Genomic DNA, 70332 nt, shown 5'->3' on the forward strand with positions numbered 1-70332 from the left:
AAATATTGACTGTTGAGACAGTCAGCAACAGTGTTAGTGTTACGGCCGGGCACCCGGTGTGTTTGAAGAGCGGACCCAACCCCAGATGCAAAACTGAAGTGTAACGAAAAGCGAGCTGTTTATGCAGGATGATAGCAAAAAACTAAACAAAGGCAAAGACTAAATGATAACCTAAACTGGGAATAACTAGAACAAAACATGGAAACTATGACATGAACATGAACCTGAACAGGAGCTTGCAAAAACCAGAACATTATGTAACTATAACATGAGCACAACATGAGCATATCTAAACCTGAGACTCTAAGTGACATGAGAATCCATGGATATGAAGCGAGATAGACAGATAACCTGACACTGAACCAAGGAAGACAGAGAACTTGAATACCCACAAGGATAATGAGGGAAGTGGAAACAACTGGGGAAACACAGCTGACACAAATGAACCACAGGAGAAATACAACTAAACACACTGAACATGGCAACACAAGACTTTCAAAATAAAACAGGAAACATGGTGAGACGTAGGCATAACAGCACAAATTTGACTATAGGATTTGGAACACACAGACATGAAATACATGACAGACTGGGGAAACAGAAAGGAATACAAGGAGAGGAACATGGCTACAGACGCATGTCATACAGCTGTAATAATTAATTAATAACTAATTAGAGTTTTGGATTATAATTCAAATGATAACTATTTAATAACTAAATAGATATAAATGTAAGATTATATTTGAGTTATGTAATATTTTGTTCAGAAATGTTTTTTAGAGTTTATTAGAACTTATATGTGTGTGTGTGTTGTTAATATGTTATTTATAATTAAGTGAGAGTGTGATATACTTGTCGACTACACTTAGTGGAAATCTGTATTTCATTTTATTTGTGTATGTTTAATATAAAAAATTACAATCAGAAAGAAGGTCTCACTTCTTGTTGTTCGACATCGTCACCATTGTCATTGGCGTGAGTGAACATCTTGCTGTCAGATTTCTTGATAACTTAGTTTTGAATTTCAAGGTGGATGATGTGGTGAGATTTAGATCCAGAGTTAGAGATGACAAATAAAAACGCTGATGAACTTTACACTAAAAATGAATACATTCCTCGCATGTCCCTGTTTGTAAACTTCAAAATTACAAAAGTAAAGTTATTAAGTGCAATTTTTACAAGGAAGAAAACTTGCCGATGGAGACATCAGAGGAAGAATGAAAAAGAAGGATTTGTGACTGAGCCACTCGAACAATAACCTAAATAACGGAAGTTTTGGCCGTTTTTTGATATTACTCTCCTGCTTGGTCCAGTGGCTTCCAAAAAGGTAGCCTAAACCCATCTGCAGCAGTTATATTTAAATACATTTTGGAGACATTTTCAGCATTACATTTTTTCTTGGAATAGTATTGTTTGGTTCTTCTGGTAACTAAACAATCCTAAAAACATGCTCCAGTTTGCCTCCAGGACCTAAACAAAAACCTCTGTCAGTACCAGAAAACCCAGCAGGCAGGTTTACAGGTTAACAGTAAGAACTGAAAGTGAAGAAATGCAGTTGTAGGTTTTGTTATGACAATGAAAGAAAGTCAAAGAAATTAAATAAAAGTAGAAAAAAACATGTTTTAATAACATGGAAAAATGAAACTTTACTTCACTGGGTATTTTTTTTCTTTTTTCTTTTTTTTTTACAGTTACAGTGTTACAAATATTAACATTTCCATGACATCTTGTCAGTAACATTTCTGTTCAAATGAATTCACTTCAACCTTTTACGGGAAATCGCCAACCTTGTCAGTACACGAGATTTATTGTAACTGATAAAACCAGACAGACAGGCCTACAGAGACAGTCAGAATCAGTGTTGAAGAAATGCAGTGATAGGTTTCATTATGAGAGAGAACAAAAATATTAAATTCCTTACAACAAACATGTTAATAGAACTTTTTTTTTTTCAATTTAGTCGTAGTTTCAAATGAATTTACTAGTTGACCTTCATTTTTTATACTGTACTTACTGTGTTACAAAGTTATGGGTAAAGAATGTAACTGGCCTGTTGGCAGTAACATTTCTGCTCATATGAACTCACCCCGCCCTTTACCAGAAATGTCCAACCTTTACAGTAAAAAGAGACTGCTGCAAGAAAGTGAGAAAACAATAACCAGTTGTTTAAGTCTAAGTCAATGTAGACATTCTTCCGCATGAAGTTCCAGGGATATCAAATATACAATAATATACTCTTAACATAGTCCCTATTTTTTTCTTTATTAGCTTCATTCTTAATTTTCTAAATATCTTATACATGCCTCATCCCCATCTACCTTTTTTGTTTGACAGCAAATATGTCCTAACTTGATTCCTTCTAACATTTTGATCATAGCATCCTGCTCACTTTGGCATTCACAGTCTATTGGTGGGTGTATGCATATACCCACAAATCCTTCCTGGGTGTAGCATGTGGCTGTATACTATATATAGCAGCTACCTGGTACCCAGGTTATAGAACATAGTTACCAGTCACAGATCAGCAGAACATTTGAGAGGAGCTCAGCTACATTTGCAAGAACTGAAAGACAAGGTAAGAAAAATCTGTATGAATTTTCATCTGCAACAATGTTAAACTTTTTATGAATGTGACGCTGTAAATGTATATATTGACATAAAGAGTGCTGCAGATAGTACAGTCACTCTGTATTTGCACATGGAATAATTGCAGGGTTTAGGAGATTCTTAAAGATTTTATAAATACAACAATGCATTGAGATATTGCCATGTGATTAGCTGACAAGATGTTCATTTTAACAAGCAGTTGAACAGGTGTACCTGAAAATCTAGTCAGTGAGTGAATGTTTTGTGTATGAAGGTAAATTTAGGGGTTGATATTGTGGCTTCATATATAAGTGCTTCACATTTCATAGGGTCAATGTGCAACCCCAGCATACAAAACTCTTATTAATGTTGCGTCTGCTACTATCTGGACTACTCCTTTAGGATCAAAGAACAGCTCAGACTAAATTACTTTCATTTTCTAACACTTATTACAGCACACGACAGCTAAAGCTGAAGATGGCAAATGGACCAGCCCTGTCCACTGCTAAAGGTGGGGAAGTATATGTAGGGAGTGAATTCAGAGATTCCTGCACAATGTTGGATGTTCTCCATGCAAATCAGTTTGAAGGAGACATTTTGGATCCAGCACTCACAAGGAAGACAGAAGAGAATTTCTACAGAGGGGCCCCACCTCAGTGGTTAAACTTCTACATCAGTGAACAAGCAGAGTTACATGGGACTGTTTTAATCAAAAGACATGGATACACAGAAGTTAGGAAACAAATAGAGAATAAAAAAAAAATTCCAGGGATATCAACTGTAAAACTGACACACCAACCAGGAAGTGGGGGAACTACAATGGCCATGCAGGTGATGTGGGACTTGAAAAAAACCTTCAGGTGTGCTGTTTTAACTGGTTCCACCTCAGACATGGCAAAAGTTGCAATGGAGGTTGTCCAGCTTTTCACAGCAGGCAGTCGAAACTACCAGAACACTGTGCTGTTGTTAGTGGATGATAAGAAAATCCTGGAAGATCTCGAAATCAGCATTATGATGACAGTTGCTGAGAAGAAGATAGTTACTCGTATGCCTGTAGTCATATTCCTCAGCTGTGTGAGAAACAATGCACCTCAACAGAGTGACCACATTGTCCTAAAGAACACACTCTCAGACAATGAGAAGGAAAAACCCAACGAGATGGAAGCATTCAATGAGAAAAAGAAAGAGCTTCAAAGCAGATACAAAGATAAATGTGAACAGTTTCATGGCTTTAACATAATGCAAAGTAATTTCTCTCAGTACTACGTCAGGGAGGCATGTGCTGCTTTAGAAAACAGCAAAAAAACAAATAAACCTCGGAAGACACAGCTTGCTGCCTTCCTTTCCCTGCTGAATGCCTACGTACCAGGGTCATATCTCCTGGAGTCTCAGTGCCTGGAATTCCTTGGACATGAAGACTACGATGACCTTTCACTGGAGGATCAAATGCAGCCTTTCAGTCATCTCATCATCACATTCCAAGAAGATGGAAGAGCTGAGAAAAAGGTCCGCATGGCTCACAGTATGATAGCACAATATTGTACTGAACTGTTGGCAAAGGCAGGTGTGACCAGAAGTGACACAACAAGAAACTTCTTGAACAGTTTTTGCAGAGATAAGGAGGATGATTTTTTGTCCAGTTCCATCAAAGACATGCTAACCAAAAGAGAAATGAAAATCACAGAGGACCCAACTGAAGGGAGAGATGTTAAAGAAGAAAAACCTTTGTTTTCTAAACTTATTCTAGATATTAAAGAGAAGGAGAGAAATAACAGAGATAAAAATGATGGTAAATGTCAGAGTGTGTCAGTTTTAAAAGTGGCCTCAAATACATTTGGTCAAAATCCATTTTTTCCACAAGCTCTTGCTCGTTTTTATTATATAGAATTAAACGACTACAATCGGGCAGAAATGTGGGCACGAAGGGCAATAGAAAGAGATCCTCAAAATTCTTTTGTTGCTGACACACTTGGCCAAGTCCATAAGAACCACCTAATGAACAATGAGGTTTCTGAACCAAGAGACATTTTGAGACTGGCCAAAAAAGGCATTAAAGCTTTTGAAGATGAAGAAAAACTTGCTGAAGATGAGGATGGACCAGACATGAAAAAACATGGCAATATAAAAGTTTCACCTTTTTATAACTTCAGAGGGCAGTTTGGTTACCTGCAGGTCTGCAATACTCTGTATTACAAACTTGTCAGTCAAAATGAAACCTGGGAAGAAGTTCTCACCAAAAAAGTATCGATGGGTTCTGTCCTCGAATTACTTGGAGAAAACAAACTCCAAAGATTCAATGATCTCATAGTAAGCCTGCGAGATGACATTGAGAAAAAATGCATGTTTTTGGAAAAATTTCAGACTTACTCAAAGCCTAAAACGGAGAAAGATGATCCTGAATATATATCTAAAGACATCTCAAACTGCTACCAGAAGTATGTTGACAACACAACTGCAAAACAACTCATCCAGATGTTTCAGGAGGGAAACCAAGATGACCAGTCTGTGGAAGTGCTGTCATTTCTTATCAAACAATACACTCAATCAGAGCTCGAAGTCATATCTACAAAGTGTAGAGAAATGTGTCCAAGTGCAGATTCAGAGACAGCTCTGGTCAACAACATCCTCACACTATTTATAGGGAAAATGCCATCGAGCAAAAAAGACCCACCTGAGCTACACATGTTCTCCATCCTCTGGTACTGGGCTGAAAATCAAGGCCAATGTGATTATGACCTCAGTGAGTTAACTCAGCAAATGTACAAGTCTTATGAAAATACATATAAGAAGTACTTTCGAAACAGATACCTCCTTCCTGTGTTTTTCATTGGGAAAGGTGAAGGTCTGAAGAGAATTGTTCACAGAAGTGTAATTGAAAAACATCTGAAAGCGATTGAAGCAGATTGGAGCAAGGACTGGAAGAAAGAAGAAATCTTCAGAAATCCTGATGTTCAAGAGCTCCTTCTCAGACTTGATGGAGAAGTAAGAAACTACAAAGTGTATACAAGAGTTGGTGGCAAAGAGATTGAGATGGATGCCAATGTGAGAAACAAAATTTGGAAACCACGCTCAGTTACCTTTTACCTTGGATTTACCATCAGAGGTCCTGTGGCCTTTGACATTCAGCGCAAAACTGCAGACACAGGTAAGAAAGCATAACAGTGAAACTACAGTGAACTGTAGCTGCTTGTTATTAGTTTATAGTTCTATAGTGATTGTGTTTGTATTATGGTCTTGAAGAGATCATTTTTCATGTTGAAAAATTCTTTTCGAAACACATTTTATAAAACTACCAGTTTAACCAACATCATGTATTTATTTACAAAACAACCAGCAAGTCCAGGAAATTACTCTTCTTATGAATATTGGTACATATAAAATAAAAGTCCTGTCCCCTCGCCATTACTGTTCTGTTGCTCTTAATAGCAATAGTTTAGGTTTGGAAGGAAACATATACCAAACAGACAACTTTTTATATATCAGCAGAAAGAAACCTTGGACATTAATGTCACAGCAAGTTCTAAATATTAACATCCAAATATGTTTACTAACACATTATATCTACTAAGATTACAACATCAGCTTGTATACACCTTAGTTTCTGTTGTGGAATAAGATTTTTTTAACATCCATTATTGTGTTTTTCAACTTATGTTATGTTTACTGATTGCCTCAGATCACAGTGTCATGGATCTCAGTGGAACAGCCCTGACCAACGATGTGAAAGACACCAAAGATAATGAGGGACATTAAAGTTTGTGCTTAGTTTCCCCATGGGAAGGCGATTCTGAGACTTTTCTTTGTGTTTATGTGTTTACATGTAGGGGCAAAAACGAAAGGAAATGGGCTCTGTGATGTTTAAAACCAATGCAAAAGAAGTATGTGTTATGGTCATTTTTCATGCTGCCGCAGTTTTAGTCATAAATGTATTATTTCTGCTAACACCTTAGATTAAACAACAGAAATTCTGATTCATAGAAAAAGTTGAGTTCCTAAAACTAATTTGCCAAGTGTCTATTTAATACTTTGTTCGTGGATTTGTCACATCTATGTAAGTTTTGGATGTAGTGAAGTTTACAAACTTTGTGAAGAAACGTCTCAAATGATCTTTTTTACATTGTTGTTTAATTGTTTTAATTGGAAGTTTTAAAAACATGATATTACAGAATTGTTTTGTCATTTATAACATGACACGAGTGAAGCATAACCAATGAAACTGTTTGACATATTTCAGTTGCTGCTTCATGTATTGTACTGTTTTGATTTGTTTTCTAAAACAGTAGATTTATGAGATATAAGTTTATTTGTTGTTTTATTTGTGCATTAACATGCAGTTCCGTGTATGTGCTATTACCTTCATGGTTTTATTATGGATTTATGCAATTTTAAAAATAGAAGGGGTTTCTTTGTTCTCATTGTGTTGCATTGTGTTGTGGGGGTTTTTTTCTTCACATTTTTAATCGGACCTTTGTTCATATTAAGATGAGTATTGCTGAATTTATCATTACTCAGTAGGTAATGTTTTGTTTCTGCAGCACTGAATCTATTTGGAACTTTGCATACTCAGTTTGATTATGTAAATCAATATTAAAGTTACATACATAGCCACCTGTGTATAATAATATTGTTTTGCATTAATTTCAAATATTTTTACTGGCTGTTAGTCAAAATCAAACAATTACTTTTAAATGTTTTAAAGGTACACTCGGTTTTGCATTTTATGTTTTTTGGGGGTATTTTAAAGGGTTTATCTATAGCTTTGTCATACCATTAAAACATTACATTGTTGTTGTTATTATTATTATTATTATTAGTAGTAGTAGTAGTAGTAGTAGTAGTAGTAGTAGTAGTATGGTCAACCTTTAGAGAATTGCCAACTATCTCTCAATTTATTTGTCAAAAAACTAAAAAAAGAAAGACATAAATTCTGCATTAAATATCAGAAAAACCTAATTTGCTTGAATACTTTTGTCCATGGTGATCCTTCAGTGAAACTATGCCATCTGACAGCATAATAAACATATAGGTGCACTTTGTCTGTTGCTTTGAATAAACAGAGTAGCTTGAAAAGGAATCAAACTCTTGGCCTGATTATTTTTTTTATTTTTTTTATTTTTTATTTTTTTGTCAGCCACCATCTGATGCCTATAATTACATGACAATTGTGTATGGGATTGTGTATTTATGAATTTCCACTTTTGGTGCAGCTCTCTGATTGTAAACATAAACATAGAGCTTGTCTGGCATATACTTAAATTATCCAAAATATATTATAAACTTCCAAGTACACACATGTTTGATAAGACTATGCTTGATGTTTAAGAAAAAAACATTTACAATATAAGAAGAGATTTAAAGAATTAAATAACACTATCTGGAAAGTAAAGGAGGGCTTTATTATCCAATGGTGACAAAAAAAACCTTAAGTGAATGTGAACAGTTGCAACAGTCATAACTGACCTGAACGGTGTGTGGAAAAACCTCAAGTCACAATCTACTTCTGCTCTTTTTTATTTGAAAAATGAAAATTAAAAAAAGTTTACAAGGACAGATCGTGCAGAAGAACTGAGCATGATTCACTGAGCTACAGAATTCAGTAAGGCTATCTTACAATTAGACTCCAGTGACCCATCATAGCAAAATGAGATCCCAGTAGTGAGAGGAAAGCAAAGCACCCCCTGGAGTCTAGATGCTGGTGGCAGTCAAGATGAAGATGAGGAGGAGCCTGGTTGCATGAATGACAGTCTGAAAGACAGAATGACAGAAGACCACTGAGATTTTAAACACAGAGAGCAGAAGGCAGGCAAGAAAATGATTGGACCGGAATAATGATGTTAGCAGCTCGATGAGTGATTACAGATGTTCCTTACTGAAGTTACACATGAGCCTCATTATTACTGAGGACCAGAAATATGTGGAGCTCAACTCCCAGCATGCTGGGTGAGGACTGTGTGATAAGGGTAACATTTTGCCACTGCACTCACAGATGTGAACATTATACCTGGATCAGTTACACAGGTCAAAGTTGCTAAAACATCAGAAATACCTGAAAGGTTTCTTATTAAATAAATCTGTTGTTGGTTCATTGTAAATTTGGTCACATCCTACCCTCTAGAGCCTACACCAAAAACACTACTTTAATATCATAAATTAAACATTCTTTAATCCAACAGAGCCGCTGGTCCATTGAGTGGATGTCATGCTTTGACTCTCCTTCTATGCAACGTAGGATTAAGCTGTATGGTTGATATGTATTTATGTGTAAATGTGTTAGTAATGTTTCTTTAAAAGTTGGCTCTGACTGTTTTCATGATGCTTTAAACAAATTTTTAACCTCTGCTGGTACTGAAAAGTACTGCAACATAAGCATGCATGTTAATTTGATACCTATAGACGAGGCAAAGAATAACATCCACACAATAGACCAGCTGGTCTATTATACAATTTGCTGTGATATCAGGTTGCATTTTCTTTATGAGGCACTATATTCACAACCCCCCTTGAATTCCTAAGGTTTTTTGAAGTTTCACTTTTTTTTTCCACAAACTCTCGCTCGTTTTATTATATCAAAATTTGGGCAAAAAAAGCAAAGTGAGGGCCCATTGAAGTTCATTTGTTGCAGATACACTAGGCCAAGTCCATAAGAGCCACTTGGAGAACACAACCAATTCTTCCAGACCACGAGAAATTTTGAGACTGGCCCAGAGGGGATTGAAGCTTTTGAAGATGAAGAAAAACCTGCAAAAAAATGAACATGTCAAAGGCAAACAAGAAAGTGCTGCTTGGTTACCTGTGTTATGACCATCTTATCAGACAATGAACAACAATGAACTTTGGAAGAAAGTTCTCACCAAAGACGTGTGACTGGACTCTGTCCTGAAATCCCCCAGAGATGAGAAACTTTTCATGTTTATGGAGCTAGTAAACAGCCTCAGAGATATGGTTATGAAAAGGTTTGAATTTTTTTGACAGTTTCAGATTTTGTTTTGAAAAAAATGATTCATCCTACATTTCACAAAAAAAAAAAACCCAAAACATCAGAATGTCTGCAAAAGGTATGTTGTGCCAAGCCAAATGATCACATCCAGAAAACCTTCCACAAACTTAAACAAAACCTGTCTGTCACTTCTCATGTCTCAAAAGATGGACTAAACCAGACACCAAGGACATTGAACTATGTCAACATAAAGACTCTGTTATACATGTCTTACCCAGCTACATTCTGGCCAATATCATGCTGATTAATATGAAAGAAACGTTTGTGTTTCTCCCTGAAAGCAGATGAGTTTTTATTGAGATATTTTAATGAGTTTACGTATGATTTTATATCTCATCAAATAATAAGAATAAGAATAATCAGATACATTTTTTGTTTTTACACACACAAAAAAATAGAAGCTTTAACGTCAAAAACATCACTATTTCATATCCTGGCGACTCTCGTTGGCTGGAAGCAGCAAGTACGCCACCTGTCGAAACAGGCGTGAAACACAGCACAACGTCGGAGTTTGCCGTGGTCACGTGACCTGGGTGTTTTCAACCGCACTTTGGAACTGGGTTTCGAAACATCTGTGCCTCGGTGGCTCAATACCAATGACTGTAGATGCTCAATACGGTATCGAAACGTCAATATTGAGCTTCCAGTCGGCAGCACATAACGGTTTTGAAACCCTTTATTCAGGCTTGGATATGCGCATGTGTAGGAGGGTTTTACATGGTCGATCGAAGCACGCGCTTGTGAGTCTTCACTACACACAAATCATTGTACACGTTTGTAAATCATCATATCGTTATATCGTACTCGTTCGTAACACTTATCTTTATCTCTATATGAACTTGAGTAACAGGTTAACTCAACCACAAGCGCGAACTAGTGACGGAAAGAATAATCTTCCGTCATGAACGCGTTCATAGTGAAACGTCAGTATTTCCTGTTATGATTAACGTTTCCTTATCAAATGAACTTATGAATGCAATACCGCTTTGAAGAAGTGCACGTAATGTTTTAATAGAGGACAAAATTAACATATACCACCTATTTTATTATTTGTGCTGGATAAATTTGCAAATTTCCACTCTTTGGCTTCTAATTGTGCAATATTTGACTTGTTTATCGACTGAACGAGTCAAGTGTAGCCCCTGCCTTAAAAAAAAAAAACTTTAAGCAGGAAGAAAATGCGCCTGGGATTGTTTTAGAACTGCTCTGACATTCAAAGTGTAGAGGTGTACATGTCTGTAGGCAATTCTCTCTTCCTGCTTTGGGTGTGTCTACTACCTCCTGGGTTACAGTACACATCCACGGTCCCAGTGCTTGAACACATGGCATGATAGCAGGTCGTTAGAGCTGTCCGCGACATTTTAGAGAAGGTAAGATAAATTCCGTTAAGATCTGAAAGTTTTTGTTGAAGTTCATGTTTGGTCCTTTACATGGAGAAGGCTATATATGTGTGTACTCCACCAGCAATGAAATGGCTATTTAAATATATCACATTCCATAAAGTGAATGTAAGACCTTAATTTACAAATAGTTTAAGCTAAGACATAAGACTAACAAATGTTTTTTTGTTTTTACATTCATTACCATGAAGCAAAGTGAAAGTGTGAAGATGGCAAACAGACCAGCCCTGACCACTGCTGAAGGTGGAGAAGCAGATGCAAGAAGTAAAATCAGTGATTCCTTCTCATTTTTGGATGTCCTCCATGCCAATCAGTTTGAAGGAGAGTTTGTTGAACCTCAACACGCTGAGCAAGTGGAGGAAAACTTTTACAGAGGGGCCCCACCGAACTGGTTAAACTTCTATATCAGTCAACAAGCAGTGTCAGATGGCACTGCAACTCCTTTTATCAAACGAGATGGATATGAAACCCTTAAAGAACAAATTCACCTGAGAAGAAAAGGCCCTGGGACATCAGCAATTAAACTGTTTCATCAACAAGGATGTGGGGGAACCACACTGGCTATGCAGGTGCTGTGGGACTTGAGGAAAACCTTCAGATGTGCTGTTTTGACAGGCTCAACATTAGATATCACAAAAGTTGCGCAAGATGTGGTCAGCCTTTTTACAGCAGGTAGCCATGGCCACCAGAAAACGGTACTGTTGTTACTAAATGATGAGTTCATATTGGACATCCTCCAGGACAGGATTATGGAAGAGATTGCTGAACAGGATATAGAAATTGATTTGCCTGTAGTAATTTTACTGAACTGTGTGAGAAGCAGTGACGGGATTATCCACCAAAAGGCGCGTTCTTATGAACTGAGACAAAAGTTCAAGAGGAAAATGAGAAAATCTATTATTCTCAAAAAATCTCTTTCAGCCAGAGAGCAAGCAGACTTTGATATGAAAAAAGAAGAGCTTGGCAGAAGATTTGGTGATCGGTGCAAGCAGTTTCATGGTTTTAACATTCTGCAGTCTAATTTCTCTGAAGCCTACATCAGGAACGCATGTGCTACATTAGAACATATCAAAAGAACAAATAAGCCACTGAAGATGCAGCTTGCTGCCTTCCTGTGTCTGCTGAACGCCTACGTACCAGGTTCATATATCCTGGAGTCTCAGTGCCTGGACTTCCTCAGAAGAGACAAGTTTGGTCACCTTTCACTGGAGGATCAAATGCAGCCTTTCAGTCATCTGATCGTCACCTTCCAACATGGTGAAAGATCTGAAAAAAAGGTTCGCATGGCTCACAATATGATAGCTCAGTGTTGTACTGAACTGTTGGCTAATGCGGGTGTGGCCAGAAGTGAGACAACAAGACACTTCCTGAACAGTTTTTGCAGAAGTTATGTTCCTCCATATTTACTTGGGTTTATCAAAGACATGCTAAATAAAAGAGAAATTACGGTAATAGAGGACCCAACTGATGGCATTAAAGAATGGAAAGAAAAGTTTTCCAGACTGATTCAAGATATTACAAAGAGAGAAGATGAGGGCAACAGTCTGTCAGTTTTGATCATGGCCTCAAATAAGTTTTATGAAGTTTCACTTTTTCCACAAACTCTTGCTCGTTTTTATTATATTAAACTAGAAGACTACTACAATGCAGAAATCTGGGCAAAAGAAGCAAAGCGGAGGGCTCCTTGGAGTTCATTTGTTGCAGATACACTAGGCCAAGTCCATAAGATCCACCTAAAGAAGACGCCCGTTTATACCAGACCAAGCGAAATTTTGCAACTGGCCCAAAAAGGCATTGAAGCTTTTGAAGATGAGGAACGACTTGCTGAGAATGAACATGCAAAGGGTAAACAAGGAGATGGGAATGTAAAAGTCTTGCGTGCTTTAAACACCAGAGGGCTGTTTGGTTATCTGGAAGTTTGCAGCTTGTTGTATGACCATCTTATCAGACATGATGAAGTTTGGAAGCAAGTTCTCACAAGAACCGTGTCACTGGACTCTGTCCTGAGATCCATCGGAGATAGGAACATTGTCAGGTTTAAGGAGCTAATAAACAGCCTCAGAGATTTGGTTGAGAAAAGATTTGAATTTTTTGACACGTTTTTAACGTATTCATATTCTGTTGTTAAAAGAGACGATTCAGCCTATATTTCACTAAAAACGACAGAATGCTACAAAAAGTATGTTGGAGACGCAGAACCAAGTGATCAACTCCAGAAAACCTTCCACAAACTTAAACAAAAACTGGCTGTCACTTCTCCGGGAGTACTTTCATGTCTTGAAAGATGCACTAGATCAGACACCAAGGACATTGCTGTATGGTGGAGAGAAATCTGCCAACACGAACATTCTACTACACATGCCTTACTCAACTACGTTCTGGCCAATATCATGCTGATAAATATGAAAGAACCTCCCTCCAGCTCCGACTACCAAAGCAGCTTTACAGAGAAAATGCCATTGGCTCCTGAGATGCAAGCCGAGTTTCACATGTTAGCTCTGCTGTTGTGTTGGCCTACAGATGATGAAGACGAATTGGCCTCTGACCTCCCTCATTTAATCCAAAATATTCTGCATTCCTATGAACAAGAATATAAGTCACTCTTTCAATCAAGGTACCTTCGACCCATATTTTTTCTTGGACCGGGTCAGGGTCTGAACAGACTTGTTCACAGACGCAACCTTGAAATCTTGTGGACTCAAGATGCACTGAAAGCCTCAAACACAAACTGGAGGAACGACGATATTTTCACTGATCCGACAGTCCAAGGCAAACTTCTCAGAATTGAAGGTATAGTGCAAGGTTACAGGCTGTATGCAACATTTGGTGACACAGAGATCGAGTTAGATGCCAACCGAAAAGACAGCCTCTGGAAAGCTGGCCATGTGTTCTTTTATCTTGGATTTACAATCGGAGGTCCTGTTGCTTACAACGTTCACAGAGCTGAGGGTAAGAGAATTAAGTTACTAAAGTCCTCATCTTTACAAATGTCATATGTGTAAATAATACACATTTTGTACTGCCATTATCAAAGTGAGTTAGTGCTGCGTACAAAGTTTTCCAGTACTAACTGATTTTATTGTTACACTTAAAGATTCTAACAATAGAAAATAGATATCTTATATGTACTTAATGTAATTTTGTTATGTAGAAATCTCACACAAGATAGCACTTGTGGTAAAGGGGAAAAAACAATGTGTCTGAAAGCTCTTTAAAATTTAACTTTGCTTTACAAGAACCATCAGAGAGACTTCTGGAGACTTTTGACAATGAAACAGTAAGTTTCTACTTCTCTGGGATTTTGTTTGTTTCTCACATAAAAATTCTAAAGTCATAATGTAAATGTATAATTATATTGTAAAAATATAATGAAAAAAATATCTTGTACAACAGGACTCCAGTCAGTGGACGAAGCTGAAACCTGAAGTTGAGATAATGGAGGAGGTTCATACTTATAGGTAAAGGTTATCGATGAGTATAAGACAGACCATAAAGTAATTAATTACAAGTGCCATTTTATGTTATTTGCAGTTTTGCTGTTTCTGTTCGTGCATGTGAACAGAGCATAACAGAGCATTTTGTCTTGTCTATTCAAATTCAGCCTGCAGTCTGAAAGTGGCAAATATGAATGCAGCGAGTCTGCCTTGCAGTGGGTTTGTAAGGAAACCGTCAGCTTCAGATACCAGTTTAGCTCATGGGAGCGATTCATGAGGAAACCTGTATGCATGGACTACATACCAGCAGGACCCCTAATGGACATCAAAGTCACAGATGGGAAGCTAGAGGAAGTCCGTCTGCCGCACTGGATCTGTACAGGTGAGCAGTCGTAAAACGCATGTGATTGTTTTATTACAGTAATAAAGATATTTATGCACACATGACTGTTTGTGCTTTGCAGGTGAAAATGCAGCGATGTCAGACATATTTCGAGTTCTGCATGTGGACAGCAGTGGAGATTATTTGGAGCAAGTGTCTGAAATGACATCATCCCATGTGAAGTTAAACAACCTGGAGTTCTCTCTAAGAGGAGCCATGATCCTAAAGAAACTGGGCCTATATCTAAAAGTTTTTGCTGATGTCTTGATATACATGCAAATCACATCTGGCCTCACTCTGCACGTTTACCTGCTCCCACATGATCCTCTAATACAACAGGTAATACAATGCCACATACTGGAGCAACAATATAAAGTAGAAGTGAGGAAAAATATCATCAAGGTGATATATAATAACACAGAGAAATAAACTGCTCTCATTGATAAATACAAAAACACAGTGACACTACAAGGCAGCAAATTAATAGAGTTTGGTCTCTAAATGTTTTGACAACCCAACTGACAACATTACTGACTTTCAGGCAGAAAAAACGGCATTAAAAGTTAAGAACTTACAGCCATCTTTATGCTAATGTAATTTAATAATTCTTTGAAAAGCTGTTTTTTGAACAGCTTTGAGCTTTTTTTAACTTTGTAGTTGTTACTTCTGTTTGCTTGGCATTTTCCCTTTTCAGTTACATGGATTGCAGTAGTGCAAATCAATGTTCTCATCTTGATATAAACACAAACACATATGTTCATTAAAGGCATGAATAGATGTGAACACGATTCCCAAAGATTTCCAACCATTACTTGTATGTGAAGAATGGTCCATTTTTCCGTGTTTCAGGAAGTGGAGAAGAAGGAGAAATCTGACGGATTCAGAAAAATCCAAAAGACAAGTCCTATTGACCCTGTACAGCTGGAGAGTTATTTCTACCTCTCTACAGACTGGGACACAGCAGAAATCTGCCCTGAGGTTTGGACTAAGCTGCACTTCTGTTCATTGCACCATAACATAGAAACAGCAAAAATCCTCAAGTTTCCATAAAATGTTTTGTCTACAGAAACAGCAGTTCATGTTGGAGTGGAGCGACACTAATTTCTTTGAGGTGGTCATTGGAAATGTGAAAAGTGACTTCGGAAACTTGAAACTGAAACTTGAAGTTGAGCGCAGGGGAGGAAAGGAAAAGGACACCGTGTGGACGTGCACTATGGGAACAGGTTAGTGTTTTATACGTTTTTGCACTAACGTAGCTCATCTAAACTATAAACAGCCACCATCTGACCAATGTGAATCCTTTTATTCCAGATGACTATTAAACTCAAGCATTCACCAAGAACAGGGTAGGAGGTTCGTTTTAATCCATTATTATTAGATTATTATTGTTATCAAAGTAGATCCCTTTAAAAAATAGTCATAAAAAAGAAGGTACACCATTTTTTTATTCTAAGGTTTTTCTTATCCAGCCATAATTTGAAGGAAAAAAAAACATCTGGTTCTAATCGGATTCTGAAAGAATCTCAATACAAACCTGAGATGAGGAATGTGTTTATATTTATTCATTTAACAAAACTAGGCCAAAGGGCAGAAGTAGTGTGTGAAAAACTAAACACAACAAAAGATTTAGTGGCTTGTAAAACCACATTTAGCAACAATAAGAAGCAATCAATGTTACTTTATCAGTCTCTCACATCATTGTAGAGGTATTTTGGTCCACACTTCTTTACAGCACCGCTTCAGTTCATTGAACTTTGCTGTCATTCATTTACACACAGCTGTCTGAAAAAGCATGTCAGTCCGGTTGAGGTCTGGACTTTGACTGCTCCATTCTCCTGTGCTTGGGATCATTGTCCTGCTGCATGATTTAATTTCAGCCAAGCTTTATCTGTCAGCAGATGCCCTTGCATTTTTCTCTTGAAAACTTTGGTATACCTAGAAGTTCAACTCAATGACTGCGGAGTGTTTAGTTCCTGTGGCTAAAAAACATGAGAAGAGAACATGTGAAGAGACTTTCTCCAACATATAACATGCTAATTGAGGCCTTTAGGGTCTTTTGGGGTTTTTGTAACTTCCCTGAGCATTGCACGGTCTGACATTTACTGGGATGGTGACTCTTGTGAACACTGGAAGCCGTCCTTGAATGTTTTCTTTTTGTGAATAATAATTCTTACCAGACTGTTGGGCATCAACACTTGTTTCTTTAACATTATTACTACTTTCTTCCCTGGAAATCTGTCAGCTGTGGTGATTCCTTGTAAAAGAAAAGAGAGCAGCTTCGTAGCTTTGTTTAGTTTGCAGCACCAGGCTGCTATTTACCCTCTGTATTAATGGAAGCATTAAAGTCTATTTAGTTTTTCAGCGTTTTGCCATAATTTTCATTAAAAAATGACTGAGTTGATCTTTTACAACCTGATAAGGACAAAGTGATATTTATTATATTCTGATAAGTGAAACCTTAGAACTGAAAAAAGGATTTACTTCTTTTCTCACAACTATAATCCTAATATAGATCATCACTGTGTATTATTCAACAGTGATGATCTGAATACTAGACTTTTTTTTTTTAATTTTCACCAACTTCCTCCACTCAGGATTTCGTGGTTCGCCATTGGACAGCTCTGATTGGCAGAGCGAGTGAGGCAGCAGCTGTTGTAGACGAGCTTCAGGAAAAGGATGTGATCTCTGAGGACAAACATGGTGCTGAGAGAAGTTCAAATGCAACATGAGACCAAATGAGAGAGATTGTTTAGTCTGTGACACAACAGAGCAGAGATGTCTATAAAATCCTGAGAGGGATGAAGTCTGAGGTTTCTCATGTATGAGCTTGAAGGATCTCAGTGAAAGAACATGACTGTAAAGACTGCTTAGAAAATGGAGCCGTACATTTGATTAACATGCGGCCTTTCCGTACCTTCTGTGCACGAATATGATGTGAAAGAATGTGAATACTGATATTAAATGATTAAACCTAATTTTATCTAGTTAGTGGCATAAAAATTAAATCTATTGTTTAAGGTATATAAACCTATGAACATTGCAGAATCTTGTTTTCACAACCAAATAATTGTTTTTTTCCTCTTTTTCAAGATTTAAAAAATGCCTTTTAAATAATATTTTACCTTTTTTTGTCTTTGTAATTTTATGCGTTTTATGTTTTCTACAACATGGGTTAATCTTTATTCAGAAGGTGAGAAAATATTTAAATAAACACACTTAACATTTTATTATAACTTGTTTGTTTTAATTAAAAGTGAAAAAGGATACCTTGCCTACGTTTGGTGTTCGAGCTTTTCAATGAATTAGAATAATTTGTAGATTAAATAATAAAAAAAAAGTGAGTATGGTTTTATTTCCCCCAATAAGACAAATAGAAATGTGTACACTTTTGTTTTTCTTAAAGCAGAAAATCAGTTTTTACGGGATGTTATTGAGGAATGAGCAATGCGCTATAAATTAGTTGTCGTACAAGTACTGTAGTGTTGATACTTGGTGAAAGTTATTGGTTTATCTGAGCGATGAGCCCCTCCAGCTCTGGACGCGCCTTGAGCCGTGCTTGGAAATTAGCTTCGGTGTGCTGAGAGGTTCAGAGGCAGAGAAATGGATTAATAGTAAAAATTATGATATGACCAAAAACTACGCATGCACATTGCTTTTAAGAGTAAGATGGAGTTTGGTTGGTTATAGTGAGCACTTCTAATGTTCTCCAACAGTTATGGACTAAAAGATGAACATGCAACAGCTAACTCACACGGGACACAGCACGGCGTTCAGAGTGCTCAGCTGGACAAAACGTAATAACATTGTTAACAGTTAGGTCTTTAAAACCTCTCAGTACACCTGCAGCACCTGCAGTTTGAGCTGAAAGCACAAAGAAAACGCCAAAAAACACAACAAGCCAGGTCTTTCTTACTTGAGGACAGCATCGACGTACGTCTTGGTGCCTTGCTCCTGCATCAGCATGACCTCTGTGCTCTTTGTTGGTAAAGCATAGCTGTACGTGGGAACCATTAAAGAGCATTAAAACTAAATTTTCAGTCTACTACAAAGAAAAACAAAAAACAACAAACTTGCTGTAATATATTTGTCAGATGAGAATTTGGCAGATTATCTGTATCCATGAATCTTTTCACATGTTTAGAAGCACTTACATTTTCAGAGCGCTTTCTTCTTCATCTCTATTTGTAAACAGAAAAATACCAGGGCTGTTCTCTTAACTTATGATGATGAATTTCTGAGGAGTGAAATATCATAAAAAAAAAAAGCTCATTCAAGAGAACAAGAGTGGGAAGTTTTCATCTTACACACTGAGGCAATGCAGAGGAACTCTGCTGCCACCTAGTGACCAATGTCTGAAATATATCAAGGTTTAAAACTTGATCGTCTACCATCATTATTGTGGCTTTGACAGTTTAACGTTTTTGATAACTACGTCAGCGCCTTCATGTGAAACACATCTAAATTAATTTTTATTCCTCCCTTTAGAGGGAGAAAAACAACTTTTACAAACCTGCAGTTTATCTTGACTAAATATTTCTATCTGCTATAAACACACAGAACCTGCCCCATTCTGATCATCAGCTATCATTCTTGCATATTTTGTCAGCCAAACAAAAAAGGCATGTGCTAATGTGTACAGCAACAACTAGTCACAATTTGTGTGAGAGTGTGTGTGACTGGCATTCTGGGTATCCCGTTATGTAGTTTTGTTGGTATTGCTACGATAAGGTCTTTTGGTTGTAATGTGGTATCGAGGACATGATGCTGCTGCTAGTAAAGTGAACTTTATAATTCTTTTGTTAGGCCACCCACCTTGCTGCCACTGCTCTTAATTAATTTGTCTAAAAATGAAAGAGAAACCCTTCTGAAGTAAATATCAGACCAACATAATTTCATAAATATTTTGTCCATAGTGATAATTAAGTGAAAATGTGATATGACAGCATAACAAGCAATTGGAATTTGCCTACTTAGCCTGATGATTTGTATAAACAGAGCAGACTAAATAGGAATCAAAGTCTCAGCCTGAATTATTTTTTTAGTGCCCATCTGCTGTCGACACTTACCGTAACGCTTGCAGGGATGTGTCTGAATAGAAATTTGGTGTCTATAAGGAGACAAATGCCACATTAGTAATTTCCACTTTTAGTGGTCATGGACAGTTCATGCAGAAGAAGTGAGCGTGATTCATCGAGCTATAGAATTCATTTAGGCTATCTGGCAATTAGACATCAGTGACCCATCATAGCAGAATGAGATCCCAGCAGTGGGAGGAGTGAGGATTACCCCCTGGAGTCTAGATGCTGGTGGTAGTGAAGATGAAGATGAGGAGGAGGTGGGTGGCATCAATGGAAGTCTGAAAGACAAAATGACAGAAAAGCACTAAGATTTCAAACACAGAGAACAGAAGACAGGCAGGAAAATGATTGGACCAGAGTAATGATGTCAGCACTGAGTTTGCAGGCCGATGAGTGATTACAGATGTCTCTTATTCAAGTTACACTTGAGCTTCATTATTACTGAAGACCAGAAATATGTGGAGCTCAACTCCCAGAGGACTGTGTGAAAAAAGACAGTTTTGCCACTGCACTCACAGCTGTGAACATTACACCTGCATCAGTTACACCGATCAAAATAAAAATAACAAAATAAACCTGTTGTTTTCAAAAGAAGAAATAAACATCCTTAAAGAAGGTGCTGTTATTGGTTCACTGTAAATGTGGTCACATCCTGCCCTCTAGAGCCTACATTAAAAACACTACATTAATATCATATATGAAACATTCTCTAACCTGACAGAGCAGCTGGTCCATTGAGTGGATGTCACGCTTTGCCTCTCCTAGGCGTGAAATTGACACGTGTACCAGCAGAGGTCTGTAATTTATTTAAAGCTAACAAGATACTCCTGAGAAAGGATGGTATGAAGTACACTCCAGGCTCCTTCTATGCCACGTAAGATTAGGCTAAATGACTGATATGTATTTACGTGTAAATGTGTTCGTAATGTTTCTCTAAGTTTAAGTTTCCCCTGACTGTTTTCGTGATGCTTTAAATACATTTTTAACCTCTGCTGGTACTGCAAAGTATGTAACTTAAGCATGCATAGGCGAGGCAAAGCATGACATCCACACAATAGACCAGCTGGCGTATTACACACTTTGCAGTGACATTGGGTTGCATACTCCTTATGAGGCACTATATTCACAAAGTGCAAAAAAAGTATTACAAGTATATTACAGACAGTCTGGACCCATTGTGCAAACACAAACCAATGAAAGGAGAATAAACAGGCTTTAAGTGACTGTAACGTCACCACACAAATGTGATCAATACTATATTGTAAGCCCCATATGTGAGAAACTAAATAAATACATTTTTATGACATTAACTTCTTCATTAGTTTAATTATGTAGTGGAAATATCGGTCAATCCTAAATAAAATATGAATGTAACTCCAGTACCTCTGTGCTGTGCTGGTTATTTCCAACTGGTGCAGTCATTCCTCCTGTGTTGTTTTTACAATAAATGATCTAAATTTAAGAATTAATAAACATTTCTAGAAGAAAATCTAAAACGTTATCAATTAAAGGATCTCATAATGAGGTAGATGATTTATGCTACATTCATATCTTCATATCTAGTAATGTGCACATGAGGCTATGCAGTTTCATTTGCTTTCTATGTGTTAATATACAAACGTAATACCTTAGACATAATTTAAGTGTCTAAGGTTAAGATTAATTGTTATTAGATGCTTTGTGGAGTGATACAGGGCCATGAAATGATATGAGTTACAGCAGATGAATGTGGCGGGTCTTGCAGAAGAATGCGATGTTGAGATGCCGCTGACGACAACGAGAATGTTGCAAATGTAGGAATGCTGAATGTGCCTCGAGTCATGAGATGACGTGCAGCAATGTTGTTTGTTTTGTATCTTTGAACTGTCAAAGGGAGGCTGAGTTGGATGAAATTAGACTTTCCTCAATGTTGTGTTTTACTTCTGTACTTCGTGTGATTGCATTTTTCTAGAGGTGCACAGCAAAAATATAAAATACAAAAGTACTTTTCATTGAGACCAATATTCTCATGCACACAAAAAGTCCCAACTGGATTTAGTGACAAACTGCTGGTGTGGAGGACCCATGTGTCATGATGTGTTTGACGATAAGGAATTTCTGGTGATGTTTGAAATGATCAAAGTTCATTTCTAGGCATGTATGTTTTGCTGTAGCAGGCAATAGAGGCATCTTTGAATCATTTTTAATATTAATCATATCAGTCTTAGCGTATGGCAGCTATGGCGCCATAGAATGGCGTCCTATGGCTTTGATTTTGCTTTCATAATGATAATATGTATTATTATAATGATAATAATACATATGAAAGCATGTGGCAGGTGTGGTTGTTTCATAGTTGATCCACCTCGTTATGTTTGTCAAGAATTGTTGCTCTTAAATAGATCAGATTACGAGTTACGCCTGTTATTGTGCACATGGTTAAATTTAGTTTGAGCCTGAAGTGAAGAGATGTGATTGAGCGCACTTGCCCTGAGGAATTAACCATTTTAGTTGCAACATCAACAACATGTATTAGCACAACAAACATTGGTAACATTTGACAGTCAGACAGTAAGAACAGAAAACATTGCAGTGGTAGGTTTCATTATCAGAAAAAGGAAACTTAAAATGCCTTTGAAAGAAATGAAATGAAAGAAGAAAGAAATGAAGGAAGCAAAGTATGAATATGAAAGAAACGGTTGACAGTGTTACAAAGTTTACAGTTGCATGGCCTCTTGTCAGTAACATTTCTGTTGATCTCACCCCCACGCTTTTCCTGGAAAAGCTGTTCAATCTTTCTTGCACAATAATACTGCTGCATCAAAGTAACAAAATAATAACCTCAAACATTGAAGACATTTTTTTTTACATTTTCCCTGATCTTTCATTGATAGCTTCCTCTAGATTTTCCATCTGAATATCTTTAATAGGCTTCATTCCAATCTGCCTTTTTCTCAGAAACAAATAAATATAAAGTCCTAATGATTCCTTCAAACATTTTGAACATATCTTACTACTACCTCATCTGGTCAATGTGTGCTGAGTATCTACACACCTACCTGGGTGTGACAAGTGGCTGTATACTATATATAACTCCAGCACAAGAGTCACTAGTCACTAATACATGTAAGATATGAGAGGACATCAAACACATTTGCATCAAGTAGAACACAAGGTAAGAGAAATCTTTATGGAGTTTTTGAGAAGTTACACTTGTAAATCTCTGTCCTGACACAAAAAGTGCTACATATACAACAGCAGTGATTACATCTTAAATCAACACAGACTTTCTGCTCAACAGTCTCAGAGTTTGGTATGAAAATTGATCAGATTTGTTTTTCTCAGAAAAATATATATTGAAAAGTATTTTATGTATGAATTTAAAATGTCACACCAATCATTATATACATGTTTAAAAAAGTTGAAGATGCTTGAGCAGATTTTTTTCTAAAGATTTGATGATATGAGATTGAATGACCCTACAGTCAATCTGTGGTTAGACCTGGGAAAAACTGCTTGGACATAATGATTCCAGGTTTTAGAAGATTCCAAGGGCTTGTAAAAGTACAATACATAAAATATATTTAGTGGATGAAGATAACTTTAGGGGTCAGAATTACAAGTTTGATGTAGAAGTATTTATCTCCAAGTCTGCTTTATTCTCTAACTTACTGCATGCCAAATTTTAATTAACCCTTTAAACCAGGGGTCCCCAATCCCAGTCCACGAGGGCCGGTGTCCCTGCAGGTTTTAGATGTGTCCTTGATATAACACAGCTGATTTAAACGGCTTAATGACCTCCTCAACATATCTTGAAGTTCTCCAGAGGCCTGTTAATGAACTAATCATGTGATTCAGGTGTGTTGACTCAGGGTGAGATCTAAAACCTGCAGGGACACCGGCCCTCGTGGACTCGGATTGGGGACCCCTGCTTTAAAACATAACCCATCACCAGTGACGGTTAGCATTTTTAGCAAGGGTAGGCAACTCCAGGCCTCGAGGGCCGGTGTCCTGCAGGTTTTAGATCTCACCCTGGGTCAGCACACCTGAATCACATGATTAGTTCATTACCAGGCCTCTGGAGAACTTCAAGATATGTTGAGGAGGTCATTAAGCCATTTAAATCAGCTGTGTTATATCAAGGACACATCTAAAACCTGCAGGGACACCAGCCCTCGAGGCCTGGAGTTGCCTACCCCTGGTTTAAAGGCTAAATTAGGTCAGCGTTTAAAGGGTTAAAACCAGTAATTGGAGATTATGTATCAGAATTTCAGGAGTAGGACCATGCCTCCAAACACGCTCCTCTATATAGGTTCCCCCAGTACTGCAAGCTGATCCCTTGTTCTACATTCTTTAACTTCTTCACTTCTACTTAGTACATGGGGATTTGCCCGGCCCGGGAGCCGTCGCCAGTCCCCTTCAAGTCCTCCCCCAAACCGCAGCTCAATTCATGTCAAAGCATTCACTTTTACCTACTAAAACGCTGTCAAACCTAAAATGAGGACGTGGGCCCAGCTAGTGAATAATAACAATCAAGAATAAAACTAACGCAGTAGGTATAATTTGATGAATGTAAAATCCTAACCCTTAGTAATGTACATTTAAAATGTGTGTGTGCTACTGCCATTTAGCCTCAGAGAACAGTTCAGACTAAAAATCTTTTCACACGTTTATTATGCTGCAGGACACTTAAAGCTAAAGATGGCAAATGGACCAGCACGGTCCACTAAGGAAGGGGAATTGCATATGGGAAGTCTCCCATTGTTGGATATTCTCCATGCAGATCAGTTTGAAGGAAAATATTCAGATGAAGATCTCCTGAAATGCACAGAAAAGGCTGAGGAAAACTTTTACAGAGGGGCCCCACCTGAGTGGTTAAATTTCTACATCAGTGAACAGGCAGAGTCCCTAAAGACTGGAACTACTTTTATCAAAAGAGATGGATATGAGAAACTCAGGGAACAAATTAAGAAAAATAGAAAATTTCCAGGGATATCAACTGTAAAACTGACACACCAACCAGGAAGTGGGGGAACTACAATGGCCATGCAGGTGTTGTGGGACTTGAGAAAAACCTTCAGGTGTGCTGTTTTAACTGGCTCCACCTCAGATATTACAAAAGTTGCAATGGAGGTTGTCCAACTTTTCACAGCAGGCAGTCAAAACCACCAGAGAACTGTGTTGTTGTTGCTGAACAATGAGTCGATTCTGGAAGATCTCGAAATCAGCATTATGAGGATAGTTGCTGAGCAGAAGATAGTTACTCGTATGCCTGTAGTCATTTTCCTCAGCTGTGTGAGAAACAATGCACCTCAACAGAGTGACCACGTTGTCCTAAAGAACACACTCTCAGACAATGAGAAGAAAAATTTTGATAAGAAAAAGGAAGAGCTTCAAAAGAGGTACAAAGATAAATGTGAACAATTTCATGGCTTTAACATAATGCAAAGTAATTTCTCTCAGGACTACGTCAGGGAGGCATGTGCTGCTTTAGAAAAAAGGAAAAAAACAAATCAGTCACTGAAGCTTGCTGCCTTCCTGTGTCTGCTGAACGCCTACGTACCAGGTTCATATCTCCTGGAGTCTCAGTGCCTGGACTTCCTCAGACAAGACAAGTATGATGACCTTTCACTGGAGGATCAAATGCAGCCTTTCAGTCATCTCATCATCACATTCCAAGAAGATGGAAGAGCTGAGAAAAAGGTCCGCATGGCTCACAGTATGATAGCACAATATTGTACTGAACTGTTGGCAAAGGCAGGTGTGACCAGAAGTGACACAACAAGAAACTTTGTGAACACTTTTTGTAGATATGAGATTCCTCCGTGGTTGCTTGGTTTTGTCAAAGACATGTTAACCAAAAGAGAAATGAAAAAAGTCAACAGCACAGAAATGAAACAGGAAAAGTTTTCTAGACTAATTCTAGACATTCAAACGATGGAGGGGAAATGTCAGTGTGCAACAGTTTTAGAGGAGGCCTCATGTAAAATCTTTCAAAATCCATTTTTTCCACAAGCTCTTGCTCGTTTTTATTATATAGAACTAAAAGACTACAATCGGGCAGAAATGTGGGCACAAAGAGCACTAAAAAGAGATCCTCAAAATTCATTTGTTGCTGACACACTTGGCCAAGTCCATAAAAACCACCTAATGAAGCAAAAGGTTTCTGCTGAACCAGGAGAAATTTTGCAAATGGCTCAAAAAGCGATTAAAGCTTTTGAAGATGAAGAAAGATTTGCTGAGGATGAAGATGGACCAGACATGAAAGAACATGGCAAGAGGAATGTTTCAAGACTTTTTAATTCAAGAGGGCTTTTTGGTTACCTGCAGGTCTGCAATACTCTATATGACAAACTTGTTAGTCAAAATGAAACCTGGGAAAAGGTTCTCACAAAAAAAGTATCGGCAACCTCTTTCCTGAAATCACTTAGAGGCTACAAACTCCTCGGATTCATTGAACTACTAGAAAGCCTCAGAGATAAAGTTGAGAGAAAATGCATTTTTTTGGAACAATATCTGACTTACTCAAAGCCTAACACGGTGAAGGATGATCCTGAATATATATCTGAAGACATCTCAGAGTGCTACCAGAAGTATGTTGGAGACACAACTGCAAAGCAACTCATCCAGATGTTTCAGGAGGGAAACCAAGATGAACAGTCTGTGGAAGTACTGTCATTTCTTGTCAAACAATACACTCAATCAGAGCTCAAAGACATATCTACAAAGTGTAGAGAAATGTGTCCAAGTGCAGATTCAGAAATGTCTCTCGTCAACAACATCCTCACACCATTTAGACGGAAAATGCCCCCAAGTGACACAGACCCACCTGAGCTGCACATGTTCACCCTTCTCTTGTACTGGCCTGAAAATGCAGGCCAGTGTGTTTATGACATCAGTCAAATAATTCAGCAAATGCAGAACACTTACCAAAATGCATATAAGAAGTATTTTCGTGCCAGGTATCTTCTTCCTGTGTTTTTCATTGGAAAAGGTGAAGGTGTGAAAAGAATTGTTCACAGAACAATTATTGAAAAACATCTGAAAGCAAAACCAGATTGGAGCAATAACTGGAAGAAAGAAGAAATCTTCAGAAGTCCTGATGTCCAAAAGCTCCTTCTTAGACTTGATGGAGTAGTAAGAGACTACAAAGTGTATACAAGAGTTGGTGGTAAAGAGACTAAAATCAATGCCAATCTGCAAAACAGCCTTTGGAAAAAACGTCAAGTTACCTTCTACCTTGGATTTACTATCAGAGGTCCTGTGGCCTTTGGCATTCAGAAGAAAACTGCAGACACAGGTAAGATAGCATAACAGTAACATTGCAGTGAAGTAAAATGCTCTGCAAACATTCACTACTAGTTAGTAGTTGTTTCATGCTTTGCCTCTCCAAAATGTGAAATCTACACACATGTAGAAGTTGCATTACCAGCAGGGGGAGATAACATATTAAGCCAAGAAGTCACGCTTGAACAAAAAAACATAGAGTACATTTCAGCTAGGTGGCATCTATGTATATAGATGTAAATGTGTTAATAATGTCCATTTGAACATTTTCACTTGATTATTGTCATGTTAGCTTGAAATAAAATGTCTCACTCTGCGGTTACTACAGCGTGCAACTTACTGCAACTTCTGCATGTGGGTCTTTTTCATGGTTTGGAAAGGGAAAGCGTGAAATGGACACGGTGCACCGGCAGGTCTATTACAAGTTTTGGCATGATTTTAGGTTGCGCCTTCACGGTGCAATAATAACATAAAGTACATACACATAAATGCAATATTACAAAATGAAACAGTGCAAATGTGAATTTATTTGGCTACATTACAGTAATAGTTACTTATTGGACTTTTTATATATACACCATAGCATAATATTGTATTGTGTTTTTTAACCTGTATTATCCATTTTTCTGTTGTTTTACTTTATTTTGTGTTTGCTGATTACCTCAGTTATTGCAGATCAGAATGGGAAAACTCTGACCAACAGTGTGAAAGAGACCAAATCTTCCCCTTAAGCTTTAAACATCATACAAGATAATGAGGGACATCCAAGTTTGTGAATCCTGCTCAACATCCCCCCCAATAGGAAAGTGATTCTGAAGCTTCCTTTATAGTATTTTTATATGTAGGGGCAAAAACTAAAATTGGAAAATTGTGCTATAGCTTTGATGTGATCCATGTGATCCAGCACTTTTAGTCATGTATGTATTGTCTATGCTAACACCTCAGATTAAACAACAGCCTTTCAGACTTTCTGATTCTTAGAGATGATTTACTTCCTAAAATTTGGCTTCTTTGCATAGTGTCTATTTGATATTTTGTTTATACATTTCTAAAGACTTTGCTTATCAACATCTGAAGAAAAATGTCTCCTCAAAGTATCGTTTTAAATTGTTGTTTTGCTTCCTGTCTTGTTACTCCTGTTTTTTTTCCTTCCTGTGTTCCCAGCTGTCTTCACCTCCCTGATCACCCTCGCTGTGTATATACTGGCCAAATCGGCCCTTGTCTGGTGCTGGAACGTAGGTTCTTTCTCCATGCTAGTACTTTCCAGGTTATGTTTCCTGCAGGCAAAGTCTTAGTCTATGTTTGCCTTTTGTTTTGTATTTTGTGCAACCTCTATAAATGGCTTGCTTTTGTTAAGTCCCGTATACAAGCATCTGCATGGGGGCCTCTCAATTAAAGGTTGCCTTTTTGTGTTTGTTTTATGTGTTAGATTCTAAAGTATAAAAGAGGATGTACATGCTGTTAAATAAAAGTTTGATAATGTTATGGATTTATCCAAGTTTAAATGTGAAAAGGATTCATATTCAGTTTTTTGTTTGTTTGTTTGTTTGTTTGTTTGTTTGTTTGTTTGTTTGTTTGTTTGTTTTTGTTTTTACCCCTGTCTAACCAGTGTTTGGTTTTGTTTTATTTATTGTTCTTGTCTAGTTTAGGAGGGCTGTTTATTTTATTATCCAAGTTTACTCAATAAAGTTTTTAATTGCACATTTACACACATTTGGTACTGATTAGACATATTTGAAAAATTATATTTCATCCATCATCTTCCACTTTATCCGGGGCAAGGTCGCAGGGGCAGCAGCCTAAGCAGAGAAGCCCAGACCTCCCTCTCCCCAGCCACCTCCTCTAGCTCATCCAGGGGAACACCAAGGCGTTCCCAGGCCAGCTGAGAGATATAATCTCTCCAGCGTGTCCTGGGTCTGCCCCGGGGCCTCCTCCCAGTGGGACATGCCCAGAACACCTCAGCCAGGAGGCGCCCAGGAAGCATCCTTGTCGGATGCCTGAACCAAGCCTACCACAGACATGAACGAGAGAGAGAAATATAAAGTCATGCCATCTCGGACGTCACCCTAATCAACAAAGTCCGAGACAGGTGTCTAGGTACCAGGGCACCCTGATGAGAAGTGGGGAAACCTGGATCCCCCGTAGCCAGTTACCAAGACTACGTGAAGTACCGGATGGGGGTGGCTAACCAACCGGATATAGTGGTGGTGGCCTCTGGTAGAGTCTCACATAGATCGCCAGTAGGGGTGAGAGGACCAGGACCAGGTTATGTACACATGATTTTATAAAACATAGGTTAGCATTCATTAAAGATAAAGCGTGTGTGTGTGTGTGTGTGTGTGTGTGTGTGTGTGTGTGTGTGTGTGTGTGAAAAAGAGTGAATGTGACAGAAAAAGAGAGAGTGAAAAACATATTTGGAGGAAAATACTGGATAATAGAGAACTGTCTGCAATCAAGCCACATAAATATTCTTTTTTGATGCGCTTCCAAACACTCTTCATTGATTATTTACATTTGCTTACATCCTAATGTATTTTTAATGCCCTCCTTTTATTTGTTTAAATGTTTCCAAATACTCAAGCACTGTTTAATTGCAAACTGAGACCTGAACAGAAGCCACATGAGTGAAATAGAGAAAGAAAGAATTGTTATCGTTCATCATTAAACCGTTCATAGTAAACCCTTAGTATTTCCTGTTGTGACAAGCATTTCCTAATCAAATGAAGTCACCCCGCCCTTTAAACAAATGTAGGTAATGTTTGAAAATAGGACAATATTAACATATATCACATATTTTATTATTTTGTTGGCCAAATTTGCAAATTTCCAATCTTTAGCTTCTGATTGTGCAATATTTTATGCCAGCTTGACATGTTTATTGACTGAACACGTCAAGCGTAGCCTCTGCTTTTTTAAAAAACAGAAAGAAAATGTGCTGTTAAATTGACTCATTCCTTTTTTTAAACTACTCTAAAACTGGAACTGCTCTAACATTCAAACTGTAGACGTGTACATGTCTGTACCTGATTATCCCAACCTGCTTTGGGTGTGACGACTACCTTCCGGGTTACACGACACATTCACGGTCCCAGTGCTTGAACACACACATAATAGCAGGTCTTTAGAGCTGTCCGTGTAATTTGGAAGAAGGTAAGAAAAATCTCTTAAGATCTGCAAATGACAAATGGAAGTTTTAATTGAAGTTAGTGTCTGGTTCTTTACATGGAGAAGGCTATATTTATTTTATGTGATTGACCAGCAATGAAATGGCTATTTAAATGTATCACATTCCACAAAGTGAATGTTGGACCTAAATTACAAATAGTTTAAGCTAAGACATAAGACGGACTCATGTTTGTTTTGTTTAAAATTCATTAGGGTGAAGCAAAGTGAAAGTGTGAAGATGGCAAACAAACCAGCCCTGTCCACTGCTGAAGGTGGAGAAGCAGATGCAAGGAGTAAAATCAGTGATTCCTTCTCATTTTTGGATGTCCTCCATGCCAATCAGTTTGAAGGAGAGTTTGTTGAACCTCAACACACTGAGCAAGTGGAGGAAAACTTTTACAGAGGGGCCCCACCGAACTGGTTAAACTTCTATATCAGTCAACAAGCAGTGTCAGATGGCACTGCAACTCCTTTTATCAAACGAGATGGATATGAAACCCTTAAAGAACAAATTCACCTGAGAAGAAAAGGCCCTGGGACATCAGCAATTAAACTGTTTCATCAACAAGGATGTGGGGGAACCACGCTGGCTATGCAGGTGCTGTGGGACTTGAGGAAAACCTTCAGATGTGCTGTTTTGACAGGCTCAACATTAGATATCACAAAAGTTGCGCAAGATGTGGTCAGCCTTTTTACAGCAGGTAGCCATGGCCACCAGAAAACGGTACTGTTGTTACTAAATGATGAGTTCATATTGGACATCCTCCAGGACAGGATTATGGAAGAGATTGCTGAACAGGATATAGAAATTGATTTGCCTGTAGTAATTTTACTGAACTGTGTGAGAAGCAGTGACAGGATTATCCACCAAAAGGTGCGTTCTTATGAACTAAGACAAAAGTTCAAGAGGAAAATGAGAAAATCTATTATTCTCAAAAAATCTCTCTCAGACAGAGAGCAAGCAGACTTTGATGTGAAAAGAGAAGAGCTTGGCAGAAGATTTGGTGATCGGTGCAAGCAGTTTCATGGTTTTAACATTCTGCAGTCTAATTTCTCTGAAGCCTACATCAGGAACGCATGTGCTACATTAGAACATATCAAAAGAACAAATAAGCCACTGAAGATGCAGCTTGCTGCCTTCCTGTGTCTGCTGAACGCCTACGTACCAGGTTCATATATCCTGGAGTCTCAGTGCCTGGACTTCCTCAGACACGAAGATGAAGATGACTTTTCACTGGAGGATCAAATGCAGCCTTTCAGTCATCTGATCGTCACCTTCCAACAAGATGGAAGAGCTGAAAAAAAGGTTCGCATGGCTCACAATATGATAGCTCAATGTTGTACAGAACTGTTGGGTGATGTAGGTGTGACCAGAAGTGACACAACAAGAAATCTCTTGAACAGTTTTTGCAGAAGTTATGTTCCTCCATATTTACTTGGGTTTATCAAAGACATGCTAAATAAAAGAGAAATTAAAATAATAGAGGACCCAATTGGTGTCATTAATGAGAAGAAAGAAAAGTTTTCCGGACTGATTCAAGATATTACAAAGACAGAAGATGATGACAAAAAGGAATGCAAAAGTCAGAGTCTGTCAGTTTTGAAGGTGGCTTCAAAAAAATTTGATGACAACCCACTTTTTCCACAGACTCTTGCTCGTTTTTATTATATTCAACTAGAAGACTACCACAATGCAGAAATCTGGGCAAAAGAAGCAAAGCGGAGGGCTCCTTGGAGTTCATTTGTTGCAGATACACTAGGCCAAGTCCATAAGATCCACCTGAAGAACTTAAAAGTTTCTGCCAAGCCAAGAGAAATTTTACAACTTGCCCAAAAAGGCATTGAAGCTTTTGAAGATGAGGAACGACTTGCTGAGAATGAACATGCAAAGGGTAAACAAGGAGATGGGAATGTAAAAGTCTTGCGTGCTTTAAACACCAGAGGGCTGTTTGGTTATCTGGAAGTTTGCAGCCTGTTGTATGACCATCTTATCAGACATGATGAACTTTGGAAGCAAGTTCTCACAAAGACTGTGTCTCTGGGCTCTGTCCTGAAATCCCTCAGAGATGAGAAACTTTTCAGGTTTAAGGAGCTAATAAACAGCATCAGAGATTTGGTTGAGAAAAGATCTGAATTTTTTGACACTTTTTTAACTCATTCATATTCTGTTGTAAAGAAAGAAGATTCAGCCTACATTTCCAGAAAGACAATAGAATGCTACAAAAAGTATGTTGGAGACGCAGAACCAAGTGATCAACTCCAAAAAACCTTCCACAAACTTAAACAAAAACTGGCTGTCACTTCTCCGGGAGTACTTTCATGTCTTGAAAGATGCACTAGATCAGACACCAAGGACATTGCTGTATGGTGGAGAGAAATCTGCCAACACGAACATTCTACTACACATGCCTTACTCAACTACGTTCTGGCCAATATCATGCTGATAAATATGAAAGAACCTCCCTCCAGCTCCGACTACCAAAGCAGCTTTACAGAGAAAATGCCATTGGCTCCTGAGATGCAACCCGAGTTTCACATGTTAGCTCTGCTGTTGTGTTGGCCTACAGATGATGAAGACGAATTGGCCTTTGACCTCCCTCATTTAATCCAAAATATTCTGCATTCCTATGAACAAGAATATAAGTCACTCTTTCAGTCAAGGTACCTTCGACCCATATTTTTTCTTGGACCGGGTCAGGGTCTGAACAGACTTGTTCACAGACGCAACCTTGAAATCTTGTGGACACAAGATGCACTGAAAGCCTCAAACACAAACTGGAGGAACGACGATATTTTCACTGATCCAACAGTCCAAGGCAAACTTCTCAGGGTTAAAGGGGTGGTGAGAAATTACAGGCTGTATGCAACATTTGGCGGCACAGAGATCAAGTTGGATGTTAACCAAAAAGACAGCCTCTGGAACTCAGGCCATGTGTTCTTTTATCTTGGATTTACAATCGGAGGTCCTGTTGCTTACAACGTTCACAGAGCTGAGGGTAAGAAAATGAAACTATTAAAATCCTTTCCCTCGACAAATTAAATCCTTTCCTCTTTGAGTATTAAATTTTTTCATGTTATAATGACAATAGTTGTTTTAATACAGCTAGGTTGATAATTTGACATGACCAAATGGTGTTTCCTCCATTTTTCGGCTTTAAAGATGCTAAGATTAAAAAGCATGTTTTTTATGTACTTATATCATATAGAAATCTCGCACAAGTTAAAGTAACGTTAAAATTGTGCTAAAATTATTGAATTTTGTGAGATAGCTCTTTAAATGTTAACTTTGCTTTAAGAAGAACCTTCTGAGAAACTTCTGAAAGCTTTTGGCAATGAAATGGTAAGTCTCTGTTTCTGTGGATTTATTTCTACTCATTTATTGCATCTTACAATAATTGTAAAAATTTTACAATTTCAATGACCATGACAATGTAAAAATATCTTGTACAACAGGACTCCAGTCCGTGGACAAAGCTGAAACCTGAAGTCCAGATAATGGAAAAGGCTCATACTTACAGGTGAAGGTTATCACTAATTACAAGACACACAATGAAGTGGTTTGGGTTTAAAGTACCACTTTGTACTATTTGCATTGTGCCATTTCTGTTTGTACATGTGAACAGAGCATAACAGAGCATTTTGTCTTGTCTATTCAAATTCAGCCTGCAGTCTGAAAGTGGCAAATATGAATGCAGCGAGTCTGCCTTGCGGTGGGTTTGTAAGGAAACCGTCAGCTTCAAATACCAGTTTAGCTCATGGGAGCGATTCATGAGGAAACCTGTATGCATGGACTACATACCAGCAGGACCCCTAATGGACATCAAAGTCACAGATGGGAAGCTAGAGGAAGTCCGTCTGCCGCACTGGATGTGTACAGGTGAGCAGTCGTAAAACGCATATGATTGTTTTATTACAGTAATAAAGATATTTATGCACACATGACTGTTTGTGCTTTGCAGGTGAAAATGCAGCGATGTCAGACATATTTCGAGTTCTGCATGTGGACAGCAGTGGAGATTATTTGGAGCAAGTGTCTGAAATGACATCATCCCATGTGAAGTTAAACAAGCCGGATTTCTCTCTAAGAGGAGCCATGATCCTAAAGAAACTGGGCCTATATCTAAAAGTTTTTGCTGATGTCTTGATATACATGCAAATCACATCTGGCCTCACTCTGCACGTTTACCTGCTCCCACATGATCCTCTAATACAACAGGTAATACAATGCCACATACTGGAGCAACAATATAAAGTAGAAGTGAGGAAAAATATCATCAAGGTGATATATAATAACACAGAGAAATAAACTGCTCTCATTGATAAATACAAAAACATAGTGACACTACAAGGCAGCAAATTAATAGAGTTTGGTCTCTAAATGTTTTGACAACCCAACTGACAACATTACTGACTTTCAGGCAGAAAAAACTGCATTAAAAGTTAAGAACTTACAGCCATCTTTATGCTAATGTAATTTAATAATTCTTTCAAAAGCTGTTTTTTGATCAGCTTTGAACTTTTTTTTACTTTGTAGTTGTTACTTCTGTTTGCTTGGCATTTTCCCTTTTCAGTTACATGGATTGCAGTAGTGCAAATCAATGTTCTCATCTTGATATAAACACAAACACATATGTTCATTAAAGGCATGAATAGATGTGAACACGATTCCCAAAGATTTCCAACCATTACTTGTATGTGAAGAATGGTCCATTTTTCCATGTTTCAGGAAGTGGAGAAGAAGGAGAAATCTGACGGATTCAGAAAAATCCAAAAGACAAGTCCTATTGACCCTGTACAGCTGGAGAGTTATTTCTACCTCTCAACAGACTGGGACACAGCAGACATCTGCCCTGAGGTTTGGACTAAGCTGCACTTCTGTTCATTGCACCATAACATAGAAACAGCAAAAATCCTCAAGTTTCCATAAAATGTTTTGTCTACAGAAACAGCAGTTCATGTTGGAGTGGAGCGACACTAATTTCTTTGAGGTGGTCATTGGAAATGTGCAAAGCGACTTCGGAAACTTAAAACTGAAACTTGAAGTTGAGCGCAGGGGAGGAAAGGAAAAGGACACCGTGTGGACGTGCACTATGGGAACAGGTTAGTGTTTTATACGTTTTTGCACTAATGTAGCTCATCTAAAGTATTTAGACCAGGCCAGTATTTGACCAGCTTGAGCCCTTTTATTCCAGATGACTATTAAGCACAAGTATTCACCAAGAACAGGGTAAGAGGTTCGCTTTAATCCATGATTATTTTATAAAGTAAATTCCTTTTACAAATCTTATGTGTTGCTTATCAAGACATATTTTAAAAAGAAAACTGGGTTCTGAAACAACCTAAAAACAAACCTGAGAGAAACAAAAAGCAGTCTTTCTTTTTCACCCATTTGCTGTAAAGTTCTCGCTGTGATCTGGATCACTGTCTCTTTGTTTGATTTCCAGTTTGATCCCGTCGCTACAAAACAAAACAAAGCCCAAACCATCACCCTTCCACCGCCGTGCTCGACAGTTGGTTTGAGGTGTTTGTGCTGATATGCTGTTTGGTTTTCTCCAAATGTAATGCTCGGTATTTTGTTCAAACATGCCTACTTAGGTCTCACCTGTCCAAAATATATTGCTTTTTTTTTTTTTAACATGCAGCATTACTGCTGTTCTTTTTAGATAGAAGAGATTTTCCCTCTTTCCAAAAAAAGCCTGTTCAAAACTTGTTCAGTCTTTTTCTAATTGTACTCTCATTAACTGAGACTGCAGAGTCTCAGATGTAGTTCTTGGGTTTCTTGCAGTTTGTCTGAGCAGGGCATGCTCTGATACTGGGATGAATTTACTGGAATAGTGACTCCTGTGTTGACTGGAAGCTGTCTTGAATGTTTTCTGTTTGCGAATGATCTTTCTTCCTAGACTGAAGAACATCAGCAATGTCTTTTTAAAAATTATTATTGCTTTCCTATTTGGAATTGTGTTAACACACACCTGAATGCTCCAGACTAGGAAACTACTGAACGACTGCTTTCGTAGAGATGCTGATTATCAATAATCAAGTGCATTTCTGTATCAGCACCTGGCTGTTACTTGCACGGGTAGCAGTGTGCTTAGTTCTTTAGCATTTTGGTTTAATTTTCCACTAAATAATGACGTCATGTTGCTGTTCATCTAAAGTTTCAGTAATTTTACAGTCTTGTAAAGACCAGGAGATTTTCATTAGGTGCTGATATGTAAAACCTTATAACTGAAAACAGCCTCTTTTTTCATGACTATATATTTATGAAAAACTATATTGTAGAGCATTACAACTTACCGTTTTATTATGTTTTACATTTGCTTTTTATTTTTCTGGGCAGCATTTCGTGGATCGCCATTCAACGGCTCTGATGTACAGTGAGCGAGGCAGCAGCCGTTCTAGACAAACTCCAGGAAAAAGACCTGATCTCCAATGAGAAATTTGATGTACGAATGAATGTAAAAATATGAACCACATTTTAAAAGTTTTTTTTATTTTATTTAACTCAACCAAATATATATTTTTCTCTTGTTTAAAAAAAAACTTCCTTTATTTTTTCAAATTGTTTATCTTGTTTTTATCTGTGTAATTTAATTTCTTTTATGTTTTTCTACAACATGGGATACAGATGTTAATGTTTACTCAGAATACAGGCAAATAAAATATTCTGAACTTTTATATTTAAATTAAAAAAAATACCAGATTGAACTTTTAGTCACAGAAATTAAAAATGCTACATTGTGTCCAAAAGTTTTTTTTTAAAAAAAGTACAGTGAAATGATGTGTATTAAAGTGAACAAAGTTTACAATGAAGCAGAAGAACCAGAAAAATAAATATGAAAATATTTTAAGATGGAAAAATGAGTGTGGTTTTATTTCCCAAAGGTCACAAAATGAGACTAATGTGCACAGTTTTTTTCTCCATTTCAGAGAATCCATTTATACAGGATGCTACTGAGGAATGATGGGTAATAAATTAGATCAAACTGATACTTGAACATAATGAGGTGGAAAGTTATTGATTCATCTGAGCGATGAGCCCCTCCAGCTCTGGACGCGCCTTGAACCGTGCTTGGAAATCAGCTTCGGTGTGCTGAGAGGTTCAGAGGGAGAGAAGTGGATTAGTACTAAAAAATTATGATATGACCAAAAACTACACATGCACATTGCTTTTAAGAGTAAGCTGGAGTCTGGTTGGTTATAGTGAGCACTTCTAATGTTCTCCAACAGTTATGAACTAAAAGATGAACATGCAACAGCTAACTCACCTCCGTCACAGAGAGCTGAACTCCCTCTGGTTGATTCTTTAAGAGGACGTCCATGAAGACGGGACACAGCGCGGCGTTCAGAGTGCTCAGCTGGACAAAAAATAATAACACAGTTAGGTCTTTAAAACCTGTCAGTACACCTGCAGCACCTGCAGTTTGAGCTAAAAGCACAAACAAAACCCCAAAAAACACAACAAGCCAGGTCTTACCTGAATGACTCGGTGGTGAGTCTTGAGGACAGCATCGACGTACGTCTTGGTGCCTTGCTCCTGCATCAGCATGACCTCTGTGCTCTTTCTTGGTAAAGCATAGCTGTACGTGGGAAGCATTAAAGAGCATTAAAGCTTAAGTCTACTACACAGAAAAAAAACAACTCACTGTAATATATTAGTCAGATGAGAATTTGGCAGATGCAGAGGAACTCTGCTGCCATCTAGTGACCAAAGTCTGATATATCAAGGTTTAAAACTTGATCATCTACCATCCTTACTGTTGCTTTGACAGTTTATTCAGTCCCTTCATGTGAAACACATATCTAAATAATTCTTATTCCATCCTTTACAGGGAAAAACAACTTATACAAACCTGCAGTTCATCCTAACTATGTTTCTATCTGCTGAGTGAATTGTTAATTATCCACACATAAGAGAAAAGGCGGGGACCTTTGATACCCGGTCTACCAATAAAATAAACCAAATCATATTTAATGTTGTTCATATATGGAAAAGAATAAAAACAATTTAAGTTCAAACATCTAATCTTAATGAACAGGGGGCAGTTATAGCAGAAAATGGAAATTTTCCTGGCAGCACGGTGGTTAGCACTGTTGCCGCACAGCAAGAAGGTCGGGGTCTTTCTGTGTGGAGTTTGCGTGTTCTCCCCGTTTTTGCGTGGGTTCCCTCCGGGTACTCCGGCTTCCTCCCACCGTCCAAAGACATGCAGCTTGTGGGGATAGGTTAATTGGATAATCCAAATTGCCACTAGGTGTGAATGTGCGAGTGAATAAGCGGAAGCGAATGGATGGATGGATGGAAATTTTCCTATTGAACTTGACATGGTTTGCATCTCAGCTCCTTAAGTGACTCAGTTAAATGTTACCTGCTGACCTGCAGTGATCAGAAACCTCAGACCTGCCATCCAAACGTCCTCACCTGTCTGCTACTTTGATGCCAAGCCGGTTGCAGAAGTTATGGATGTACTGGGAGTAATGTTCCACGACAGTCATGTCATATCCTGACACGTTCACATTCAGAGTGCCGTACGCTGTATCTGTCGCAGACATGATCCGTTTCATCTGGTGCTTGTCCTTCTTTTTCCTCGGCTAAAAGCAACAAAACAGAAAAGGGCCAGACAGTGTCTTTAGTTAACTCTATCCTGCAAACAATTTAAAATTCACTCTGGGAACCACAAGTAAGCAGCAGTCTGACACTGAAGAGTTCTGTGAGGACACTGGTGGTATGAGGTCTTTAAGATGAAATGGGCATGATTATTCAAAACTGTGTGTGTGAGGAGAATGTTTTTATTTTCAATTCTGGATTTAGCAGGCAGCCAATCAATATATTCTCCACTTGGAGTCTTACCGCTTGCTTAGGTAACAGATATTTCCACCTCCCAATGCCGTGGGTTGGCATGCCCTTGTACTGTCGTTCATTTACAGAGTGTGTGCCTAAGAAGAGAACAAACAACACTTTAAATATTCTGCAGCACCACGAGCAGTTTGCATTCAGATTGCATACACAGGACACAAATACTTACACCAAACAGGATGCCGGATGGACGGTGCAGCCCTTTAAAGATTACAGAACACAGATTAATCATAAATAGTATCAGAAGGAGAGAAATCATCTCACCGCGATGTGTTTAGAAACATAAAAAAAATTCTACGGTCTAACAGTTGAGACTTGTTGTAAATGTCTGTGCTTCAATCTGTTTTAAAAACTGATAAATTTAACCTAAATGCTTAATTAAATTAAAAATATAATGTCTACAACTGGGACAACCGAAAAAGGCAAAGACTTACCGGCAAGGTGTGAGCGCTTTATTCAGCAGGAGCGCCTGCTGTGCGACAGACGCCTGCACCTGGAGACGCACAGAACAACATCACCTGTCAAATCCACTATTTATCACACTCATTTAAATTTAACAGTGTATTCCGGCAATTATGAAGCACAGCAGTATTTGGATATCCTCCTTCAGTATAACCATAAAGCCCCATTGTGGTCTTCCTCTTTTCCTCCTTGCCTGGCAGCTCCATCTACAACATCCTCTGTTTTTCCAGTTACCTCTACAGGAGCCAGAAAAGACAACAACGACACAAACACGGGGCTCATTCTGGCCGCAGACTGACAGGAAGCTAACTTAGCTCCAGCACAGCTGTGACCTCTGTGAAGTCAGCAAACCTTTAGCAGAGAAAAAACAAATAAGCGGGACGTCACCTTCCGGAAGACAGGATTCATCACTGCGCCTCTCTCTGTCGATATTTAATGTCAGATATGCTCAGACGAAACTCCTCACAGAACTACATCTGCTTAGGATGAATAACATGCAATAACACACGCACTGGTGCAGACGCCGGAAGTCCGTGCTGTTTTTTGTCCGTCGGTTAAACACGGGAGTACAACCGTTCCGGGTGTCGTGCCAAAACGTGATTACAGATGTTTCTGTGTGTTCTGTTTTTTATGCCTAATATAGTTCCTTATATTGGTAAATAACCTGTAGACAACATGATTTACAGAGCGGCTATATGTAGAATAAAGAATTGGTCTGTTTTAAAAGTATAAACTAAGACCACTGCACTACTTTCAAGCACTTCAACTCGTACTCTGTCTTGATGTTGTTTTTTTATATTCTATATATTCTTCTTGATATTTATTCAGCTGTCTTAATTGCTTGTTTGTCCAAAACGTTTATTTTCTTTGAAGATATAATGATACAATAAATGTTTTATTTTAGTGGATATTTTGTTGACTCCATAAGGGATTTTCACATTCTTCCCAGAAGAGGTATTTGCCACCCTGCCTGGACATCTTGCCCCTCTACACCCCCATGATGTAAAGTTTTCTAGATCTGGCACTGCTGCTCTGTCTTCTGCATTAAAATGCACTCCCTTGGGGGCAGTTAAAATGTATTTGTAGAACTGTGATTCATGCTAATACAACCCATGCTTCCCTCTTGGCTCCACCTCTCGTGAAGAAGAGACTTTTGATGTCAGTGACACTTTCACCCAGATAAATATGGATATGCAAAAGTCACTTTGTGACAGGAATTTTCTTTCTGGCTCAGAATGAGCTTGACATGTTATAGGCCAATAATACACAACAGTTTAAATACTAGAGCAGGTGGTTGCTTCTCCTCTACAGTGTAGTGAAATATATTGGGGCCCCATGACTTGCGTGGTTGAACGGGCTACTCCTGTACTGAAAGCTGTCTCTAAACTATCCCACTTACCAAAGGCCTAAACTAAGATTTTATTATTATTAGTCTGCAGTGATGGACCGATGAGGTCAGGCTGGGGTGTCTGTGGACTATGTTTGCATATGATGTTGCGACCTGTAGTGAGAGCAGGTGGAAGAGAGAGGTAGCAATGGAGACTGAATTTAAATACCTATAGCCAACCAAAGCAACAGACAGTTAACAAAGAGGTGAACAAGACAGTGCAGGCAGGGAAGAGTGGGTGGAGAAGAGTATCTGAGTGATTTGTGAAAGAATAGCAGCTAGACTGAAAGGGAAGGTTTACAAGATGTTAGATGTGCTGTGATGTGTGGATTGGAGATGGCGACTGAGCTGGAGATGCTAAAATTTTCACTGGGAGTGACCAGAAAGGACAAGAATAGTAATGTGGATTTTGGAGGGACAGCTAAAGATGTTTAAGGTGGTGCTGCCAGGCAAAAAGGAAGAGCACAGATGAGGTTCATGGATGTAATGGAGGAGTACATACAGAAGGTTGGTGTGACAGAAAAGGAAGATGCTAGGGATATGTGATATTTGTTTTATTTTCTTTCTTGCCCATTTCCCCGTGTTTAAAGTCTTCAGCCTGTTAGCTTTAAATGTCCTAATCAAACTGCAGTAATGCGTTTCCTGTACACAAAGCAAAATTATAAACTCTTACGTCACATTTCTCCAGCAACATAAAGAACACCGTGACAACCGTGCACATTCACCAGGCTTTTTATTATTATTTTTAATTTTTACAATTCCTGAAGTTTGGCCCCTCAAATAATTTTATCAAAATGGAAATCAGCTGTCGACATTCAAAGGTTTCAGGTGTACCACAGCCTTAACAGTAGTAAAGTGCGAAAGTACACATCACCTAAAACTGGTATTTTAAGAAGAATGTATGAACTGTGCATAGGAACAATTATTTTTGTTTTTACATGTTTGTAAATGCATTAACTGCTTTTAAAGCACAAAAAGCAAAAAGTCATTCTGCAGTAAACTTCTGTTAGCACATTTCTTTAAACATCATGCTAAGCAGACAAACATCTCCTAAAGTATGCATGCACACACACTCTCACTCACAACCTTTTCTCTTTGGCTTACAATGCTGAAACAATCACAAGCTCATACACGGGTTCTGTTCCAGTAGATTTCTCAGAGCCTTCAGCAGAAGTTCTGATCGAAGGGCTTTCTTTGGAGCTATTGTTGTATCAAACGTTTTGCAGAAAGTTCTTCAATCAAGCTAGAGCGAATCTAGCTAACAAGGTGAAAGAGTAAATTCTCACTCTTTCTAAAAAATCTTTTTGGCAAAGTGCTCGAAAATCTGGCGTCACAGACGTGCAAAGGTTTCCCAAACTGAGCCGTTATACATTCACATTCATGTACAGCGAATGATTCTAAAGGAAAGCACCTGAATTAGGTTTGCCAGTGTGCGACACATGTTTAGGGTGAAAGTCACTTCAACACATTCTCAGCCCTTGATTTGTTTCAAGTCCAGCTGAACTGGAGGCTTTCACTGCCCGGCATGTGTCTGGATGCTGTGTGAGGGTTAGAGGCAAATTGTGGGGCTTCTTGAGTCTTAATCTTCACATTCTGCGAACACGAAGACTAGCGATTTGTCATGTGACTGTGCACTCGTCCACAGTCGAGGATCGACTTCAAAGTGCTTCATTAGGTGGAAAATAATGCTATTAAACTCCTCTTTCTTCATCATCCTCCTCCTCCTCATCCCCATCCTCTTCTTCTTCTTCTTCCTCCTCTTCAACATCCTCCTCCTCCTCCTCTTCCTCCGGGCTGTAATCATCATCATGCGGTCCCACCCCATCTTCCTCCTCATCGTCTTCCTCCTCCTCCCCCTCGCTTCTCATTTCCTCTTCGCTGCTGTCATCTAGGTCGTCTTCATCTTCATCGTCCTCCTCCTCGTCGTCCTCCGGAGCCTCTTCCTCATTCTCGTCCTGCTCCTCCTCAGGATCAGAAACGTAGCCTGATGGAGAAAACGAAACAGAAGTTTGAGCAGAGCTGAAACAGCACAAATTGTTACTCTGCCAGATGTTTTCAGGTTAGAGGCTCGTGAAGCAGTTTCAGACACAGTGACGAATGTCAGCAAATGACTGAATATTTCTTACACAGGGAATTGATAGCATCGCTAATGTGAGGCCGGAGCTCATCTTCCAGAAATTTTCTCATTTCCTCTTCCATCGTCATTCCCACACCCTCCGTCTCCATGTCGACATACTCTGGGTAAAACATGTTTTTCCTTAGCTGCCTGCGGTAACTAAAGTGCAAAGACAAAAGAAGTGACAGTTTGCTTCCTTCATCCATGTATACTCGTCTTAAAACGCTAATTGTTTGCAACTATGCTGAGACATAACTAAGCACTTCAGTCAGTCTATAATAATCAGCTTAAGTAAAACTACTATATGTGCTGGTAAAAGCTCCTTAAATATCATGCTTCTAATGGTTTTTTGTGATATACACAGAGCGGCCACTTTGTTAGGTACACCTGTTGAATTGCTGAATGCAAATATCTAATTAGCCAATTGCATGGCAGCAACATACATGTCACAAAGGTTGAATCATCTCAAACTGGTTTCTTGAACATGACAGTGAGTTCACTGTACTCCAACAATCTCCACAGTCAGCAGATCTCAATCTAATAGAGCAACGTTGGGACGTGGTGGAACCGGAGATTCACATCATGGATGTAAAGCCGGCAAATCTGCAGCCACTGTGTGATACCGTCATGTCAACATGGACCAAAATCTCTCAAACATTTCAAGCAACCTGTTGAAGTCGCTCTGTAGTTAAGAACCTGGCACCAATGAGATGTATTCAAAAAAAAGTGGCTGCTGAGTGTTTGTTTTTTCCTCCCCACAAAAAATAAGCTAACAGATAGATAATTTCAGCTGTGAGAAATATTAGGATGTTTAAACTTTATTTTGTCTGTATGATGTGAGAATAAAGCAAAGATGAACTGAGAAATTAATTTAAAAAAAAAAAAAAAAAAAAAAAAAAAAAGGGACTTACTATTTTCCTTTTGTCCTGTATGCCTGAAAAAGACAAAACAGACAACACAAATAAATCTTAAAACAAATCTATGTGTTTCTCCACACATAGATTGTACTTTGGTGGGCAGCCCTGGAATATAAACCATCACATTTACATCTTCCTAGCAGGATAGTCTGAGAGTTTGATGACAGCATTTTGTTGGTATTTTTACAGCTTTTAACTTCAGCAGAATAAACTTTCTTTGGATCAGTTCAATAATGTCACAAGAAAATGTTCCGTGCATTAAGAGTAAAATCACGGCCGCAGTTTGACAGTGGCGCGTTAGAGTCTCACCTCGATGAAGCGGAAAGGGTCGCTCTCGAGCATGAGACCTTCGATGCCGCAGCGGACTTCCTGTAAGCGCGCCTGGTCCTTGGTGATCTTGATGATGTTCATCTGAATGGTCGGTCCGTTGATGTCACAGTGAGCGCGTGCACAGTCTCGCAATCTGCCGATGAAGCTCTGCGCTTTGGTCTTCATCTCGTCTCCCAGTCGGGTCAAGCACAGCTCGGTGTCGTCCATAAACTTCTAACGAGGGAAGCGACGGAAAGAAGAAAAAGTCAATCAGCTGGACGATGGTGCAAAAGTGCAAGAATTTAATTTACTCAACATGAATAAGTGATGTGTAAACGGTCTAGTGCTTTACACATTCACCTAACCTAACCAGATGAGACCGTCCCCTTTGGGGTTGCGTCGGGAAGGTATGGAAGCTCATTTCTGCCACAGATTTTTTTTTTTTCCAGGATCTGTAAATCCAAATTTTGTGTTACAATGTTAAAATTTCAAATTAATAACTCAAAAGTTTTATTTAGGCATCTTGAAATTTAGAGTTACTCACAAGCTTGAGTCAGAGCATTGCCTGACTTTGTTTTTTTGAAGCAGAAATAAGTGCCCATAGCAAAGGCATCCTGGGTACTAAAAATAAACCAATCAATCAGCAAGCCTATGTGATTAAGGGAGCAGAAGAAAAGAAAAAAAAAAAAAACTCCTTATTATACTCCTTACCATGTTATGCTTATTTTTATTTTTTTATTTTTTATTTTTAAACCCATTCAAGTTCTCAACTTTGGACATATTACTTCTTTTTTAGGATTCGAATTTTGTGTTAGTAAATTGTTAAACAGTGGTGGTGCTGGGCTGTGCTCTTTGCCTGTGACTGCTGATGGGAAAGGTGGAGCTGGTTGATTCAGAGCACAGTATCAGGTGAGGCAAGAGGTGCCTCTGTAGCAGAAGGGGAAGTCATACAAGGAGGACGTAGACAAAGCTGAACAAGCTGTTCTATGCAGAGGAGAACTGACAGTGGCTGAGCCTCTTGCCACAGTACTATACAGTTGTGGTCATACACTCATCATGGGCATGAATGTTGAAAAAGTCTCCAGGTTGCTCTCCATGGTGCTGAAAATGTTTTTTCCCCCCCAATCACTGCATGGAATATACAAAACACTAAAACAAATGAAACCGCAGAAACTTCAAAGTGGTTTTCATGTGAGCTGTAACGGTTTCTTCTGTTTAGAGGTCTCTGGCTCCATTTAACTCAAAGGTAACGTGCAGCAGAGCTTCTTAGAACATGATGACCCAGCACCTCTACAGGCATCAATCTGCACCTTCAGAGGCCTGGGTGGACTTTATCTAGTTTTGGGATGACTGAGGCCTTATATTCATAAAACTTTGGTATGGTTTAGACTAGAGATGGCACGATACCACTTTTTTTATGTCCGATACCGATATCACAAATTTGGATATCTGCCGATACCGATGTGAAGCCGATATAGTGTATTTTTTTAATCAATAGAACCGTTTTTTTGGGGGGTTTTTTATATCTTGCTGCATTTTGTATGAGTTCATACTCAAGTTTAAAACAAAACACTAAAGCTATTCTGTTATACCTGTATGCAAAAAAAAAAAAAAAAAAATACACTGCACCCAAATTATTTCATAGTTCAGCAAAACTGATCAATCTAACAAACTTAAACCTACTCCATCCTCCCTATTCTGGTATTTTACAGAGTACTTAGCGGAAACATTAAGCAACCTAACTAATAGAGTTCTAAAACTCCCAGCAAAACAAACAAACAAACAAAAAAAATAGGAAACCACCCCCCACCCTCCACCTCATGATGCTTAATCGATGTAATCAACTTTAATTTGATGCAGTGTGAAAAAAAAAAAAAAAAAAAAAAAAACCAAAGGAAAAAGTACTATAGCTTACTAGGGTATATTAGACTTAACAGTTACTATATACAGTAATGAACTTCTATATTTTACACCAGATTAAAACTTTGCTTGTAAGATTCGGATAATTATTTATTAAAAGCTCGACATTTTAAATGAGAATAAGAAAGAAAAGTATGTCTTTGTGCCCCCTTTTCCCTGTTCATGCCCTATCGGCCCCCCTGGCTAAACTTTGCTAGATCCGCCCCTGTACAGTTACCAGCCGTCAGCTGTGTAGAAAAAGTAATATTAAATAAATTCTAACAACAGCTTATCAAGTTTAAACTTCTGCTGTTGTTCAGCTGCTGGTTTCCTCTTTCTGGCGCGAAGTGGGCGATAAACAAACAAGAGACGGGAGTCACGACAGAAAAGCCGATCAGCTGATCATTGATCAGTTTCATGATTGAAGTAGCAGCAGGAGAGGGAGGGGGAGAGAAGAGGCAGTCGCTCCATATATCGGTTGTTAAGCTTAACGTGGGAATGCTTTACAAACGTTCAGAGATGAACTTACACACTTGCTTTACTTCTCTCTGGGATAACTTTCTCGGAGATGAAATGCCGGTTTGGTAGCGAGGCTCCAAATACACACAGCCGCTCTATCACGTGACCCACACTGCTCCGACATGCTACGGTTATGAGCCGAGTTACGCCGTGTCGCAAGTTTTGTGAGGTGCTTTTTTGATATTTAATGGATCGGATTACATTTTTTTAAATTTCTCTCCAATATCTGATCCAGTAATTTAGGTCAGTATCGGACTGATGCCGAAACTGCTTTCCTCAGGAATGAGCTTTACAGAAGTCTCGTAAAGGCTTCATCTAGAACTAGTAGTACTGGCACATGCACATGCTGAGTCAGTATTTATGTTTAGGCACAGGCTTCCCAGAACTGGGATTGAAAAGACAAAAGTGCAAAATAATAGTAGTTTAAAAAAAAAAAACAAGACAAATGGTAACATACTAAAAACAAATGTATCAGTTATGTTTAGATAGTTAAATGTGAGGCCTCTTACTTTACTGTGCCGCTCCTTCTCCTTCTGCTCCTGGAATTTTTTCTCAGCCATGCTGTACTTCCTTTCTATCCTGTACAGCTGCTTGTCCAGCACCCCCTGGCAAACAAGAGCAGCCGAGCAAGTTTAAAGCGAATGAAGGCACAAAACGGTTTCACGTTTAACATAAAGGGACTCCAAGATTGAGCGTAAAATAGGAAGTGCGTCCTGTCAATATGTTGTTGCTGTTGGTGGTGTGTGAGACTGGAAGCTGCAAAGCTACAGCCAAGCAGTGTTGAAACAGCTGAGGGCATAAGGTATACGCTGGACAGCGCTAAAATGTGGACGGGTCTGCTGTGGCTCATTCATACAGCTTAAATAATTAAATAAATTCTCAACTGCCGCTCATAGGATATTTTGTCTTTTTCGGACCATTCCTACAAATCCTACAGACAATTTTGTGGGAAAATCTCAGTTTCTGAAATACTCAGACAAGACCATGCGATGCCAACAACCATTCAAAATCACTTAAGTACCCTCTTCCTCATTCTGACGCTCAATTTGAATTTCAGCATTTCTACTTACCTAAATGAGTTAATGCCTGATTATGTTTGCATTAACAAGCATTTGAACAGATGTACCTAATAGAGTGGCCAGTGCGTGTATATTCAGTGTTTAGCCATAAAAAAAACCCTCTTTATCATCATAACATTACAGACTGGAGAAACTCTAATTTTGGTAAAGAGTGTACCTTTATATCCTTCATTGTATTTTTCAGAGTCTTGATCGTGTGTCCTGAGTGTCCTCCCTCTATGGTACAGGCGTTGCACACACATATCTTGTCATCAATGCAGTAGTATCTGGAGTAAAAATAACAGGGCTCAGATAAAAATGAACACTAAAGGCTGATCAACAGAGCAAATCAGTAAAGCCTGGGGGGGCGACATTCTCACTAGTAAATAAATAAATGTTTTACAGGCACTCAGCTACTCTTCATGAAAAAGTCAAAAGGTCATCTCCTCCTCCTCCCTACCTGTAGATCTCATCATGATCACGGCACTTCCTCTTCCAGAAGTCATTCATCGGCTCGGTGAGAGGATGCATGCGGAATGCCGGCAGTTCCAGATGTGGCTTTAAATGCTCTTGGCACATCGACACCTCGCATTTCAAGCAGGTCTTTACTGCAAACATCGAAGCGGCAGCAGCAGGAGCTGCTGCGCCCTCGCTATCACCCCCTTGTTGAGAAACAGAAGCAGCAGAAGAGCAGTCCACAGCAGCACTGACAGCCGGTGCCTCGGCAGAGCCTGAAGGGCAGTAGTCACATGGCACAGCGATCCCATTCCTGCAAGGTTGTGGCACGAGAGAAGACGACGGCAGATCCCTTGATTTTAAAGCTGTGGGAGGCATGGCGCGAACCCTGCGCCTGTGACGGTAGTCATCGGCAATATTGGCAAGTTTAAAGTTTTTCTGAAAGTTGGTGCTACACTGGTGGCTGTTACGGCATTCTGGACAGCGGAAGTGACTCCGCTCTGCCTGCCGCTTTAGGCGATCGAGGCAAGTCTTGCAGAAGTTGTGCCCGCAAGGAAGCAAGTGAGGGTCCCGGTACAAGTCCAAGCACACCGGACAGGTGAGCTCATCCTGAAGGACACTGGACTGCGGTGACTCAGCCGAGGCCATGTCACTGGATGTGAGGGCAGGGGAAATGAGCCGGAGACAGATGGACGTGGCCCAAAATAGGAAAGAGTGGCAATGATGAGGGGGGACAGACGTGGAAATAGAGGGTGAGGTGGTCAAGATAGAAGAGAGTAAAAGGAAAAGAAACAGGAGGAAAAAAGGACTCCACACGTTTCCTAAAGTGTGGTTTAATTTTCTGCAGGCTGCTGAAAACAGAAGAAACAAATTTAAGTTTATTGCTAATGAATGTCTTTAAATTGTATTCTGTCAAATTAATAGCTTAAAAACACAAAAATAAACATACAAGGCCTAGAGAAAAACAGTTTACTTGTTATGCTTTTCATAACAAATAAAGCAGGCAAATGCAGTTTTTTGCAGCTGGTTTGCATAATTTAAATGTGCTGCCAGTCATTTACAGTCAGAAAAAAAGAAATCACGAGTATTAATTATTCTTTGAGACTCAAATGTCAAAATGTGCTGCCTTTTCCTTTTCTCGTGATGGCAAACTTGAGCAGATCTGGTTTTCACTGATAAAAAACAACAACAACAAAAACACCGCCAAAACAAACAGAAAGTTGAGCACTTCCACGGAGAGCAGGTGTTATAAACAATTGCAATGTTCTAAAATATTTATATTATTGTTTTAAGTACGCTTGAGAGTGTCACGTGATCATTTTCGCTTCCTCCTAATTGTACATGCTGCATAATAAAGCCTGGAATTGAAAGTAAAACTTCCTGCTTGTCGAGACCACAGGGCAAAGTCACTTGTCCCGTCTTGCTCTGTTTATTGAACACGTTTAACAAAATCAGTCTGTTTAAAGTCTTTAGCCTGAAGATAAGCTGCAAGTGCCAGCACGCTCCGTGCTGTTTACATGACACACAAAAAAAAGTGCAGTTCCCAGTAGTCAGCACTGGTTTCCAGTGTCGCACCTGTCACACGCACAGGCCTGGAAAGCTGCCATGAAAGCGTCCAGCCCTTGATTAAAACAGAGGGCCTTTAATGTGTCACGGATTTAAAAACCTGCGATCGCCTCTGTCCGTTAAAGTGTTAAACCGACAATTAGCTAACTTGGCTACACTAATCTCCCGCTCCCCGTCGAGATGCCGGGGAATAGGTTAAAAAACAAAACAAAAAACGGCACAAACAGACATCAAAGTCCCCTTACCTCGACAGAGTATCCAAGGTAGCTTTGTGAAGAGATGAAACGGTGATTTTTGCGGTTTGACAGCCTGTCAGTCGTGGCCGTGGTGCACCTGCCGTGGCTAACGTGTTAACATTACCGCCCGTTAGCGCTGCCGCTTTTTCCCCCTTGTTCCCTCTGTGTCCGCACACAGTCCAGGTTAGTCCGCGGGGAAATATTCCAGACAGCCGGCATTTAGATTCCCATCTGGAGTTTTCTGGATGTGACACAAAAGGACGAGTTGACACAAACCTGTGCGGAAGACAAACGGACAGCTGGTGGACTGAGACCGAGCAGGTTGATGCGGGGAAAATGCCGCCTTCACTGTGCCTGGGAAATCTGTATTTTATACATACTGCGCGATTTGTTTGTGATTGCGCCGCTCGGGATCGCTGTTACATAGTGTGGGCTGTTGCAGAATAGTTGTTGAACCCTGTTATGAGTCATTCTATAATTAGAGGACAATTTAGGATTCATGATCTTCTCTCATGTCTTTAAGAAAGACGATTAGCAAAATCATTTCAAAGATGTGGGACTGTCGTGGCTGAGGCCGTGAAGACAGAAGGACTCAGAAGCGGAACTTACACAGAGGCAAAAGTGAACGTGAAAACAAGCCTTTATTCTCTAAACATGGAATGCAACAACAATTAAACAATGAAAGCTGCACGCAGTGTTGAGAGGGCGTGTCAAGCTACTCCCAAGGGGGGGGGGGGGGGGGGGGAATCTAGAGAAATTTTCTTAGAGTGGCATGAGGGTGGCAAAATCCAGGACACTATGCAATATATTCAGTTTTAGCATTTATATTCAATGTTGACTGTAACTACGCTCAAACTGTTAATGCTATCTTATTTTAATAAACAACACTATCATATGCAAAACTGGGGTGGCACTTGGGGTGGCAAAGGATCATTTTAGGGTGGCACTTGCCACTCCATGCCACCTTTCTAGATCTGCCCCTGCTCCCAACACCTACACCCAGCAAGTCCGATCTGGTGTCACACTGATAGATTTAATTTAATCCACCTCTATGCTATACCCCAAAAGTGTAAAACATGACATTTTCTGTTCCCACTAGTTGGCGCTGTTGCTGATGTTAAAAATAGCAGTTAAATATGTTCAGCAAGGGAGCCTTATCACATGTGAGAAGTTTGGTCCAGCTTGAACAATGTAAAATGGTAAATGGCCTGTATTTATATAGCGCTTTACTAGTCCCTAAGGACCCCAAAGCGCTTTACACAACCAGTCATCCACACATTCACACACTGGTGATGGCAAGCTACATTGTAGCCACAGCCACCCTGGGGCGCACTGACAGAGACGAGGCTGCCGGACACTGGTGCCACCGTACCCTCTAACCACCACCAGTAGGCAACGGGTGAAGTGTCTTGCCTACTGCAAAACGACCTGTTTTGCCTGTCCAAGCCAGGGCTCGAACCGGCAACCTTTTGATTACAAGGTGAACGCCCAAGTCTTGAGCCACGATCAACATAGAAATGATGTATGTAAGAATGAGAGCAAATAAGATTTTCATGGTGAATGATTGAAATTTGCTGTGGCGCCATGTCCACACCCTATGACAAAAACTCAGCGGTGTAGTTGACACTGACCAAATATGAAGGTGATCTGATCAAATCCCTAGGAGGAGTTCGCACAAGTTTAGGGCCTGGAAATGGCAATATTAGCACCAAAATGTCACTTTCAATTCAAAATGGTGGACTTCCTGTTGGGTTTGCGTCAATCGGTCTACTGAATTTTGTTTGTCTCGCCATGTTACACATGTTTACCAAATTTAATCCATGTGACTCAAACTATGTGTTTGTAGGACTTCATTTAACAATGCATAGGTGGTGTTCTAGAGCAATTTTGCACCGTCCATATGTGAACCCATTAAAATATGTAATTTTTCACCAGACCTGATACGTGTACAAAATTTAATGAGTTCAACATGTTAAAGGCCATTAATTTCACTGAAAAATAATAAACGGAACGATTCCAATAGGGCCTTCGCACTTCTGTGCTTGGGCCCTAATTAATTTTGAACTAAGGGTTTACTAGATCTGTTGAATAATATCAATTTGACCTGTTAAATATTCTGTTTTGTTCAAATGAATATAGTAACGTTATTACCATAAATAAATCACAGAAATCAGTTGATTCTGATCATTGTGAGGACCTTTCAGCGGATGAACTTTATTAATTTTAGTGATTTGCCGTGCAGTCCATTCTTCTCCGTTTAAGAGACGCTGGTATTGGATCTTAATGATTTAAGATTTTATGATGATGATAATAAAACCAACAGCTTAATTATACTGCATGATATCACTGTAATTGGAAACCATTAAGACAAATTTCTGGTAAACTGACTATATACAGGAAAGCAGTACTTTTCATTTCATTTTCATTTCTGCTGAAATGAATGAAGCTATGATTGAAGGTATTTTACTAATGCACAAAGATTAATACAATTGTCTCACTAACATGCTTGATCCCCAGGAAGAGATGAAATCACGCTCAGCACAATGGAACATATTACATAATACCAAAGACACAGGAATGTGCAGTATGCAGCAGGCGTGGCTGAGACTCTCTTGTCATCACACACCTGCTGCAGCTCTAACAGGTCTCCTAAAAGGTGAGTAAGCTAAAATATCTCTTGCGTGTTTTTGAAAGACAGAAAAACAGTTAAATTTTCTCTTTATTTAAAATTTGTAAGTTAAGAACCTAACAATTCAAGCTGTAATAAATCATAAATCAATTTGGTGATTCGATAATTTAATGTCCAGATGTGACAAAGCGATCAAAAGGGGTTATAATAAAAATAAAATGACAATGCTATCTAGGGGAATTGCATTCCCAGGAAATACAAAATCTTAAAAACCAGAAAAGATTGTAGAGATTCAAGGATGCTCCAATATTCGTATGAAATTTCACCTTGTGGGACTAATAAAGGTATATCAAAATCAAATGTCTTTGTGTTGGTCAAAATAAAACAAAGAATAAAACAATAAAGCTAACTGTGGCACAACCTATTCTTTAACAGTGTCTTGGATTACATAAAACTGTACATTGGACCGGAGTTAAGCTGGCATGCACTGTGTCATTTTTTTGTGTGATTCAGCTCCTGCTCAAACTGTACAATTGAATTGCAGAGGTTAGAAGTTTGTAGGTCATGATGCAGGTACTCACACCATACAATCCAATGCTCTGATGCGACCTGAATGCTCACACTGTGCATCCATAACATGAAGTAGTAATATTAAGTGTTAAAAGAGCGACCCACCACTGAAGGTCCGACGGCTACTGGTGTGTCTTCAGTTTGCTGTTTTAAAAACAAAATCCGTCTCTCAAGTTAAAAACATGTTAAAAGTCAATAAAAATCTCTACAAGGACACCAAGCACCAAGCTCGCGGCACACAGTCTTGAGAAAGTGTACATTTTAATAAAACAAGAAACCACAAACGTGCATGCACACATACACTTAAAACAAAATACACAGACTGCTGAACTTGCACCATGCGAGTAAACAGTGGCCAGTACTGGTTATGGTTGTTAAAATATTGATCGTGGGCCCTCAGAAGAAGAGGAATATCCTGCACAGCTCCCTATGGAAACTGGAGCAAGCCAGCTGGATAGGTACAGGTATTGCAACCAACCAGCACTCGCTGCCTACGTTAAGGGCAGTGTGCCCTAAATGTTGGTAGCGAAAAAGCACCCCAGCAGGTAAGCTGTGCACCTGACTTGACCATATCAAGCATATCCACTGTCACTGACATCAGACTGAGCCATGTGAAAAAAAGCACAATGAAGAATGAGGTTTTGATTCAAAGGGTTTACCTGTACATTAGCTGAGCTGTTAAAATGTTATAGCAAATTATAACATCTGTGCTGCAACTATGGTTAGTGTTTTTGTTTTGATTTGTTTTTTGTTGTGTTTTGTTGTGTTTTGGGAGAGATGCAGCATCTTGTTTTGTTAGTCTTCATGTCAGAAAGCATAAACCAAGAAGGCAGTATGGGGTGAACACTATGCATGATAGTGTAATTATGTTATGTTTATCTGTCTAATCCACATCTCTTCAGGTATCTGTTTCTGCTTCAGAAACTAGTCCAGTGGGATTTAAAGAAAGACACAAAACATTCCTCTTCATTCTGAAGTCTAAGCTTAAAGCCATGGAACAAAATGAAAATGTAGCAGGAGTTTTGGAGACTGGCATCATAGATAATCCTACTGTGTCCAGAACCAGGGAGCTGTTCTCTTTCTTGGCACTGATTAATGCTTGCGTTCCTGAGTTTCACCTCCCGATGCAACAGTGTCAACAAATCCTTAGACCACCTGATCCAATCCATGGAGGACCCCCATTTGAAGAACGAATGAAGCCTTTTATCTCCTTCATTAATAAGGTGTTTCAATGGACTAGGAGATAGCACGGGAAGCTGTGGAGAAACTCAATGACTTTGGGTTTAACTGAAGTAAAACTGTGAAGAAATTAATGGATTCAGTTTGTGTTGCTCAAACTGAACCATGTGTAATACAATTAATTAAAGATTTGTTAACAAAGAGAGAAATGGGAAAAACAAACAAAAAAAGTATTCAGGATTGATAACAGACATTTTGGAAAAAGAAAAGCTTCACCGTGCTGTCTCTGTATTGAAATCTGCAACATACAAATTCCAAGAAATTCTTGTTTTCCCCCAAACAATTTCTCGTCTATATTACACAAAAACCAAGAATTTAAAACTAGCTGAAAAATGGGTGCGGACAGTGGTTGCAAGAGCTCCAAACAACTCTTACGTGGCCGACACTCTTGGACAAGTTTATAAGAAACGCTTAATTCAAGCCAGTAAGGATAAAGATGACATTTTAAAAAGGGCAAAGGCAAATGGTATCTAACCTACTCCAAACCTGGCATGAGCAGCTTTGAGCCGCCTGTCTTCTGGGGGGTTGTTGCACTCTGTTATGAGTACTACACAAAAAAACAGAGCAGCAGACTCCACCAGCTTTCCAGGCCTGCTTGATTTGCTCAACCACGGTCTTTTCATGTCAAAGGGGAAACGTGCTAGATTTGAGGAGCCTGAAATAACTGTGTCATCTGATGATAGCTAACAGAGGTGGCAGCCAATGATCTTTTGGGCTCTGCAATTACCCTCTGTGTATCCTTCCTGTTCTCAGTTGAGGCTCCTGTGTCCCAAACACCTGGACAGTAGGAGAGCACTCCCTCCACTGAGGACTGGTAACAGGCCACCTGCAGCTTCTGGTTTTATATAAGTCTTATTCATACGAAGTGCATCAGTTCTTTTTCTTTTGGTTTGATACAAAACTTTTTTTTTCACAGATTAAAATATTTATTATTATTTTATTTAATTACAATTCCATTTGTGAGTAACATGAACTTATTACACACTGGGAATTATTAAGGTTCAGATATGATATTTGGAATTTTGTCAGAGTTTTCTAATTTTCTCTTGTCATTCTTTTTCTGCTCTTTTCAAACTAGATACCATAAGTAGCAACACTGGTACAACTACAGCCCCACTGACATTTCCTATGCAAGGTATAACATATTATATAACATGTTAATTATTAGCCCCATGTGCATATTGCACATACAACACAATTAATGTAATAATTAATAATGCAGTAATTAATAACTTATTGAGTTTGGTTATTTGCTGTGAGAAGCAACAGCGTTCAATTTGTAAAGCTATGAAAAATCTGGCAAAATGCTTAATGACAAAGAATAGTCGATGTGTTTAATTTGTAATTAAAGATATTATGTAGAATATGAATAAACTTAAATAAGTCTTATTGTTGTTAAGTCCATCAGTGCATTTCCTTTTGGTTTGATTAAAAAAATGGAAATCAACAAAAGGAAGGTACAGATCCTGAATAACGTACTTACACTGAACACCATGTCACCAGTGACCCATATATGGTTATGTTTTATTTCATCCATATGTTAAAGAGAGAAATGTTCTGAAACTAGAAGAATTTCATGGCCAGTTTTATCCATCCATCCATTCGCTTATCCTTTTCAGGGTTGTGGGGGGCGCTGGAGCCTATCCCAGCTGTCATAGGGCGAGAGGCGGGGTACACCCTGGACAGGTCGCCAGTCTGTCACAGACTATAGGATAATTAACCTATCCCCACAAGCTGCATGTCTTTGGACCAGTTTTATGTTTTGATTAGTTCAGTGTCTAATCTTCATTTTGAGCAACAGATCTGTTAAGACTGCACAAATATCCTATCTGATATTAACAAGTGATGATTAATCCTTGAGGCCAGGAAGAGGGGACTTTTTACGGTTTTACAACCTATTTTCAGAGAAAAAAACATAAATAATCTCGTAATATCAGGTCCTGTTTTCTTTAAGACATAAAAACAAAACAGCTAAACAGTATGTAAGTTGTCTGGTCGAAATTAGAAGTTAGACTGTTTGGATTCCAGTGTTTCTCTAACCAGGTTCACACATCTCTTTCTTCCTCTGGCAGACACATGTGTGGAGAACAGCAAATTACTCTAAAAGAGGACCAAAGAGAAGATTTGACCACAGTATAGTGTAAACTCATCACTATACTCATTAATCCCATGCACTGTTTGTGTGGCTTTTCTCAGATCTGACTGAAATCTAAATTCTTCTCACAGTGTGTAATGCAGGTATTGATGATCCTTAGAATAAAAATTAAGTGAAAAATATTATGGAGCTTGTTCTGAGCTGTTGCATAATTTTGGCTCAGAAATTAATTTTTGTCATACTGAAATATAATGAACGTGCAGGGTTTTGTGACAGTAGTAATTGCAGTACAGAAGAGAAAAAAAGACTGTTATGATTTTCTACACCGGTGTTCTATTATTCACCACTAGGTGGAGACAGTCACCCGTGTGTGCGTGTGTGTGCGTGGTCCTTTTTACATGTATGAAAATGCATATCTAAGGCTGTGTCCCAATTCAGGGTCCGCACGCTTGAAGTACGCGCACTACGCGTACTACGTACGGTGCGTACTATAAGTACGAGAAGTGCGGAAGTGAGAGGCGTGTCTAGCCTTCGTCGCGCTGTTCAGGTTGCCTAGCAACCATGATACTAACTGCGAGAAACGATACAGCTTTGTTTGACATAAATGAAGGAGAAAAAAAATGTTTTGTTGATCATTCATTTTTGTCATGACATCACTGTGATTTGATAAGTGAGTAAAACATGATTGTTGGGCTTCATTTCTATACTGAACAGTCATTTCAAGATTAGTTAGTAAATAACAATTAGCTAATGTTGTTCATGAGACTAAAATCATCTCACTGTGGTAATGTAAATATAATATGGCCAATGTTATAGTATTGTCAGATTATTATATATATATATATATATATATATATATATATATATATATATATATATATATATATATATATATATATATTGTGGAGATTAGAATATTATTTTACTGTTACTATTCATAACCATTATTATTACTATTGCATTACTTATCATTTATCATCATCATTTCATCAGAGCGTTTATTGAAGCTGTTGATGTTACATTAAAGTCTGTATTTCAGCTGTTAGCTTAATTACATAATAATCTTTCATTGCAGGTGCAACTGTAATCATGTTATACACATTGCATTTTTGTGCTAATTAAAGAGTTGAAGCTCGGTCAGTTAATTGATGTTGGTCTGAAGCTTCGGGCAGCGCGATGTCTGGCCGATCTATTGAGTAATTTAAAAGTGACCCATAGCTAGGAAAGGATTGCATACATGCTTACAATACACCACATATTATATAGAAACAGAATAGAGGCCTGTGTGTGTTCAGCAGCCTGCTGCATTGGAGTTTGCCTGGTAACAGATGACTCAGACGGAGTCAGGAAGTATACTTCTAAAATGTCTTTGTTTATCGAGGGAGGTCATGCACTGAGGTCAAGACACACATAGGCTGCCTGCACACACATACACAGTACATAGACTTGTTTTGCTCGAAACTGCAAAATTGTTTTACCTGCGTACGTGACAATTTAGTTCCACAGATAAGTGAAGTGCAGTAAATGAAATAACAGGAGGCAACAGAGGAAGGAACTGTTCTTTTTTGAATGTGTCCAAGCTTGGGATTACTGGAACTGATGCATTTTATCTATCTGCTTGGACGCACAAGGGGCGTTATATTTCCTGATACCCTGATGTTATAAATACAACTGCTCGTTTATTGTTCTGGGGAGATCGAGGCTGATGTTTTACAGAGCTCATCTTCCCCACACGCGTGTGTAAATAAAATCATTGTTTTGACGCACAATGGACCTCCAGTCGTTTGTCTCTCACCTCAATCACGAATCAGGACAATATATATATATATATATATATATATATTTCAGCGTTAACTTGGTTGGCTTTACAACCAAGTTCACGCTGAAAGTACAAACATCACTAATGTCACACAACTTTGCCGACATGTGACCAACAGCAATGTTTTAATGTTCTTCGTTATTAAACATTCGCACATAAATAAGTGACGTCATATTCAGTACTTACTTTTGACAGTTCACTCTTCGGCTGCTCCCTTCTGCCGTATTTTGCGGCAAAATTATCCACACCCACTGCCGCGCTATGAATTGTGGGATATATGGGACCACGAAGCGTGCACCGGACCACGCTTGATATTTTGAGTAATCGACGGCGCATTTGGAGTATGCATTTGAAGTACACTTTGAATTGGGACAGCCGTCGTCGCGTGGCGGTGACGTAATCACACTTAAAATGAGTACTTCAAGCGTACAAACCCTGAATTGGGACACAGCCCAAGTGTGGTTATACATCAGTCTCTACTATAAAATGGTTTCAAGAACTCAGCTTGACTTTGCATACTGAAGAGTAACGACACGGGGAAAAAAAGCAGAATAACAATAAAAACACTTTTGACCATCAAGTAATCTTAATAGTCACTTGCAATAAATCTAAATTTTAAACTTTTGCATGTGCAAATAAGGACTTGCATGTAAATAAAACTATTATCTTAAGCTTGATCATCCTCTTGCTGAAAGTTAAAACAGAAGATTAAGTTCAATTAAACATGTACCTCTAGTTTAAGAAGGGTTCATAAACTCACTTTGGTCTTTAATTGTTTATACACACTAGAGGGAAATGACAAGATGAAAGAAAGGCAGAATAACAACACACTAGAAACACTATAGAGATTCTCACAATCTTCAAATTTGCGTTTGCAAATAAGGACTTACATGTAAATAAGTGCATTTTCTTGGGCTTTATCATTCTTTATCAGGTAACCACTAAACCTTTAGCTTAGTGGTTACCTGACAATGCACTTGCCAACAACATCACCTCACCAGAGCATGCAAATCCATCTCGCTGTGATGGATTTCCATACGGTGTGAATGTTTTGGCACGTCGCACCACAGATGTTACAGGGAAGCCACAGGGTACACAACACATCAGATCAGGTACTTTCTAAACTTTGATTATACATTAAAATTTTACATGTACAAATATTTAATTATTTCTATTAGTTTCTTTACTGGTAGTAATAGTTGTTTTTAGTTTTAATGTTTTACGTTAATTGTTGGCTTTCAAAATTGGAACGTATTCTCGTAAGGTTTTTAGAAAACAAACCCACAATAATTATAATAATACTCAGAAGTACAAATACTTCAATACTGTCGACTTTTCAGGTACCTGTACTTTACTTGAGTATTTATTTTTCTGACAACTTTTTGCCTTTACTCCCTACACTTTTAAACAAGTATAGGTATTTTTTTTACTTCGTGTATTTTTAAAATCAACTTGTAACTTTAGGTTTGTTTATAACGTTTATATTTCGGACTCAAAGTGGGCCGGAAAGAGTGCAGGTATCTGTAAATTCAGAATCTAGCCCGCCCTACAGAAGAGGAGGGCGCATATAGGGAGCCACCTTTTTTTTTTTAAGTGTCAGGTCATTTCAAATGTAACATTTTAACAAATATTAGCAAACACACAAACTGTTGTGTGTAGTTTGTTGCACAGTGTGTTGTCAGCTTAAGGTCCAGCTGCTGTACACAGGGGGATTTGAGAAAAGACAGGATAGGATTAGGTTATAGCAAGGACAGCTAAGTGACGCTTGATAAACTGCAAATTTAAACCTTATATGTAACGTTACGTGTTACTCAAATACTGCATGAAACTACTCGGTAGTTTATACGGGTGGAAAGAGCTTAGCTTATTGTACTGTGGTGAATTTATTGTAACAGTGACTTATGTCCGTAAATTACTACGGACAAATTATTACGGACTTCCACTTTTATACCAGCTGTATACTGTCTTTCTATACAGTATACTGTTAGAGTAATGGAAAGCCAAGATATCTATGAAACTTCTCCTGAATTCAGTTGTGTAAATCTGCAAAGAGCAACCAGTCGCTGATCACAACATGTAAACAACGGAGATTTACTGAAGCTGGCTTCATTGTTTTTATGGTGCTTTTGTAAACCATTTGATTATCAAATAATAAATTACCACGTATTTTTGTGAATTTATTCATAGTTATAGTTTTAAGTAAATATAGTAAGTGCAATGCATGACACAACAATTATCTGCCTGGTAGGCTTTGAGACTAAACAAATAAGGATAATTTTCCATTCAAAGAAATTCTTGCATTTGACTTCAGCCATTTTCAAATTCTTTCTGTGAATTGCAGGAATGTTCTTTGGGCTTTTGACTCCAGAGACCATGATGTCACATTCAACAGGTAACTGAGTACACTTACACCCCCTATGGCCTTTAAGACTGAGTCTTTCAAAAATATAATGTGTTGATGACTCAACTGAATATCACATGGCAGCAGACACTCAAGTTTAATGAAACTAAGCAGGGCAAATTAAGAATGACTGATTGCTGGAAAAATGTCACGAATGGCTAATGAGTAGCAAGGCTCCAATAATTGCAGGTAGTGACCCAATTCGGTACAGCCCAAGTTTGTTATTTGTTTTATTAATCAAAATTTCAGTTTAGCAACATACAATGGCAACTCTAGAGCACTCAGTAGCTACTCAAGTCCCTCGAACACACTATTACAAATCATTATAATGTTCTATAAATAATCAATAAATATATGAGTTTTTAGTGAAGGTATCTATGCAAGTGTGTGTAAATGTTTTCCTAAAGAGGGGAGTGCTAACTAATCCAGATAAAATCCCAGTCATACAGGACACACTTGGATTCTGGAATGCCTGGAACTGTACAAGAGCTTTAGGACACTGAGAGACTTCACCGGGAATTCCATGTGAATGTGGAAACACAATATTAGAGGCCATCAAGGCAAGAAAAGTCCTTGGATGGTTTCATCCTAAATCCATCACCCTGAGACTATGCTCAGCAGAAGGAAGGAGGCCTAGGACTAGTGAGTGTCAGAACACTATCCGGGATGAAATATCATGGCCACAACTGACCGCATGCTTAATGAATACCTTGGAAGCAGTAAAAAAGAAGAGGAGCAAGTAGAAGAACCATCATGGAATCCTAAAAATGGTGCTTAGAATTAGCTCTGAGCACAAGATAGATGGATGCTTTTGTCTATCACACCAGGCAAGCTCTTGTGTGCAGGCAGTGCAGAGATGTCGTTGAGATAATCCAGTATAACATAACAGCTGAGTGCAAGATAGATTAATTTAGACTATGGCTCCACAGTATAGATTGTCGTAAATCATTTAGAACGGTGCCGTATCAGTGCCAGACCATTTTATTAAATCATAGGGTGTACTTGGTTTGTCAAAGGACTTAAAGACTTAAATCCAAGTTATGTATGCATTAGTGTTGTCAGCATTAATCTCATTAAAATTACATTAATGGTAAATCTCCGTTAATGGGTTAGTGCAGATTGCCCCGTGCGTGGGGCTGCACAGTGTCAATGCGTTAGCACCTTTAGCTCATTAGCGTGTTAGTGAGTGAACCGCTAATGCATATATCTATTATACTGAGCATTGAGTATATACGTTTTAAAGGCATTTTTATAGAAATGGACTTTTGTTGCATTACAGGTGGTCTAAGCATTGTGTGTGTAAACTTTATATAGCAGGTTTAAGAATCCTAATGACTTTTGAATGTATAATTGAATGTACAATTACCCTCAGCCAAATAGTAACATTTAGATAGTAGTAACACTTTCTTAATGTCTTACATTCCACTTAGACTTACCTGATGACTGTCAGTGGTTCTTTAAATCTCCTATGATGCACTTTTAACCAAATACATTTCAGTTTCTCCAAAACTGCTTTGCATATTGTACAAGTAAATGGACCTTCAGATCTACAGTAGGTGCATAGATAAACTACATCAGATACAGTGAAACATATCAGGCACTAGTTTAACACTATGTATGATTTTTTATATAATTTAGTAAAACCAATCTGTATGCCTTTATTTCAAAATGTCAGTTGGTATATTGAAAAAAGTGCTTGTGCATTTCTTGTTCCCAGACTAATTTGTCTACATTACAAAATCGTGTATGAAGAAGAAATTTAGTGAAAACATTTTACTAAATTTTTCATCCAAGAATAAATGAATCAATTGCAGTTCGTATATTTAAATGACCTGTCAAAAAAAGCATCTTGGGAAACAAACAAGCAGGCATGAATGGACGACAGAATTGACATGATAGTTTGCATTCAGGCAGATAATAAAGATAATACCAAAGCCTTAATACCATAACTATAGAAAAAATTATATACTATTTTTCTTTTATGGAAATGTTAAAGTTGTCCAATTAATTGGCGTCATTAATGTCAATGGAGAGTTATAGTTGTGTCATTCGGATAAAAGTTGACCTATTTTGCTTTTAAAATAATTTAGCCAGCTTCTACTGCTTCTGTAACTTTATAGTCAGTGTTGGGGAGTAACGGAATACATGTACCGCCGTTACGTATTTAAAATACAAAATATGAGTAACTGTATTCCGTTACAGTTACCGTTTAAAAAAGTGGTATTTAGAATACAGTTACTTTGTTGAAATAAATGGATTACACGGCGGTACTTTCCTGTTTCATATTGTGGCGGGTCAGGCCTGTTTGGGTTTTGTTTGGCAGCTATGTTCTGTTCAAGAGGCAGCGTTACGGTTGCCATGGTTACAGGGTGACGCTCTCTCTCTGCGTGTTTCCTGGGTGAGAGAGGCCTTTGTTGTTGTTGTGCTAAGCTAATAGGCAGAATGCTACAGGTATAGCTCTAAAGAATGTAGCATCATAGACAGTGTAGTCCGTGCTGCAGGGAGAATGGACTGCCATACACGTTATGTGTCTGTGAGCGAGGGAGGGAGGAAAAGGAAAAGTACGAGCTGTCATCGAGCAAAAACGGGAGCTGGAAGCATGTAAATATAATAATAACCACTGCAGCCAAGAAGAGTGCCTGACGAGCCCAGTTGTAAGTAAGCTATTAAGACTCGACTGTACACCGTGTTCGTGTTTTCCTCCAAAAACAATAAGTTCTGTTGGAGCAGCCTTTCAACGCCTCTCTCTGTCTCTCGCTAGCAAAGTTGACCCAGACAACAAAGTAAAGCTAGTTTTCGGCTACGAGCCCGACACAGAACCCACGTATTAGCCAGAGGTCCCTTTACTACGGTTCGGAGCCGCGGACCTTCAGTAACAGTAATAAATCACAGCAATAGTACATTCATGTAGTTGTAAACAGCATGATAATATATTAAGTAATCCAAAGTATTCAGAATACGTTACTCTCATTGAGTAACGTAACGGAATACGTTACAGAATACATTTTGGGGCATGTATTCTGTAATCTGTAATGGAATACATTTTAAAAGTAACCTTCCCAACACTGTTTATAGTACACCTTATTATACATGACAAAAACATATGACATATTTGTGCATTCAGTTGATGACAGCAAGTTATTATTCTGCGTGTTTTGGGCTGCAGGAAGTTTCCTAATGCTTTTGATGACTACCACCAGGATGGAACTGGTTTCAACAGGGTCCAGTAAAACAGGTAAATAAGCACACATGATCATTGATTTTGGTGTTTTTGTTTGCTTTTTATTTTGTTGTCATTGCATTTTGCATTTTTCAATCATTGATACAGTTAATATTTTAGTATACATGTATTTCAGGTCAGTGAGCATTCAATGTTTTTGTGGGCAGTCTGGCCTTTGTCTTCTGAACTCTCATTTTCCCAGCAGAAAACTTTGTCCCACTGAATTTTGTTTTCTTTTTTTAATCATTCTCTGTTAAACAGTAGAGATGGTTCTTTGGGACAATCTCAGTAGATCAGCAGCTTCTGAAATACATGGCATTAACAACCAAGCAAAAAAAGTTACATAAATCCCCCTTTTCTTCTTTCTGATGTTCAGGTTGAACTTCAGCTGGTCATTTTGACCATTTCTGCATGTCTAAATGCATTGAGATACAGACACGGGATTGGCTGATTAGATTAAAAAAAAAAAAAAAAAAGATTTTTGTTTGTTTAATGTCCTGGACAGCAGTTACTACTATTGCTTCACGTCAAGAGGTTTTTGGATTTGAATCCCCGTGGCACTTGGGGCCTCTGTTAGATGAAAATTTATGTACATGTTTGACCTTGTGCTTGTGTGTACTGTCTTTGGGTACTCTGGATTTCTCCCACAATCCACAGACATACATAGTGTTTTAGCTGGTGATTCAAAATTGGCCAACTTAAGCATGAATGGTTAGGTGTGTCTCTATGATGGAGTGGCAACCTGTCCAGGGTGGTGTAACCTGTAGTTCCCTCAGGGGAAGTAGAAGTAAACTCTGCCGCTTTAACATCGCTGTAGTGCAGGTGCACGTCATTTCGCGCCAGTTTGCTGCATAGTCGTGTTCTAAAGCGGAAGATGTCGGACTCGGCGAAAGCGAGTGGCTGTTTTATGAAATGGACATATTCCCATCTCTTCACTTTTCTGAAGCAAGCAGACAAGAATATTACAGTAATATTTAAGCTATGTCCTGGGGAGAAAAAACTATCAGCTGCTGTTAATAGCACGAGTAATCTACTGAAGCGCCTGACACAACAGCATAGACAAACACTGCTGAGTGATTCTTACAATACAATACAACTTTGTGGAAGAACTTGACTTAAGCGGTCAAAGAAGTGCAGGAGACTGATGCTGTCCAGTGTAGCAAGTGATTTATTCACCATTTTGTGACCCAAACAACATTTACAAAGAAACAAATAAGAAACTCAACTCTATAATTAACTCAATTCAAATAAACATAACTGAACTTAAATCAACGGAAATTAAGGTCAAACTGCACACAGCTACACTGACCTGAACCTTTCTCTCGAAACACCTGAGTTCTTCTGCTTAAATAGTCCACTTCCATTCAGTAGGTAGGTAAGATAAACATGATTATATTCAAACCTCTACTACTCCTCTTTACTGGCAACATGAACTCTGTGGTGTAATCAATACATATTACAACACTAAATCTATTTCTTCATAAACCCTCTAAAATCAACTTTATTAAATTATAAGAGTTCTTCCCCTTCTGCACTTGGTCTCTTCCTGTGACCCCAGATGAACCCAGAAGGTATAAAGCAGGAAGTAAACTACGTTTCCTCCTTTTGTTTCTGGAAGACAGGTAGGTAAGGTAAGTTCTAAACAATACAAATTAACAGTTGAAATAAAGAACATGTTAACTTAACAAACTTGTAGGAATTGATTTAAACCAAGATGTTATATTATATAATCTGTAAAAGTGCAAAACATAAACAAACCCGGGATAGTAGATGTTTGCCTATTGCAGATTACATGTGAAATATGGTTAAATCAAAGCAAGAATGTTAACTAAGAATATAGACAAATGGTCTTCTCACCCACTTTGTCACAAACTTTATTTGTATAGCACGTTTAAAAGACCAGCGGTACACCAAAGTGCTTTACAATAAAAACAGGAAAATTAAGACAATAAATAAAAGACTATTAACAAAGACTTCTCAAGATTCTTGTCCCTAATAAACACCCTCTGTCATTATTAGTGATCATAATTATTATTTTCATGTTTATTATCACTTATTTTGTGTACTCACGTTTTTTTGTTAATGACTTTGAGCTGAATCCCAGGATGGATAATTAACTTCTGGTCAACCTGAAAAAAGAATGTTAACATTGATTTTAATGATAACCACAAAGCTTCTACAACTACTTTAAATTAATAAAAGTGTATCACAAACTCTGACTCATAGACACAATGATCACCTGCAGGTCAGAGAAAGTCAGTCACCTGATGTCTGTGATACTAACTTTAACACATTTAAATTAAATGTTATTAACTTGACTTTGTTTAATTCAACAGTGTCAGAGCTGCAGCAGATGTAATCAGTACAGTTGTGTTACAAAAAGCATCCGAATAGTTTAAACCTGATGAAAAACTAACTGTGAAGAAAAGAGGAGTACATAACTCAGCCTGGTTTTCATCCAGGCTGACCCTCTGGTCATCCGCAAAACCTTTATTAGAAACTTTAAAAAAAGGCATTTGCTTTTACATGGTCATCTATTATACATTGCTGTTTCCACTTTAGGGCCACATGCTGCATCTGTGTGGTTCAAAAGTCTTCAGCCACCCCTCATCTCTTTATATGCAGCAAAGACCTGACACAGCACCTGATGATGCATCTGAACCTTCAGCTGAATCTTTTACTGTTCAATGAAGCCTCATCAGAAATGGTCTCAGTGGTCTCACCATGAAATAACATTTGGAAAACATCTGACTTCTTAGTTGTTATTTATCCACATTGTTTTTACTTTATTTGCTAGATTTCCATTTATGTTTACGTTTCAGTAGATCACTGCAACTGTTTCCCATTTTCTTAGCAAAATATTAAGAAATGAGGATCATGACCTATGCACAGTACTGTACTTAAAGAGTAAAATATTTAATATCAGAAGAAAAACAACTCTCACCTTTTGACTTTGTGCAGCAATATAACAAGAACAGGAGGAACATGAAAATGAACATTAGTCTAAAGATCATCAGAACAACAAATGAAGAACTTTCAGGATCGAGCACATCTGTTGTAAAAAAAAGAAACATTAACTGCTACCAACTTGAAACTTCACCTCAGAAAGCTGAGTGTCAGTTTTGCAAAGAACAAAATAAGCTGATATTTCATCCCTTTGTACTTACACTGTACTTACACTGTGCCTATAAACACTAAAATAGCAGCTTTAAAAATGCTTCTGTTCACAAGGACGATGGCATTTTACAGTAATATAATGCAGTGGATAAGGAGCGGGACTAGAACTAGATTCTGAATGTAGCATAAAGATTGGCCTGAGTGATGTCAAACAGAAGTATTTCACTCAGGTGTGTTGAAGACTGTAGAGAACTTTTCATTCTCCCTTCACACTCCCACTCAGTGTCTTCTTCAGGATCTCACATCTGATTATTATCTTGACTAGTCTGTATATTTGAGGCCAAATGTGTTGCAATATCTCAAAAACTGTGAATCACTGATCCAGGCATAAAACTACATTTTGTCTTTCTATGACACTCACTGATGAAAAGCTCACCATTTTCATCAATGATGAGTGGATCACTGTACTCTGTGTAGTAGACTGGGTGTCCTCTTCCTCCTCTGCACCTGTAGCGTCCTTCCTGTGAGACACGGATTTGTCCATCTGAAGGGAACTGCATCTGCATCTGAACAGCATCTTCTGTGGTCAGAGGTTCAGATGAGTTCACATCTCTGTACCAGTAGTATTTCCATCCAGATGATGATGAGTTCACTGAGCAGCTAAGGGTTACACTGCCCCCTACTGGAATGTCTCTCACATCAATAGTTATTTGGGCCTTTGGGTGATCTGCTGTTGAGTTTAAACAAAGACAGAAAGAAAATAGATATTACACCACACACAGGCCAGGATATGTGCCTTCATTTTGCATTTTTCTTCTGGTTTTCCTCCTCCAATTACCAAATTGTAACAGTGTGAATATATGCAACATAGTGCAATGGCCCAAACTGTGTTAACACTGATGTCATTCCCTCTCACACACTCATTCCTCTAATACAGGGCTGTAATGCATTTTACATAGTTTCATTTTGATGCTTCTTCTCATTTACAGACTGCAACAGTTTACTTTGGCTAGACAACTTCGTCCTGCATCATGAGAAGAAATCAACACTTGCCTCCTTTCCTGTAAGAGGAAAAGAAAATCCTGTTCATCTCGCTGTAACTTCCTGCAAATCACATTACACTTTTTTTTTTACCTTAGTATCAACATTTACATAAGACACACAAACACACATGCTCGTTCAACTATCTTAGTGAGGACCTTCATTGACATAATGTTTGCCCTAACCCCTTACCCTAACCATAACCATTAAAAATGAATGCCTAACCTTGACCCTTAGCCTAAACCTAACCATAACCTAATTGTAACCCTCACACTAAAACCCCATTTTCAGCCTTCGGGTGTGTGTCCTCACAAATGACTGTTGGTCCTCACAAATATAATAGAATGCAGATTTCGGTCCTCACAATGATAGCTAGACAAGAACACACACACACTTGTTTTCATATCTTAGTGAGGACATCTAATTGAAAAATTGAAGGCCTAATCCTGAACCTTAGCCTAAACCTAACCATAACCTAATTGTAACCCTGACACTAAAACCACATTTTGAGTCTTAGAAATACCTTCAAACTAGCAGGGACGAGCATTTTGTCCCCACAATGGACTCTTGGTCCCCACAAATATAGTAGCATACCAATTTTTTGTCCTTACAAAGATGTCTAAACATGTATACACACACATGCACACACACAAACCAAATCTGCCTCCCTACCTACAAGAACCATTTTTATCATTATTTATATCATTATTGTACTCAGGTTATGGAGCAGCAGGTCAGCATTGCTGTCCCTATACCAGCTGAAAGTTCAGGAGACAAAGTGGTGACAAACTGCCAACAATGAGCTACTATCAGCTGCAGCTCTTTGTCACAATGTAACAATGTAACATCCTTTGTAGACCATTGAATTCATCCTGGGCTCACACAACAAACATGACTTACTTGATACTGACAATGTGAAGGCTTCACTCCACTCTGTTGAAGAATATGAGTCATCTCTGCGTCGACTCTTACACATGTAGTCTCCACTGCTGAACTGAGAAACTCTGAATGTCCAATCATTATTGCGTGTCCACACTTTGAGTGTCCTGGGTCCTCTCCATTCATACTCCCACTCAGCGGTTTCACCTCCTTCCTGCACCTCACAGTTCAGAGTGATCGTCTCACCTCTGAATATCTGAGGCCAGTTGGGTTGTTGTTTTACAACAACTTTATTGGAAACTGTTTACACATATTAACAGTTAAGATAAAAAAAATAGAAAAATGAAATCAACAGAGGAACCTTAACATCATTTGATAATCATGAGTGAATGTATATTTCAAACTAAATGACTGAACTCACAGGTTATCTCAATGGTGACATCATCACTTATATCAGTGTAGTAAACTGGGTAAACTCTTGTTCCTCTGCAGCGGTAGATTCCTCCTTGAGATACTCTGATATCTCTGTTTTGTTGATCTCTGATTTTAACTTCAGAGGTTCTTTGGGTTTGTCTGAACCACTCATATTTCCATCCATCAGAGCTCTGCACAGAGCAGGTCAGTGTCACACTGCCCCCTACTGGTATGATTGTTGTTCCTGCTGTCAGTGTGGCCCTGGGTTTATCTGCTGTTATGAAAATTAAAGAAAAACAGATCCATACATTATTTTTTTAAAAAAGCATGTGCTAATGTCATAAAACCCGCTACTTGCAGGAAAACCTTCAAAATTCTTCTTCATCATATTTTCTGCTCTTTGATTTTTTGCTGTCTTTCTCAACATGGTAACAGAGGCAGGGTGTATATCTCTAAATAAACAGAATATAACTGTTTTTCCATTGTCCTGCCTGATGAAGTGGACATAAAGGACCGGATTGGTTATAATGTAAGCACAATAACACAGAGTTATAAAGATACTTGAAAAACAACCACTTTTTGGCACAACACTGGGATTTGCACATTATTTTGTCACTATTTATCACTGTAAATAAACTCACTGTCTTTATTTGGAAGAGTTTGGGTCTGCTCATTACCTCTGATGTGACAACATTTAAATGTACAGGATCATAAATTTATGCTGTTGGTCACTGAGGACTTACCTAATACAGTTATAGAGACAGTATTACTGTTCTTTGTATAACTGTTGCTCGTCCTGTGACCAGAGCACTGATATTCAC

General features: G+C 38.5%; 7 protein-coding genes across 12 annotated transcripts in view; 4 read left to right on the top strand and 3 right to left on the bottom strand.

The window, feature by feature from the left end:
* Positions 1–695: 695 nt before the first annotated feature.
* Positions 696–7667, top strand: LOC146522410 (sterile alpha motif domain-containing protein 9-like). Its single transcript, XM_085152189.1, has 3 exons — positions 696–2575; positions 3042–5731; positions 6263–7667. Exons 2-3 carry the CDS (start codon positions 3064–3066, stop codon positions 6337–6339), a joined length of 2745 nt encoding a protein of 914 aa, XP_085008315.1. The 5' UTR covers positions 696–2575; positions 3042–3063; the 3' UTR covers positions 6340–7667.
* A 2447-nt stretch (positions 7668–10114) lies between these two features.
* LOC146522411 (sterile alpha motif domain-containing protein 9-like) lies at positions 10115–18709 on the top strand. Of its 4 annotated transcripts, none has more exons than XM_085152137.1 (10): positions 10115–10323; positions 11175–13932; positions 14220–14260; positions 14377–14441; positions 14585–14799; positions 14882–15138; positions 15649–15777; positions 15866–16022; positions 16111–16152; positions 17394–18709. In XM_085152137.1, the coding sequence occupies exons 1-9, from the start codon at positions 10180–10182 to the stop codon at positions 16119–16121; spliced, it is 3777 nt and encodes a 1258-aa protein (XP_085008263.1). In that variant the 5' UTR covers positions 10115–10179; the 3' UTR covers positions 16122–16152; positions 17394–18709. The 4 variants fall into 4 exon arrangements, with proteins under 4 accessions (XP_085008263.1, XP_085008253.1, XP_085008279.1 ...); XM_085152127.1 differs by having other exon boundaries at positions 16111–16145; positions 17394–18708; XM_085152153.1 differs by having other exon boundaries at positions 10206–10953; positions 16111–16145; positions 17394–18708.
* Positions 18710–23798: 5089 nt separating this feature from the next.
* LOC146522412 (sterile alpha motif domain-containing protein 9-like) lies at positions 23799–29309 on the top strand. Its single transcript, XM_085152202.1, has 2 exons — positions 23799–27156; positions 27810–29309. Exons 1-2 carry the CDS (start codon positions 24558–24560, stop codon positions 27872–27874), a joined length of 2664 nt encoding a protein of 887 aa, XP_085008328.1. The 5' UTR covers positions 23799–24557; the 3' UTR covers positions 27875–29309.
* Positions 29310–30277: 968 nt separating this feature from the next.
* LOC146522413 (sterile alpha motif domain-containing protein 9-like) lies at positions 30278–36704 on the top strand. 2 transcript variants are annotated; one of them, XM_085152167.1, is made up of 9 exons: positions 30278–30293; positions 30522–33304; positions 33605–33648; positions 33762–33826; positions 33971–34185; positions 34268–34524; positions 35035–35163; positions 35252–35408; positions 36649–36704. In XM_085152167.1, exons 2-9 carry the CDS (start codon positions 30547–30549, stop codon positions 36687–36689), a joined length of 3666 nt encoding a protein of 1221 aa, XP_085008293.1. In that variant the 5' UTR covers positions 30278–30293; positions 30522–30546; the 3' UTR covers positions 36690–36704. The 2 variants fall into 2 exon arrangements, with proteins under 2 accessions (XP_085008293.1, XP_085008302.1); XM_085152176.1 differs by having other exon boundaries at positions 33608–33648.
* On the bottom strand, positions 35532–40173 carry mrpl48 (mitochondrial ribosomal protein L48). Its single transcript, XM_085152237.1, has 8 exons — positions 40012–40173; positions 39597–39655; positions 39332–39363; positions 39157–39242; positions 38728–38897; positions 37786–37888; positions 37577–37666; positions 35532–37401 (listed from the first exon to the last, which is right to left on the bottom strand). The coding sequence occupies exons 1-8, from the start codon at positions 40030–40032 to the stop codon at positions 37324–37326; spliced, it is 639 nt and encodes a 212-aa protein (XP_085008363.1). The 5' UTR covers positions 40033–40173; the 3' UTR covers positions 35532–37323.
* Positions 40174–41591: 1418 nt separating this feature from the next.
* Positions 41592–50447, bottom strand: LOC146522415 (E3 ubiquitin/ISG15 ligase TRIM25). 2 transcript variants are annotated; one of them, XM_085152222.1, is made up of 8 exons: positions 50097–50447; positions 48290–49133; positions 48008–48116; positions 47281–47376; positions 44354–44587; positions 44039–44061; positions 43138–43286; positions 41592–42995 (listed from the first exon to the last, which is right to left on the bottom strand). In XM_085152222.1, exons 2-8 carry the CDS (start codon positions 48931–48933, stop codon positions 42703–42705), a joined length of 1548 nt encoding a protein of 515 aa, XP_085008348.1. In that variant the 5' UTR covers positions 48934–49133; positions 50097–50447; the 3' UTR covers positions 41592–42702. The 2 variants fall into 2 exon arrangements, with proteins under 2 accessions (XP_085008348.1, XP_085008338.1); XM_085152212.1 differs by having other exon boundaries at positions 48290–49136.
* A 16739-nt stretch (positions 50448–67186) lies between these two features.
* LOC146522416 (Fc receptor-like protein 5) overlaps positions 67187–70332 on the bottom strand; it is a 5170-nt gene continuing 2024 nt past the window's right edge. The window contains exons 2-5 of the mRNA XM_085154742.1: positions 70255–70332; positions 69519–69785; positions 69119–69397; positions 67187–67907 (exon numbers count right to left, since the gene is read on the bottom strand). The exon at positions 70255–70332 is cut by the window's right edge and continues 434 nt beyond it. Of these exons, the coding sequence (XP_085010868.1) occupies positions 67537–67907; positions 69119–69397; positions 69519–69785; positions 70255–70332 (995 nt within the window). The 3' untranslated portion in view covers positions 67187–67536. The remainder of the gene's footprint in view (positions 67908–69118; positions 69398–69518; positions 69786–70254) is intronic.

Source organism: Neolamprologus multifasciatus, chromosome 3, assembly GCF_963576455.1.
Source record: "Neolamprologus multifasciatus chromosome 3, fNeoMul1.2, whole genome shotgun sequence".
Taxonomy (NCBI): Eukaryota; Metazoa; Chordata; class Actinopteri; order Cichliformes; family Cichlidae; genus Neolamprologus; species Neolamprologus multifasciatus.

Coding starts and splice junctions, on each gene's coding strand:
- LOC146522410 (XM_085152189.1), top strand. CDS start 3,064: ATGGCAAATGGACCAGCCCTGTCCACTGCTAAAGGTGGGGAAGTATAT. Junction 5,732..6,262: donor GCGCAAAACTGCAGACACAG/GTAAGAAAGCAT, acceptor TGATTGCCTCAG/ATCACAGTGTCATGGATCTC.
- LOC146522413 (XM_085152167.1), top strand. CDS start 30,547: ATGGCAAACAAACCAGCCCTGTCCACTGCTGAAGGTGGAGAAGCAGAT. Junction 33,305..33,604: donor CAACGTTCACAGAGCTGAGG/GTAAGAAAATGA, acceptor CTTTGCTTTAAG/AAGAACCTTCTGAGAAACTT. Junction 34,525..35,034: donor ATGATCCTCTAATACAACAG/GTAATACAATGC, acceptor TCCATGTTTCAG/GAAGTGGAGAAGAAGGAGAA.
- mrpl48 (XM_085152237.1), bottom strand. CDS start 40,032: ATGAATCCTGTCTTCCGGAAG. Junction 39,364..39,596: donor AAAGCGCTCACACCTTGCCG/GTAAGTCTTTGC, acceptor TAATCTTTAAAG/GGCTGCACCGTCCATCCGGC. Junction 39,243..39,331: donor CATCCGGCATCCTGTTTGGT/GTAAGTATTTGT, acceptor TTCTCTTCTTAG/GCACACACTCTGTAAATGAA.
- LOC146522411 (XM_085152137.1), top strand. CDS start 10,180: ATGACTGTAGATGCTCAATACGGTATCGAAACGTCAATATTGAGCTTC. Junction 13,933..14,219: donor CAACGTTCACAGAGCTGAGG/GTAAGAGAATTA, acceptor TTGCTTTACAAG/AACCATCAGAGAGACTTCTG. Junction 14,261..14,376: donor AGACTTTTGACAATGAAACA/GTAAGTTTCTAC, acceptor CTTGTACAACAG/GACTCCAGTCAGTGGACGAA.
- LOC146522412 (XM_085152202.1), top strand. CDS start 24,558: ATGGCAAATGGACCAGCACGGTCCACTAAGGAAGGGGAATTGCATATG. Junction 27,157..27,809: donor GAAGAAAACTGCAGACACAG/GTAAGATAGCAT, acceptor TGATTACCTCAG/TTATTGCAGATCAGAATGGG.
- LOC146522415 (XM_085152222.1), bottom strand. CDS start 48,933: ATGGCCTCGGCTGAGTCACCGCAGTCCAGTGTCCTTCAGGATGAGCTC. Junction 47,377..48,007: donor ATACAATGAAGGATATAAAG/GTACACTCTTTA, acceptor CTTGTTTGCCAG/GGGGTGCTGGACAAGCAGCT. Junction 43,287..44,038: donor TACAGGACAAAAGGAAAATA/GTAAGTCCCTTT, acceptor TTTGCACTTTAG/TTACCGCAGGCAGCTAAGGA.